The following is a 72,089-nucleotide window of genomic DNA, read 5'->3' as shown; positions in this document are numbered from 1 at the left end:
TGGCTGCTGCTGCCCGCCGCCGCCGCCGCCCCGCTCCGCTCCGCGCAACTTCAAAACTCGGGCCGAGTCTTTCAGCATCGGCCGCTCTAGGAGTGCTCTCTATGGTGGGCCGGCTGCTGGAAAACTCCCTGTCCGGCAGCCAGCCCACCATAGAGAGCACTCCTGGAGCGGCCGATGCTGAAAGACTCGGCCCGAGTTTTGAAGTTGCGCGGAGCGGGGCGGCGGCGGCGGGCAGCAGCAGCAGCCAGCGGCGGTGGCCTGGGAGAGCCTGGCAAGGGCTTGGTGAAGCTGCGAGCGGAACAGGCGCTCGCGCAACCCCCTTCTCCAGCCGGGCAGAGCTCCATGCACTGACCTAGGGGGTATCCCGAATGTGCCAAGCCGCAGGAGCTGGGGGGCAGGCAGAGCGCCACATGGCTTGGCACCTTAGGGATTACCCCCTAGGTCAGTGAATGGCGCTCTGCCCGGCTGGAGAGGGGATTTGCCGGGCGGCAGCTCGTGAGCATGGTTACCTCATGGCTGCTTTGCCCCTGAGGCTGTGCCCGGCACTTCGGGAGCCAGTTCACAAGGGAGCAGCCGCCCGGCAGCCCCAAAACAATAAGCCCTCCCTGATAATAAACCCAAGGGCATATTTCGTGGGGCAAAAGAAAATAAGCCCCTGGCGTATTTTCGGGGAAACACGGTAGTTGTCCTAATGTCGGGGGGGGAGGTCATTCCAGAGGGCTGGGCCCATCACAGAGAAAGTCATGAAAGTTTTGTTAGTATATAAATGCTGTTCTTAGATCTAAGGGTTTCTCATTAGCACATTAATATATGCAGTTAAATTATTTTATATTTTTCTTTTCTTTTTACAAATCCGTATTTGCCTTCTGTTATCGGCAAAAGGAGTCATCTCCCCATTCCTTTGAAATTTCAGGCTTACGATGTTATTCAGTATAACCTCTTCCAATAAAAATTAATCAGCCTGGGGAGTGGGGTAATCTCAATAAGGTTTCATAATAGCACATATTCAATTAAATGATGGCTACACAGTCTAAAGTGTAGCATAGCCCGAATCATAATTTAGGAATACTAGGACTCTAGTGCTCTGATGGCAAATGTATGGCACGCATGCCAGAGGTGGCACACGGAGCCATTTGTTAGGGCACGCGAGGCATTGCCCTGTCAGCTCCAGCGCGCATGTGCACGCTGGCCAGCTGACTTCGGCCTTCATTTTCGGGCATTTTTCGCCCTTCTGAGGCTTTCCTGAAGCCTCCGGAGGGCAAAAAACAACCCAATGGGCAAACCGGAAGTTCAGGAACGGACTTCAGGTTTGTATGTTGGGCCATTTTTCTCCCTCTGGAGGCTTCAGGGAAGCCTCCTGAAGCCTCCAGAGCGCCTTCGGGGTGGGGGGGAGGCCATTTTTGCCCTCCCCAGGCTGCTAGAAAGCCTCTGGAGCCTGGGGAGGGCAAAAACAGGTCTACTTTGCCCCAAACGCGGGGGGAGGGCAAGGATTCCACGCCTATGCGCGGGGGTGGGAGTCATGTGTGTATGCATGCAGAGGGTGGGCATGCCCACACATGACTCCCCTGCGCTCTCCCCGCTTTTGGCACGTGATAGGAAAAAGTTTAGCTATCACTGATCTAGTGTAACAAATTAGGTGGCCCATTTGTTTCTCATACCTGTTTTTTCAAATTTATAAAACACCATTTTATTTTGTTATACTGTTTGTCTATATCCTTGGAGGGAAGGTAGATGGGTCTGGATCTTTGTATGGGAGCTAGATTGACAAAGGCAATCTGTACAGTTCTGCTTTCCTGTAAGCACACTGAATATAGGAAACTGTTGAAGTTTAACCTGTGCAATTCAGATCCAGTGGAGAAAATTATTGTTTAATCATCCAAAGGTAAGGTGACCAGACGTCCCGCTTTTGGCGGGACAGTCCCGATTTTTAACAATTTGTCCCGCGTCCTGTGATGTTTTTAAAAAGTCCCAATTTTTGGAAAGAATGCATGACAAGCTAGGGAATGGCGTGAGCCACGTCCCCCCGTGGGCGGCGGTGGAGCTGAGGCGGAGCTGGGCATCGCGGTCTTCACATGGCAGCGGCGGTGGATTTTGCCCCTTCCGAGGAACCGGCTCCGGGGGAAGCGGTGGCGACATGCAGAGGTTTCCCCAAGTGGTGGGTGAGTGGCATGACAGGGAAGCAGGCTCTTCTATCAAGTTTGTAGCTGTGTCTCAGCCTAAATTTATGGACATTAGAATTGACTTCCCCATTTGTAATGAACTTTTGGGATTGTAATTTCTTGTTCAGTTAAAAAGGAACTTTCTTTGGATACAGATACATGGTTTTTTTTTTTTTTTTGCTGGTTTTCATTATTTTTGGGGTTATGATATTTAGAAATTTCTGAGAACTTTACTGATTTTTGCTTCCCTGGCAAAAACCTGAGAACTGAAGAGATTAAAGTGTTTAAATGGCTTTTCTTTTTGAAAGCGTGAATAGAAAGAACCCCTTGTGTGAGTCCTGTTTACCTATTACAGTAATTGTAAAAGAAAACCTTGAAAATCTGTCAGTTGTAAAACAAAACCTTGAAGACTGATTAGCAGAGCACAAGAAGACTACTTTAAAGGAAACGTTTGATTTATAAGGCTGTGAAGTGCTTGAACATTTTAACTTTTGATTGGAACCAGAAAATATTACTGAAACAACTCCCCGTGGAGACAACTGGGATTCACTGGATTTACAAATGCAATTAAACAACCATTCAAAAATTGAAAAAGATCTTGTGAATTATCCTTTCAAACTGAAATACAAGAGATTTATTAGAATTACTTCATAGGAACTGCCAGTGAACTTGAAAGATGATACAAATTTTGAGACAAGCGGAAAAGATTCTAGAAAAAAACCCAGAAATCAGATTTTCATTCATGAGACTTAAGGATGATTGGGAGGAAAAAAGAAAACTATAAAATTAGATTATCTGATTATAGTTAAATACCACAAAGCCATAAACCAGGGTTTTCAAAATACAATGATTGAATTAAGTTTTATCCTGGTGGGTGAAGTTTACAATTGGCTCCACAATATTCATTACAAATACTGTATATTCTCCAGAATGAAAACAACTGTAGTTTAGAGTTCTTTGTTCATTGAGATATAACTTTCCTTTGAATTATTGATCATCAGGTTTTCTTTAAAATAATTCTTTCATCTTACTTGTCAAAGCATCCAATGCCTCTGCCTTTTTTATATATATACTGTATATAAAGAAATAGCAGGTTCTTTTAGGAATTCTTCACAGGGTGGTGCATGCATTTACATAAAGAATAAAGCTATTTCCGTAAAATATAATGTTTGAATGTATATAATCTTAAAATAAAAACACTTGGATTTTCAATATCAAATCAACATTTGTTTCAAACACTCTATGAATGAATCAGAATAGAATAATATAGAAGGAGGGTTGTTGTTGTTGTTTTTGGACAACAATTTTTTCTTGCTTCAGAGATATGTGGACATGATGACTCTACAAATAGCCTTAGATTCAATAAATGCGGCTCTTATTGCTTGCAGTGTTTTGTTAATATAGGTAATGGCTTTTATCAAAACAAAACAAAAACATCAATAGAATATCAGTGAAAAGGGTAATGAGTGCAAACAATCTTCTATTTGTGGAAGCCAACATAGGAGAATGAGAAGTTATATTCTCTCTGATAATGATGTGATAGTTTGGCTAGACTCTAAAAAAGAACAAACTTTGATCACTTGGGGAAGCTCGCCTCATGCTTCGTTTTCCTCTAAGTTATTAGTAAAATATGTAGGCAGGAACCACAGATTATATCAATCAGCAATGCTGGTCAGAGAACAGTTTGCTAAGATCACATTTCTCCTCAGAATCAGAATAATGAACTTGTAATGCTGAGCTTTATTTAAACAGGTATAAACATGTTCATTAAAAATCATTCAATTGCATTAAAAGGATTTTACTCTGTTTTCATATATTTGCACTTTAATGACTATATGGTTTTATAGTATATACTGTACATTACAGTTTTTAAACTGCTAAATCATGCTATGTATTCATGTACAATTAAATAAAATAGTCTATTGCTTTGGAGGGGGGAAAACTTTAGTGCTCTTCTTAGTTCTCCCAAGATTTATTTATCTGGTAATCTGAAATGTAATATGTTAATGCTACATGCCAGCTGAGCAACAAGGGCCTCTTTCAATGTCAGAGACTCAGCCGAAACAGAGGAATTGAGAACTCCTTTGACGTCAGCCAAGTTGCTATAGGAAGTATCAAATTAAACTGATAGTTATCACCAGCATGTGCATACATCACGGACCTTCTGATGGCTTTTGCTGTCCTATGTTTTCATTTAGCTGATGCATCTTCCCTGCTAGTCTATAAATTAAAAAAATTCAGAAAATATTTTTTCTCCTTACCTGTTTTGGTCTATCAGCAAATAAAAATATGTTAAGATTTCTGGCGCTAAAAGAGAAAACAGCCAATCAAAATGAGCAAAGTTCTGAAGGAACATTTATTTCTAACTAATCTGGTGAGGTATAGAGCTTCTAGAATCAGAACACACCATCAAACACTTCTCAGCCTCTTGAAATATTTCCTATTTCAACTTTTGGAGATAATTACGGGCCTGTATAGAACCAATGCACAAAATGTATTGCCAGAAATATTTGCAACGCTGACAAATAGTGCTAAAACTGGGACCAGTTCAACTCTTGAGATACCAAGTATCACAATGTCACTTGTACATCTGTCCTCAACGTTCTGCCTTTTCTTCTACCTGATAGTCCCGTTCCCCCCAAGCTGTCAGTATATTACTAATGTAATATTCTAAATATACCATACACTGTAGCGGGCATTGAAAACTGTAAGCTGTTACAGAGCTCGGCACAAAAAAGAGGAAGTGCACGCGGAAATATTAATAAAAATCTTAATGAACAGGGCATAACTGTGAAAAAAGGTTAGAGAGGAGTGTCATGAAAGAATTATGGAAATCAAAACCATATTCATCTATAGATTCCACTTCTGACTAATGAGAAGTTTCAGAAATGCTAGTGCTTACTTCTTTAAAAGAAGGTTGCAAGAGACTGTGATAATCTATAAGAAGGTAATAGAATTAGCATTGCAATAGTTTTTTTCTCCTGAAAAGGTAGAGGGACTCCTAGACCTAGAGGGCTTTCTGCAGAGCATTGCAAAGATAGTTCTTTTCCTTGGTTTCAGTTCAGAACTAGCACACAGTTCTTATTACAAGTAGCCCTCGACTTAAAACCATTTGATTATGACCATTCAAACCTACAGTGGAATTGGGGGTGGGGGGGGGAGATTGCTTTATCACCAGTCCTTGCATTGACATTTGTCTCTTGGGTCACAGGATCAGAATTTGGGGGCTTAGCAACTATATATTACTGTATGTATTTACAACAGTAGCAATATCCCAGGTTCACATGATCTCCCTTTGGAAACCATGGGGAAGTTTACTTTGCTTAATAACCATGGCATTCACTTAAAACTGTGATTAAAAAAGCTGCAAAATTGGATGCAAGTCACCTTATTTAGCAGCAGAAATTCTAGTCCCAATTGTGGTCAGAAGTCAAAGGACTATCTGAATATATAGAGGTGATACTTCCTGATTCCACTGAATAGCAATAGAAAGAATGAGGAATAATCATCATGCCATCACAGGCCTTTGTACTTCCTAGGAAAAACCTATCATCAGATTGTCAGGATTTCCAGTGTGGTATATGGGATGGGGGTGGAAGACATTGGCAAATCTTTAAAAGGGGTAAGTAGCAAAATATTTTCAGAGAGTGTCCTCCAGTATCAAGAGAATCATAATACTTAACAGCAATGCTCATCAAAGAGTTTTCTGTCAAAATCTCAAAAGAGTTCCCAATCTCTGAGTAAGAATACCCTTTTAAAAGTTCTCACATGCAAAATACTCCAAAGTAGTATGGGTCTACTAAAATAGCTTGGGAATATAGAGATTACCTAATGGCATCTGGCAGAATCCCTTCAGATAAACACTTCTGAGACTACCATATTTTGGAGAATGTCTGTTTCTGGTGTTTTGGGTTTCAACTTTCATTAGCTGCACCAATATGACTAATAGTGAGAGACAGTGAGAGTAACAATATATCAATATATGTCCAATTAGCTAACCCAAAACAAGAAACACTCTTGGGAGAATTGAATTCCCCAAAGTAAAAAATTATTGGATACACACTGTTGGTACTGAAGAAGCGAAACCAGTTCTGGTTTCCCATGCAAATGCTTGTCCAGTTAACAATCCTTTCTCCCTCTCCCCACCCCTGGCTGATCACATTGTCCAATTATGAGACGATCCCTCTCTTTCTCCAGCACTTGCAGCAATGACCTTACTGGTGCCAAACTGTCACGATCTCTGCATACATTCTCCACATTCCATTTCCTTCCCCTCTAGTTCATTGGCAAGTTGAAAAACATTAGGTTTGAAAGAAGCAAAGCGGTTCAATCTTGACACAATAGTCCATACATCTCAAGGATACAATATAGAAGACTCTTGCCACAATCTATGGAACTCTTCAAGGCTTTAAAAAATTGTGTTTTTTTTTCTAGTTGGGCCAGCTCAATCACTAAGAACAATAGAGTGGTTATTGCAAGTGGCAGTCTAACAATGAAGTACTGGAGGACAAACCTACAAGTACCATGCGGCTGATTGGAAACCCTTTTGGGTATTTTCTGCTCTCAGGCTGTACATGCAGTCTTACAGGAAATTTCAAGTGTCAGCTAGTTGCCTTTTGTATTTAGAATGGGAAAGGAAGTCTCAGTTGGAACATTATGTATCAGGAAGCTTAGAAAAATGAAGCTAACCTTTCGTTGATGATGTAGTGAGATGAATCCATTTATTTTGTTTTCAATTCATTTCAGTTAAAAAAAATACTAGTCAAATAAATTGAATATAGGTTTTATTGAAGAATTCTAATGTATATCTGAAACCTGAAATATTTTGCATTCAAATTTGCCTTACAATTTCTCAGAGACCTTCCTCTTTTGCAAAAAAAAAAAAAAATCCCCTCACATTTATTTTCAGGGTACTTGAGAATTTTTTTAATCTTTTTTTCCCCCAATTTGGTTTCTGAAGGTGATATAAGGGGCTACCACTTGCATTATTTCCTGTTATACGTTTAACATTCTGGAACTTGCCTATGTTTCCTGACTTAAAAAGGCCTAATGGGAGAATATGTTGTATATGGATTTAATTTTGAAGCATGAGAATCAGTGGTGGGATTCAAATAATTTAACAACCGGTTCTCTGCCCTAATGACCAGCTGGGTAGGCATAGCTTGGTGGTCATGTGATTGGGTGGGCATGGCCAACTCAACATCACTCATGTCGATGGGCGCTTCACTTTAGCTATTACAATGTAATAAGGGTTAACCGGAGAGGCAGTTGCTTTAAGTAGGGCAATAAAGATTAGTCTAGAAACAACACCAGAATGTATCCTTCCTGCCTTCCTTACAGGATTAACCCTGTAAAGTGGAAAAAAACCAAATGAGATTTCTTCCAACAACCGGTTCTCCCGAATAGGTGTGAATTGGCTGAATCCCACCACTGATGAGAATCCTGGGGAGGCTGCAGACTGGAGAAATTATTCTACGATGAAAGACAAAGCACATAGACACTATTTAGCTGCCTTGGGAGTACAGGAACTCCAGGCTCACCAATGAGAATTTCACAGAGAAATTCATAACATAGATTGGGAACTGGTAGAAAACTGTAAGCAAATTGTCTGCATGGCACCTAATGATCCTTAACCCTGTCATCACTACTCATAGTCTAATAAATTTCATGATAATCAATCCAATTAATAAAAAAAGAGGAGAAAAACAGCCTTCTAACATGTGCTGCGAAATCATCTTTGTTCAATTCCTGTCTTGTCTCCAAATGGCTCCCTGGTTGCTTGATCATAGGCCCTCCAGGAGTGGGTTTCAGCCAGTTCTAACCGGTACGCTAGAACCCGTTCGTGAAATTCAGCGTACGTGTTAGAACCCGTTCATCAGGTGGCACAGTACCGGAACGCTCTCTCCCGCCTGCCTCCCCTCGCTCACTCCCCCCCGTCCGATGCAATCTCCTTTCATTCTCCGTCTGCCTCATTCACTCGTTCGGGCAGCAGAGAATGAAAGGAGATAGCGTTGCCAAGGGCAAAGGAGCCTGCAGCCTCCTTCATTCACACGTTCGGACAATGGGGTGGTAGGGGGGGGATTTCTCACATGCCTTTGGAGAAAGAAAGAAGGCGTGCAAGAAATTCCCCCCCCCCCATTGCCCAAACATGTGAATGAAGGAGGCTGCAGGCTTATTTGCCCTTGGCAACGCTATCTCCTTCCGTTCTCCGTTTGCCTCATTCACTCGTTTGGGCAGCAGAGAATGGAAAGAGATAGCATTGCCAAGGGCAAAGGAGCCTGCAGCCTCCTTCATTCACATGTTCGGACAATGGGGGGGGGGATTTCTCACATGCCTTTGGAGAAAGAAAGAAGACGTGCGAGAAATCCCCCCCCATTGCCCGACGTGTGAATGAAGGAGGCTGCAGGCTCCTTTGCCTTTGGAAACGCTATCTCCTTCTATTCTCCGTCTGCCTCATTCACTCCGTCTGCCTCATTCACTCATTTGCCAAGGGCAAAGGAACCTGCAGCCTCCTTCATTCCTTCCTTCTCTCAGCGCCCACCAAAGCATTCCCCCTGCTCGGCTGCGGCCACGCCCCCTCTGCATGCCCGCCCGGCTTCCAGTCTGAGTGGTAGCACGCGATGGCGATGCGGGGCGGCTGGCAACAGTGACGGCTACTGCTCCTGGGCTAGCTGTGAGTCACGCTACTCGGAGGGCAGCGCCCCGACTCGCGCCCTTCAGCAACAGCACCTCTCGCCTGCAGAACCGAGGTGGGGAAGAAGATTGAGAGACATGGGGCCACAGACTCTCATTCCCAATATCAGTGGTGAGCCTAAATATTATGTGTGTGAAAGCCTGCCTTTTAAAAAGTAATTTATTCATTTTAAAAAAACTATTCATCTTTTTCATCACTTAAACAATACCAAAATATGTTTTTAGCTGGTAGGAGCCAGGATTATTTATTCATTTTTATTTATACTCTGCCCTATCCCAGAATACTCAAGGTAGTTTCTAACAATCAAATGAAAATTAAATTAGAGTTAACTCTACCATTTTAATGTTTAATTAAAAAGAAAAAAGTTCTAAAAATATTACAACTCAATTTAATATTCACTTTCAATAAAGTATAGAAAATATTTGTGTGTGTCTCTCTGTGTGTGTTTTTAGTTTCACAATGTGAGCTAAGGCCTTCCCTTCTGTTTGACCTCTTCGTTGCACTTTTTTCCCACTATAAGTGAAATATTTTCAAAAGATGGAAAACAGGGTGCCCAGTTCTGAGGAGACTTGAGACTCTTTTCAAAAGAAGCTGTAAATCATTCAGTTGGCTCAATGTCACCAGGAATATGAGAACTAGCAGGAGGTTATTTTTATTTGTCTACTTGATATAACCAAATATGTATTTAGATTGATAACAGACATTATATACATTGCCATGAAGAGTGAGGTTACTATTTCCCTCCCACTATCCATAAATTAAAGCACATTATTTTATTAATATTATATCTACAGTATTTGGATAGATAAATAGGTCATGAGAGGTTTGATTGCTATAAAAAATTAATTCCCACAGTTTTTTTTCCATTATACTATCTATTATATTGTTACAGGTGTATATCAAGTTCAACCATTGCATGTTTACAAGAATTTTATCCTTCCAGATTTCTCTTACTTGAGGAAAAGAAAAAGGGAAATATATTTTTCCTTAAGGAATGGTAGACATGGAAACCAGATATCAACCACTTCCTGCCTTTAAGAGGACTTGCAATATTCTATGAATGGTTGACCCATGTATAACCTTGATCATGGGAAGGTTTTGTTTTGATTGTCTGCTGTAGCCAGCTTCCTACGTGAAAATTCCTATTCAAGGGAATTCTTAACACTCCTTAAAAGAACATTAATTTGTGGTAAATGTTTTTGAAGAAAGACTTTAGCTTTATATCTAGAAAGAGAAACTGCTCTGCAAATTCATATTTCAATGTTTAGTCCTTTGTTTATTGTATGGTTGAAGTGTTCTTACATTTGCTATCTAAATATTTTAGAGCGTGTTTAAGAAATTAAATTATTAAAAAATTAAAAATTGGAAAAGAACATCCCCTCACACACAAAAACAAAACAGTTTCAACTGGCACAGAGCAGAACATATATGTGTAGAGTAGACCTAGGAGCATATAAGGGAACATGGAGGTAATCTAGTCCAACTCCTTCCCAAGGCAGGAGTCCTTCTTTCTCTTTGAGAGCTGTCAGGCATGCTCTGACATGAGGGCAGCTGGCAGACATGAGGGAAATGGTGTGTGTGTGTGTGTGTATGAGAGAGAGAGAGAGAGAGAGAGAGAGAGAGAGAGAGAGGGAGAGAGAGAGAGAGAGAGAGAAAGTTGGAGAGAGAGAGATAAGAAAGAAGGAAGGAAGGAAAGGAAAGAAAGAAAATAAGTGGGGGAGAGAGACACAAGAAGGAAGGAAGGAAGGAAGGAAGGAAGACAGGAAGGAAGGAAGGAAGGAAGGAAGGAAGAAAGAAAGAAAGAAAGAAAGAAAGAAAGAAAGAAAGAAAGAAAACACGATCACAATTTAGCCCAAAAGTTTGGTTGCTAAGCAAGAGCATTTTTAAGTGAGTTTCACCACATTTTCAAACTTGGCCACACCCACCTGGTCCCATGACTGCCAAGCCACTCCCATCCAGTCACATGACTGCCAAGCCACTCCCACAAAACAGGCCACACCTACAGAAGAGGTTCTAAAAAAGTTTGAAACTCACCACTGAGGCACTCCCAAAGTTATTCTAAATCCTAATGCCTTATTCACATGGCATGGAAGACTCTCCAAAACAGCTGAGTTGTTTTTAGGCAGAAAATAAACACATGTAATGGTTTCGCAAAATTATCTTGAAGCCATGCCATGGTAATAGGCAAGTAGATTATGTTTAAAGAGATCACTCTTAGCGTGCTGCTTCATGATTCTGGGTGAGTTAAGTAAACATTTTTTCCCAGATATACTTCATTTTTTCTTTTATTAATTTTTAATTCATGGGGGTGTGGGGTGTTATTTTTAGGGAGTAGTGGAGATTTTAGAATAAACAGCCTGGGAATAATATGAGATGAAACAAAAAGATAAACCAGCTAATTCTTCAAGAAGCTCGAAGAGAAGTAACTTCTCTCCAAGGAGTGTTTCAACCAATCCAAAATGCTTTTATCTCAAAACTGTACTCATTATAATGGGTAACAACTGCTTAAAGATGTCTTATAAATTATTTGGATTCAATGCATATTGATGCAATTCTCATAGCAGATTCGAATCTTCTTTTTGCTCTTTTTTCCATCCCTTTCTAATTAAGATTTCTCTAAGAAAGAAGTATGTTCCCTTGGCTTTCCACAGAGCAATTACAGCATTTCAGCAAATTAGACATGCAAAGAACATAGTGCTTACAAGAAAAAATACAATGTAATACTGAGCATACTTCCTAACTTGCCTATTAGGCAGGGCTAATCTGCAGAGATTTGAAGGTTGTAGATAGGAATGGTATAGGCCTTTATTAATTGCTTAGGAAGACCTTATACAATCAAGAAATACACTCAAGACTCAAAAATCTCTAGTTGTTCGTATTGGTGCGCACAATAGGATTCCTACTAAAGTTTAGTTACAATACAATACAATAGCAGAGTTGGAAGGGACCTTGGAGGTCTTCTAGTCCAACCCTCTGCCTAGGCAGGAAACCCTATACCATTTCAAACAAATGGCTATCCAACATCTTCTCAAAGACTTCCAGTGTTGGGGCATTCACAACTTCTGGAGGCAAGCTGTTCCACTGATTAATTGTTCTAACTGTCAGGAAGTTTCTCCTCAGTTCTAAGTTGCTTCTCTCCTTGATTAGTTTCCACCCATTGCTTCTTGTTCTACCCTCAGGTGCCTTGGAAAATAGTTTGACTCCCTCTTCTTTGTGGCAACCCCTGAGATATTGGAACACTGCTATCATGTCTCTCCTAGTCCTTCTTTCTATTAAACTAGACATACCCAGTTCCTGCAACCATTCTTCATATGTTTTAGTCTCCAGTCCCCTAATCATTTTTGTTGCTCTTCTCTGCACTCTTTCTGGAGTCTCCACATCTTTTCTACATTGTGGTGACCAAAACTGAATGCAGTATTCCAAGTGTGGCCTTACTAAGGGATTATAAAGTGGTATTAACACTTCACGTGATCTTGATTCTATCTGTCAGCCTCCGCTTTGCTGCTTGCTTTCGGCTGCCATTGAAACGGAGAGTGGGGGAGATAATATGGTATTTGGGAGGGGAAGCTTAAGCACAGGAGTGAATGAAGAAGGGAGTGATTTTCTCACCATATTGCGCATGCTGCAGATAGTGGAATTGCCGCCAAGGCCAACCATCCGGCATACCAACCTGATGATGGGTTTTGAAGCTGCAGCCCACTTGACACCTGGGGGTGTGCGGATTGGACTGGGGATTGGGGTTACTAGGGGGAGGGAGTTGGGTCACATATTGATATCTATGATTACGCACGCTTTTGTCTCAGATCTCGCTTTGCTAGCTGCTTTCTACTCATAATCAGTAAAAGTACTCTTAATTCTGAAAAATGGAGTTGAGTGGTTTCTTTCTTGGTTACTGATGGAGGCTGCCCTGACACTATCCCTCTGTTGATGCAGCCTAGAACTGTGTTGGCTTTTTTGGCAGCTGCTGCACACTGCTGGCTCATATTTAAATGGTTGTCCACTAGGACTTCAAGATCCCTTTCACAGTTACTACTGTTGAGCAAGGTACCCCCTGTATTGTACCTGTGCATTTTGTTTTTGTTGCCTAAATGTAGAACCTTACTCTTTTCACCATTGAATTTCATTTTATTAGATAGTGCCCAGTGTTCAAGTTTGTCAAGATCCTTCTGTATCTTTAGCCTATCTTCTGGAGTGTTGGCTATTCCTGCCAGCTTGGTGTCATCTGCAAATTTGATGAGTTCCCTATTTATTCCCTCATCCAAATCATTGATGAAGATGTTGAAGAGTACAGGGCCCAAAACAGAGCCTTGGGGTACTCCACTGCATACCTCCCTCCATGTAGATGCAGTTCCATTGAGGAATACACGTTGAGTGCGGTTGTTCAACCAGTTACGAATCCATCTGATGGTGATGCTGTCCAACCCACATTCTTCTACTTTATCTAGTAGTAGGTTATGGTCTACCTTATCAAATGCCTTACTGAAGCAAGTAAACTATATCGACGGCATTCCTCTGGTCCACTAATTTTGTCACTTTGTCAAACAATGCAATAAGATTAGTCTGGCATGATCTGTTTTTGACAAACCCATGTTGGCTTTTGGCTATTACTTTGTTTGCTTCTAGGTGTTCGCTAATTCGTTGCTTGATTATCTTTTCCAGAATCTTTTCTGGTATTGCGGTCAGGCTGATAGGTCTGTAGTTTCCTGGATCTGTTTTTTTCCCTTTTTTGAAGATGGGAACCACATCAGCTCTTTTCCAGTCCTCTGGTAGTTCCCCAGTGCTCCAGGATCTCTGAAAGATATAGTTCAGTGGTTCTGAGATCTCGTCTGCCAGTTCCTTCAGAACCCTGGGGTGTAATCCATCTGGTCCTGGTGATTTGAACTCGTCTAGGATAGACAGGTGCCCACTTACCATTTTCTTCCCTATTTCAACTGATTTCATCTGATTTTTGTGGTGCTCTTTTTGATAGGTTGGACTGTTTTATCCCTTTGTGTAAAGACAGATGCAAAACATGAGTTCATCTTTCCCAATCTTCCAGCAGTGCTGAGAATACAATTCCCCAAAAATGCTAATTTATGCTAGCTCAGAATCCTTTTAACTGTAGTTCCAAAACTTCTGTAGATAGGGAAGAGGCTTATTTAGTTACTGTGATGCTTATTTGACTGGCATCAAGAGGAAACACAGAATAATGGTGGGATTTGTTTCTGATCAACTCACAGTTTTTATCTTTCGTGCCACTTCTTTCAGAGCTAAGAGGTAGATTTTGCTGTTGCAAACACACAAACAATGAGCAAAACGTTTGAAGCAGTCCTTATAAGTGTGAATGAAGCACCTATCTATGAATAGTAAGATCCATTGCATCTTTTGCAAGGTATGGACATCTACTTTGAAGGATCTTTGCTCTCTTGCATTTACCTGCAAGCACAGTTGTTTCACTTAGGTAGCACTTCCAGTAGAAATTCTAACTGTTTGTACATAAGCATAAACAGAGAACCAGGGTTAGCTTTCCAGGCAGTTTTAGGAACCTTACAAAAGGCACAGCTGTTTAGTGATTCAAAGAGAACCACTTTAATCATGCACTTTGGAGCACCTCTTTTAGCTATATTTCACAACCTAATAGTTACAATGAAGTAGGATAGTTTTTCAAGAATTCTGGAATTGAGAGTTCTAAAGAGAATAGTTAGACACTTGGGGAGATAAATGTAGGACAATACAACTTCATACATGTCACACTATCTGTCATCATTTAAATTATTTCTGTGTAAAATAACCAGGGATATAAAATGTCACTGGAGAAAGAGATAGTTTAAATACAAAATAATTTCTCCAATGAGTTATGTGACAACTGGATCATTTGATGACTAAGATTTAGTCATATTATTTGTATAATGTTGCTGTATAAACAACGTGTGGTGAAAATAAGTTTATAAAGCATTAAAGTGATCCTTCCTTCAAAGGAAGGATTTAACAACAAAACCATCCTTATTGTTCTGTTTCATATTTACCTGAGGCTATAAGCTCACAGAGGCCTGACTTGTGACTAAGCAACACAGAGACTTGCATACAATTCTGCCTGTATGAAAAGAAACAAATATCTGAGGCAGCTTGTAGAATAATCAAGTCCTAGGATGTTCATTTGGAATAATAAGGACCAGGATACAAACTCAAAGACACCTTTATAACAGTTTGGGATCTGAATTGTGGCACACTGTATGTGATGATGTTTATCAAGTTTGTGCAACGTATTTGATGGTAATTATATACATGCCTGTACATTTTTTTTAATTATTAAATTTATATGCCAACCATCTCACTCTGAGAAGCTACTCAGACATTTTGTGTGGTTTTTCACAAGCAGGGAGTGAACTTTACAGGAAATCAAAACTGGTTTTAAGAACTGAAGCATGCCAAATTTCATAAAAAATGGTGGTGAAGATTTTGAACTACCCTCCCTTAGGTTTTGATGATGTTATTTTAAAAATTGCATAATGTCATTTTTGGACAGGTGGTAGTGACATGTACTGCAAAAATGGGTCCTTGCTGTGCACATTTCAAGTAGACAAATTGTGTGTGTGTGAGTGATTGTGTGTGTGTGTTGTGTGTGTGTGTGTGTGTGTGTGTGTGTGTGTGTGTGTGTAAAGGTTTGAAGGCATAATGATGCCCTTTCCAGTATATAATAGAGCTTAGTGTCAGAGCTGAGACTAAAGCGAAGTCTAACTTATTTTTCCTTATATAGCTGTTAAATCAATCAGGAGGAAAAGACAGACACCAAATGTCTTTTTTCTTCCAAGAATGAAAAATGTAAAACAGCGAGGGGAGCAAATGTTTAAATAAAGAATTTTTCTGGTTCTTCCCACTCCACTCTTGAATACATTGTGATTGAAGAAAACATGGCAATCTGATTGCTAATTCAATGCTCCTTTCCCCTCTCCTTGCTACTAAGATGTTTTATGACAATAAATTCCCAAAGGGTTTTGTTTTTTTGCAAGGAGGGCAGTTTCTAAATTACAGGGATGCTGATTCAATGTTGTGTTATGGAAAGCCAGTTAGAGTAATCTGGTCTTTTACAAATGTGTTATAGATGATACTGAACTGGCCCAAATTGCTCTGGGTTCAAGAGTAGCAATGAGTCTGAACACAGTGTTGTTAAAAAGCTGAGTCAAGGCCCTATATCAGGGGTGTCCAAACTTGGCAACTTTAAGACTTGTGGACTTCAACTCCCAGAATTCCCCAGCCAATTCTGGGAGTTGAAGTCCACAAGTCTTAAAGTTGCCAAGTTTGGACACCCCTGCCCTATATCTCCACTCATGGCTGCTATGAGCTAGCAGGCATCTGAAATATCAGGCAATGTATCCCCTTGTTCCTCTTACCACAATTAGGATTGGCTATACAATCTCCTAATCTTTGCATATCTACTGTCTACACAGTCTACTGTCTATTCCTGGCTCCTGGGCTGGATGCGTCACGCTGGCCACGCTCACGCCCAGTTTAGCAAAGGGGAAAAAAGTCCCGATATAGCACATGACGCTGCCGTGACACTGTGAGTTTGACAGCCCTGGTCTAAAGGAATGGACGTTGCTTTCCTCCAGCTATTAAGTTATTATTAATTTTACAATAAGAAATCAATTGTATTTTGTGTTTTTTTAAAAATAGAGGTTTAAAATTATTTCAGCAAATTCTTTTTAATTTTGGAAACAGATCAACCACCTAAAAATATTGGTTGTGATTGCACACAAAACCCCTCACTCAAAGTGAAGCAATCTTAACCCATTTTTCTGGGCCTACAATATACTGATCCATACTGATGAATCTGCACACTGAACAGGTTACATTTGTAATTCAATGTGATGTGCAAACACAGTCACTGAGGGGAGGAAAGCTGATTTAAATTAATGGACTGCTACTTCTTGGATAATATGCAAATAATTCCTAATGTTATTTTAAGGTGTGTGTGTTTGTCAATGATAAAGAAGGGAATTATGATGGGATGATGAAGTATGATGGAAAGAGTTTACCATTGTGCTGCACTGAGAGAATCAGCTTCAGTTCACTTATATATATTTAAATTAAAAAGTTATATTTATTTTTGTCTTCTAATTCAAAATAAATTGTATTTTAAAAAACTAATTCTACATTTTGTCCCTAAATGTTGGGTGCCCCCAACTCAATAACAAGATATAATACATTTAGATAATTTAGAGAAATGTCAGAGTTGGCTGTATGTTAGTGATATTTCACTATCACTCTTTTCCTCTGTTCTTTTGCTTCATCAGATTCCCACAAGTCCCCATAAACAATTTCTTGTGGAGTGTTATTGTTGGCTGCGGCCAATCCGCTCTCACAGAGAGGGACTCCTCCGGGTACCATCCGCTAAGCAATGCGGGCGGGCGGTGCCCAGGAGTAGGGCCTTCTCTGTGATGGGCCCAACCCTCTGGAACGACCTCCCCCCTGATATTAGAACTACTATTGATCTCCGCTCCTTCCGTAAGAAACCCAAGACCCACTTGTTCAAATTAGCTGGCCTGGCTTAATTGTAATTGTAATTAGTAATATAGCATAATTTAATCCTGACCTTCCTGGATGGCATTTTAAATTTTTAAATTTTGGGGTTTTAAATAGGTTTTAATTGGAAATATTTTTAACTATCGTTAGTTTGGTTATTGTACGGACTGTATGTGTAAGTTGTTTTGTCTGGGTTTTATGTTTTGCCTTGTTGTCCTATTGTATTTATTGTCTGTACACCGCCCTGAGTCCCTTTGGGGAGAGGGGGCGGTTTATAAATTAAATAAAGTCAAACTCAAACTCAAACTCACTTGTGTAGCCTACAGCTCCCAGCTAAAACCATTCAAAGCATTGTCTACAGTTCCTTTAGAGAATGACAATTCCCTTTCATAAGCTCTTAGGTGGAAAGCCTTAACTTGCTAATAGAGAACCACTTAATCCAACACAGCAAATAATAGAGTAGACCCAGTGGTGGGTTTCAAATTTTTTTAGAACCTCTTCTGTAGGTGTGGTCTGCTTTGTGGGAGTGGCTTGCCGGCCATGTGACCAGGGTGGGAGTGGCTTGGCAGCCATGTGACTGGGTGGGCGTGGCCAACTTGTAAAATGTGGTGAAGCTCACTTAACAACACACTTGCTTAGCAACCAAAATGTTGGCTCAGGAACTCTGGCATTTGAAGCACGCAAGTCTTAAAGCTGTCAAGTTACAAGACCCTTGCACACCTAACCCTTTAGAAAAAAAACCTCAGGGGTGTTCAAACTTGACAGCTTTAAGACTTGTGGACTTCAACTCCCAGAATTCCTCCTCTCACTCTTCATCTTGATGATGTGCGGACGGGCGGTGGGAAGGATCTGCAGTTCTAAACGGCACTGTAGATTTGTGGAACCTCTTCTATAGAAGAGGTTAGAACTGGCAGGAACCCACCCCTGGGTCAGGGCACAATAACAATGATCCTGCAGTACATCTAGATGCCAGTTCTGACCCCATATTTGCTGTGGTAATGCTTTCACAGAATGTTATTATATTACATACATTAGGGGACAATATTTTTGCTCATGTACCGATGCCATACATTCGTTTCTCTCTCAACAATTCTTCTATTAAATTTTATCTCAAACAATCCAACCAGTTTCTGCACAAATATTTTAGGGCTATCAAATGTACGCTAGAAAATCTGAATGTAAGTGAGATGGCAGTAGAGAGTTAGGGTTTTCTCTACCTCTTTGCAGCTATTTGATAGTTTTCCAGATGTTTATAGTCCTATCTTTGTCTTCCACAAAAAGATAAATGGACACAAATTTGAAATTTCAAATGGCAAAATGCTGAAACTTTTGTGTTCCAAGACAAGAAGTACAAGAAGGCTGCTGGACGTTAATCTTTATTTAAAGCAACAATAACTGACTAAAACCAAGATACACAATCCCCGGCTGACAGCAATTTATACAAACGCCGTCAGTCGGGGAACCAATAGGGTAACCAGGATTCTCCCGCCGGATGTATGGGCCAATGACAGAAGATCTACGCAGCACCATCTACTGGTGGACCGGCTCGGTACACAACAGAAACCAATAAGGGAATAATTTAATTTCCTGTGAAACTTTATCGCTATCTTCAAGGTAGAATCACGTGAAAAAAAGAACTACCAAAGATTTAAACAATGGAATTCAAGCTCATTTGAAAAGTCATTGATATTCTCATGGACTGAATATGGACAAAGGCTTTTTGGCACACTAAATTCCTTCACGTCAATGCTAAAATATCCATGTCAATTATTATGACAATTTCATATTTAGACATTTCCAAATTACATATTTCACTTCTCTTTTTACTACTTCCTCCTTCTCCTAATTGCAACCACAGCTGTTGGTATATATTATTTAGAGAATATAAGTCTTGTGCAATAAGAGATGTTTTGATCTGTAAGGGTCAGAAGATTCTTGACAGCTACAGGACTGAGAACCTATGCCACTACTTTATTTAATACCACTTTTTTAAAAAAGTCTTGGTTTAGGGGAGTTTCCTGTTCCCATCTAAATTCTGTAGAATAATTCATGGCCTCTGGTGTTAGATTAAAACTAACTGATACCTTAAACACAGTCTAACAATGCCCCTTGTCTCTTCCACTACTTAACTGACAAGGCATCATCAGAATTTTCTTTCAGGCCATCCTACAATTATAATAAAACCAACTTTAAAAAATACATTTAACACTAAATAGTAAGCAGATTCATAACTAGGGCTATAGAAAAAACATTTTATTTAACATTTTAATGCATTATTATTAAAATTCTAAAGGAAAATGCAAATAGAAAAATGTATTGAAAATTAAATTTGAGTGTGACAGAGAAAGAGTTAAGGGCATGATAGAGGAAGTTAAGGGGAAGAAGCTCTATGGCATGAGTGTCACGTTGCCATCACATGATGCTTCATGATGCTTTTTCCCTTCGTGGACGTGGGGTGGGCATGGCCTATGCATGATGCATCTGGCCTGCAGGCCGCCAGTTTGATATCCCTGCTCTATGGTGCCTCACCTCCCTTGGTTAATGGTCAATCCAGGGCTGATGATCTCATTGAAGAACAAATGAGACAGTTTATCTGTCTGCTAGATGGAATTCTTTTGCCTGGAGAACCAGAACAGGATGGAATTCAGGTGGATGAATTATAAGAGTAGAGATTCTAGAGAGGTGATAGTAGGTTGCTTGGATATTGATGATAGCCATCTGCAGGAAATTATGTGTTATCCCCAACCACTAATCTATGCAAAAGTTGTCAAAAAATTTTCTCTATTGGTGCAACTGTGATGCAAGGAAATAAGAAAATCAACAGGTGAAAATTTTCCCATGCTACAAGAATCTTTCTTTATTAAATTTCTTCTTTATATAGAAACAAACTGAACTCATTTATGCCTTTTCGGAGAAGATTTAGCAACCCTGTCTAATTTTTTATCAGAATTGCAAAACAGAAAATCACTGAAAGTCACAATATAAACTATGTAAATGAAAAATGGTATTGTTTTGTTTTAAAGAATCCCTTTATTCTGCATAAGATTTTAAATCTCTGGGATTGCATCTTGGTTTTAGTTCAATATTAACACCAATTTATTTGAAAAATACATATGTTATAAACAGTATTTGAAAAATCCTGTTATTATCTTTGTGGCGATGTTTTAAGTATTACATGAATTCTCTGCTTTCATTAAGGATTCACATAGATGTGCACATATTGTGTTAGTTTGGCAACATTTTTTATCTTTTCAACCAAAGCATTTCTATACACATCAGCAATGGGCATACACACAAGATTAGGCAGGTATGTTTTCTGATATTTACAGAACACATTTAAGCAAAATCCTTCCTTTTAGTTTAAAATGGATCCAATTAGGCATGCCAGCAGATCTTCTTGAAATTTAGTACAAAAACACTAAGGCTGTGCCCAATCAATTTTATCAGGTCTATCTTTCTATTTTTATTTTTTCAAAAAGATTAAGTTTACAAATAAATAAATAAGGAAAAAAAACTCCCCAGATAAAAAGTCGTAAGTAAAAAAAAGGAAACATACAAGTATCAGAAAATTGGCAAATAAACAAAAAATTGAAATGACATTGATATAACTGGAAGTATCAACCTGAAACTTGGAATCAGTGTTAAAATAAATGAAATATTAGGAATTAGGATCATTTGAAACAAACAGCACTCAAACAAAAATAGCCCTGGTAATATATTCATTTTTAACCAAGACAGTTTTAACGTTCACAGTCTTAAAAGTCTACCATTTTATTGTTTCCAACTCTGGAAATTATTGTTCTTAAATAGGTACATTATTTTTTATTAAATAAATCCCCAAATATTAAAGCTTTTTCGCAATATTGTTAAAACCCATTATTTGCTGTTTTTCTTCTTCAGATAAAATGTCTATGTCATTTAACTCTTATTTTAATCAATTAGGTTTCCAGATAATGAATTATACTGCTGTATATAATCTATTATCAGTTCTAAAGTGCTTTTGAATGGGTCTTAAGTACAACTTACTACTTAAATACCCATACTTTTATGTTCTTAATTGAATAATTTAATTCTTGGGGATTTTCCTTGTTATATCTTTCTTACTTACTTACTGTAGCTGCCCAATCAAAAGTGCATCTATTCAATGTAGAAGAAGGGAACATCTAGCCTAGTGGTTCCCAACCTTTTCCTAAAATCCATATCTCTCCCCCCCCCCCCAAATATATAATTCTTACTTTAGTCAAAAAATGAACTCTACTCACCTGGAAGAAGACTAAAAGGCCATTAACTTGGTTTAAACAAGATTCAAATCGCCCCCATTAAAAATCAAAAGCACCCCACATTAGGAACCACTGCTCTAGCCCTGCAGATGTTGCTCAATCACAGTTTCAAAATTCTCCCACAATTAGCTATCTAGATTTGGTTGACTGGAAGTTTTACAGAAACCATGCTATTATTTACAGTTTTCCCACTGTGAGGAAGAAGGAAGCTATGCCAGTGGATGGGTCTCATCCAAAGAGCTGAATGAAGAGTGTCTAATATTGTGAGATGTAATTGATAGAAATATAAATTGGATTGGCCATCACCTGGATCACTAAGGACCTATATCACTAGGTGTTGGAATTTCTTTCACAAAGAAGAAACAGTTAAGTTCAGGGAGCAATCAGCCCAAAGGAATACAATAAGAATTCAGCTTGGATAAAGGAGATGGAGAACAATCACAACAAAAAAGAAGCTGAAATGAAATAACTTGCAATAACAACAAAAATAGTGGAGAAAAGGGCAAGGAATATCAGGAATTAGTCAGCACTAGATCTATTAGATCAGTGACGTGTCATTTGGGATAAGGGATTATTCTGCTATTAACTACCTTACGCAAAATATGACATGTATAGCCAAAGAATGCTTAAGTGAAAAGCTGGAGAAATTCATCCAGGTGAATACTAGGACTGCAAAAGCCTAGATTAACTCCTTGTTGCTATTAAGTGACCATCCAGATTGTGGCTGCCCTGTTTTGGGAGCTCTAAGGTGAATGACACCCCTTGCATTTTTGTGCAACTGACTGATATTCCATCCACTTGTATTCATGTCTTTATTTTCTTATGTGCTCTTCCCCCTTTGCCTTGAATATCTGAACTCTTATAATTTGCAAAGTATCTAATTTTATAGGAAGAAGAATAAAAGGGACAGAGGAAAGTGGGAGAGTCCATACTGTACACATAAATTAAAGAGAAGTATTTCTCCTTAACCCAGGGAAGTGCTCCTGCATGCTAAGTTGGCTGCAGTTTAAAGAGCAGGCTGATTATCTCTAATACCAGGCCATCCTGGAACAGACTGAGTCACCCCCTCCACCCTGTTCTCCCCAGTGGAATTAAGAGGATGCAGTCAGCGGCAGCTGCAGGGATAGCTAGAAGTGTTTCATTTGCGTCACTTTGCAGTGGAGCTTGATGGGGCTGTGTTCAGGGTGCTTTTTAACTCTCTGTAACTGGCAGGTGCATGATGTCACATTGAGGTTAGCTATCTCGCAAAAAAGATGAAGAATGACATGGGAAGCAATTTAGGATTAACAAAGAGATATGGACATCACAGCTCAAAGTGACAGCTCCGGTCACACTGCAGAGGCAGAGAAATGTAGGAATGCTTTTTATACACTTTCTTGAAAATTGTTTTCATTGCACAGATAAACTATCCACAGAAAGGCCATGAGAAGTGCAAATCTAGGTAAGGCTAATGTTGATTTTGGTAGCTCTGATTGTTATGCTCATTTTAATTACATGGTGTTTTATAGTACAGTAAATTAAAGGGAACAGTTAATTAGAAGGTGTTAGTTGAGGCACTGGGAAGGGATATATATGTGTGTGTGTGTGTGTGTGTGTGTGTGTGTGTGTGTTACAACCCCTGGTATGCCCAAATGTGGGAGGGAGCTCACTACTCCCTCTTTCTGTCCTTTGGCTCATTACAGAAGACCATCCAGGCAGAAAACCATATTTTTATTTTTAATGTTGCCTTTTTATATTTGTGTTGTATTTGTGCTGATAAATAAATAAAGGGAGACTAGTATAGATCTATTTCAAGCTATTTAGCTCTCATCAGCTAGCCATACCCTTACTGGGATTCGAACCAGGGCTGTATTACATATTAGGCAGTTGTATTAGCCAGTAAGCTAATACAACTAGTGAGTAGTGAGCTCCCTCCCATATTTGGGCATACCAGGGGTTGTAACACAAATACATACCTATTTCCCAGGCTCAGCTGATAAGGAGGAGAGCCTGTGGCTTAGTGGCTAATACAACTGCCTAATATGTAATACAACCCTGGTTCGAATCCCAGTAAGGGTATGGCTAGCTGGTGAGAGCTAAATAGCTTGAAATAGATCTATACTAGTCTCCCTTTATTTATTTATCAGCACAAATACAACACAAATATAAAAAGGCAACATTAAAAATAAAAATATGGTTTTCTGCCTGGATGGTCTTCTGTAATGAGTCGAAGGAAAGAAAGAGGGAGTAGTGAGCTCCCTCCCATATTTGGGCATACCAGGGGTTGTAACACAAATACATACCTATTTCCCTGGCTCAGCTGATAAGGAGGAGAGCCTGTGGCTTAGTGGCTAATACAATTAATATGTAATACAGCCCTGGTTCGAATCCCAATAAGGGTATGGCTAGTTGATGAGAGCCAAATAGCTTGAAATAGATCTATACTAGTCTCTCTTTATTTATTTATCAGCACAAATACAACATATATATGGGAGGGAACACACTGTTTCCCTTTGCCTATCTTTCGGATCACTCCAGGAGACCATCCAGGCAGAAAACTGTATTTTTAATGTTGCCTTTGTTACATTTGTGTTGTATTTGTGCTGATAAATAAATAAAGGGAGACTAGTATAGATCTATTTCAAGCTATTTAGCTCTCATCAGCTAGCCAAGTCAGTTCAAATCCCAGTAAGGGTATGTCTAGCTTAAATATATATAAATACGTTTAAGGTTATAATCCTTATACAGCTTCAATGTACAATAATGATTCGAATGGTGAACTTTACCTGTTACAGGTTTTCCTTTAGTTTAGCACAGCTGAATTAAGGAAAGGGTTTGAATCCTGAGGCACGTATATCTCTGAATCTTTTTGGGGGTAGGGGGAGGAGGGTGTCCCTGAGGTCCCAGGATTGTGCTTGGCTCTCAAACAATAAAATAACTTTCCACCTATTTTTAGTAGAAAACATAAAAACCTACTATTTAGGTTTAAAATTCCTTTAAAACCTGAGAAAAAATAATCTGCCCCCAAAGTGGCAAAGGTTGATTGAGGCATCCAGGGTGTGTGTGGGTGTGTACAAAAAGGCAAGATCATACACTCATGAATGCACAATGGAACCCTTCCCTTTTTTGAAGTGCGTCATGCACATTAAAAAGAGACATGCTTTGATTGCACAGTTGTGGCCACCATCCTGAATTTCTGCTTTTGACCTACACTATTGATTTTTTCTCTCTCTCCTCCACTCCCAAATGTGATTCCTGGCCACTGAAAAATTGTGCATCTTGTCCTAAATAAGCAACTTTAGAATTGTGGTGAAAATGGTTTTTAGTCCAGTCCTTGGGGAAGGAAGTATGTTGCAGTATTTGAAGAACTGAAATCCCTGTGATTGCCGTTTTAAACACACTTGATGGGAATTATATTCCAACCCATGTAAGCAAGCAAGGCCCTCTTAAACAATATTAATGATCAGTGACGTGCGGTGAGGTTTATGACTGGTGAGGCACTGACACAGTGCTGGGTTTCAAATATTTTTAGACTTGTGGACTTCAACTCCCAGAATTCCACAGCCAGGCATGCTCAGTTCCAATTTAAAGCGACAGCATTTGTTTTTCTCCTTTGCTCCTTCTTTCTTTTTCTTCTCCTTCCCCTCCTTCCTCCCTCTCTCCCTTCCTCCCCCTCTCTCAAACACACACACACACACACACACAGAAGTTGGATTGGACTATCTCTCCTATCCCTTCCCTCTCTCACTGACTCTCAAACAACCCCCCCCCCCACACACACACAAAAGTTGGATTGGATATCTTTTCCAGTGGCTTGAAAGCAGCTCCTCTGCCATCCACCCCCATTCCCCTGCTGCCTTTCCCAAACACCTCCACCATTGCAAATGCAGCCTGCTGTCTGGGTGGGAAATGCCTGGAACACAATAAAGCCCACCCACCACCTCCTGCTGGCAGGCTGGGGTGAGAGGAGAGGCAGAGAAGCCTCTCTGAGCCTTCCAAAAGAAAGAGGCTGGGGGAAGTGTGTGTACTACAGCATGGCTTCCTGCCTCCTCCTGTGGTCTCCTCAGTGCTCGCTTGTGCTCTCCCTCCCCAAGTGTAGTTTGATTGCAGGTGGAGCCACATTGCCTTTTCAAACTTGTAATCAGTGAAGCTGGGCTAGATTTTTATATAATTTTATCCAGCTGTGTGTGTGTGAGAGAGAAATGAATGGGGGCCTGGGGAGGAAGTCACTACACTTGGGGAGGGAGAGCACCAGTGAGGTTAAGCAGAGTCATCCACGGTGAGGCAGCAACTAGCTCAGCTTTTTCCTTTTACTTTTTTTTTTCATGATGAGAGTGGTGAGGCTGTGCCTCACTTGGCTCACCTGACTGCATGTCACTGTTAATGATCCAGTCTTCTTTATTGTTTGGGTTTGTTTCATTCTTAGAAAAATATTAGTAGCATATAAGATGGTGAATTTGTATCATGGTCCATAAAAGTAGGGAGAACATCTGCTTATCCATTGTCAGTCTTGTTTGACTGCTGTTTTGAGTACATTAGAAGTGCTAATGCAAGACAGCAAGGAGAGGGGAGGTTTAGCATTACCAAATTGAGAGCTATACGCATCAGCAGTATTAATAACATGGGTGAAGGATTGAATTAGGGCTAAAGAATAAAAGAATTTTGACCTTGGAAGGCCATGATTTGCAAGCAGGCTGGCATACATTCCTATGGGGTGATAAAAATAAAATGCACAAATACTTTCAAAATCATTTAATTAGAAGAGCATTATTGCAAAAATGGCTAAAAAAAAAAAACACTATGTGAAAATTCCGAATTGGCTATCACTGACAGAAAGGACGACCCATCCAAATTTTATAGATTTGAACAAAATGCTAAGATATAGAGACTTAAATGATAGACAGGGAAACTTAAAAACAATGGAAGAATTGGCAGAACAGAACATGAAAGTTGACTGGCTAACTTACCTTCAAATCAAAACTAAATACAATAAAGATATCAAATTATATGACATCGAAACAGAACCACACGAATTGGATAAAATTATTCAAAGCTCAGATAGAAAGATGACAGGGAGAATATATAAATTTCTCCTGAAGTATAAAATGGAAGAGGAAATTGTGAAAGAACAAATGATAAAATGGGTGCAGAACTTTGGATATAATATTGAATTAGACAAATGGGAAAAATTTTGGGGAACAAACTTAAAAATGACACTCTCAGTTGCATACAAGGAAAACCAATACAAAATGTTTTATAGATAGCACCTGGCACCAACAAGGTTAGCTAAAATATCAACAAATACCTCCTCAAAATGTTGGAAACGCGAATCGATACATGGAACGTATTACCATTTATGGTGGACCTGTGAGGAGGCTAAAAATTTTTGGAAAAAGATCAAAAATTGGCTGGAGGCAATAACGGGGGTTAAAATAGAATGGAAACCGGAAATCTTATTAGGAATAATGTCTGCGAAATACAAAAAAGAAATCCAGTATTTAATACTACATATAATTACGGCGGCAAGGATCACTTTTGCCCAGAAATGGAAAAACAAACTAACTCCAAGTGAAGATGAAATAATAAGAAAGGTTATGGACTGTGCTGAAATGGACAAACTAACTAAAGAAATTCAGGGAAAAGAAGAATCAAGAATTCTACCAGATATGGGATAAATGGTATAGGTGGATGGAGGAAAGAAACAAGAATCAATGAAGGAATGTAACAAAACTCAAAAATAATAGTTATGAGTAAAATAAGAAAGTTAAGAATGGTGAAACTCAAATGAAGTACAATTGAATGGGAAATAATATAAGGTGAGCGCTATCGATTGATAACTGCTATTAGAAAGAACAGGAAGCTCCTGTTTGTATTGCATTGTGTAAATGTGTTGTACGTCTAAGTTTTGTGTGTGTGTATTTTATATGTTTGTTAATAAAATTGAAAAAAAAAGTGTAAAAAAAAGTGTAAAAAGAAGTGCTATTTACCTACATCGCATAAATCAGCATCAGAGATTTTGTCAGGGATGTCCTCTGGTGTGCCATTGCCAGTTGCTTAATATCTCTCAAAACAATTTAACCGTGCCATATTGAAATCAAGTTCTTTTCATTAACTATCATAGCTTCTGATATCTAAAATCTTCTTTTATCTCAGGTTCAAATTTTGTTCTATTTCTTGGTTGCATATGTATCCCATTAACATTTTTAGAGCATCAAGTTGAATTTAGACATATAAATGGAACTAAAAAAAAAAAGCTTTACCACTAATTTGAATGGGAACAATTAATACGATCTGCCAAAATAGATTCTACTGTGGCAGGAACTGGCACCAATGAATACACCCCACTGGGATTTATCAAGCATTCAAATGATAAAATGTGTATTTCAGGAAGGTATGTCCAAAATGACACATGCAATGGCATATGCTGTACATCATTTATAAAGTGAATATTAGACTAACATTAGTCCACATAGTTGTGGGTGTTAGATATTAACATATATCGCGGCAAGTCTCCTCTCTGGTCCGCCGCTACGGCGGGAAACAGGTATCGCTCTGATTGGTCGAGAGGCGTACCCGATCCCTATAAAAGGGGAACCCTCAGACCACATAGCAAGCTGGATCACTACTACTACTAATAAAGAGCTGTTAAGTCACTACGTGTCCGGAGTCTGTTCTCTCGTTGCCCAAATCTAACATTGGCGACAAGGATGGGATCGAGAGACAGATAGGACGAAGAAGCTACCTCCAGAATCCCAGGATTCGATCCAGCCCAGGAATTCGGCAGAAATTCCGGCAGCCATCTCAGGCCATCGCAGCGCGGCAAATTCAACGCAGAGAAGATGGCGATGCACACTCCTCCCGCTCCGTTCGACCCGATGAACGACCAATGGGAGGCATACATGATTCGTTTCGAGTGTTTTCTCGAAGCAAACGAATACACAGGAATAACCGATTCCCGAAAGAAGAACATCTTCCTCAGCTACTGTGGGCGAGAAGTTTTCAACACAGCCAGAGACCTCTCCGAGCCTACACCGATACAAGCGGTATCATGGACGGCGCTACAACAGACTCTGCAAACTCATTACGCGCCAAAACCTTCCCGCCACGTTTGCCGCCAGGAATTCAACACGCGGAACCAGAAGGCGGGAGAATCAATCAACCAATATGTTGCAGCCCTACGTAAAGCAGCGACTCACTGCGAGTTCAGGGATCTGGATGAGCAAATCCTGGCAAGACTTGTTTGTGGGTTAAAGGACATTTCGCTACAAAAAAGGCTGTTGGCAAATCCAAATTTAACCCTACAAATAGCGCTAAACGAAGCAAGGGCATCCGAATCAGCGGAAAGATCGTCGGAAACCATACAACGCGGGTTCAACGCGAGCCAGCCAGCACCCAGACACGCCAGAATCCACTACGAGGACACCAATCCAGACTTCGAGGATCCCGAGTTCGAGGAAAGTCACATGAGGCCTGGGGGGAGACCCGGATTCCGTTTGCCACCCTGCGCAAGCTGCGGAGGGAACCACCCCCGGTCTACCTGTTGGTTCAGGAACGTTGTTTGTTCGCACTGCGACAAACTTGGGCACATCGCACGAGTGTGCCGGAGCGAAGTCCCTGCCTCCTCACGGCAGCCTCCAATGTACCGCCAACAGAAGTCCAACCCAGGGACTTGGCGAAATCAAAAAGGGCGCCCAGAGAGAAACACACGAGAGTTTACCCAGAGAGACAATTCCCAAAGAGCTGAAAGGGCGTATTCCCAGAGAGATTACACACAAAGAGCTGAGAGAGCGTTCTACCAGGACGCTCAACGAGAGTATTGCCAGGATACCGATGCAGAGATAGAGTTGACCCAGAGAGAGGAATTGCGAACCTATCTCACCACAATAAGTCAGGTCCGCACCAAGCGGCCTAGAAAGCTGAAAGTCACAGTCCTCTTGGAGGGCTCTCCTTGCGAGCTGGAAGTTGACACAGGATCGTCCCTGACGATCATTTCATGGGCCTCCATGAAAAAGGCTATCCCTAGCCTCAAAAAGAGCCAACTACGTGCACCAGACATCCTGCTACGAGACTACCAGGGGAACCGAGTCCCCATCGTGGGCCAGGGCACATTCCAAATTCGTTTCAAGGACATCGTAGCCCAGCTGCCCATGACCATCGCCAGCGCGCCGTTACAGAACCTTCTAGGACTGGATTGGTTTGAAGCCCTGGGGTTAGAAGTCACCGGGATCAACGCCGTGGAGAACAGCAGCGCTGAACAGATTTTTAAGGAGTTCGAGGATGTGTTCAGCCCCGGTCTTGGTAAGTATGTGGGTAAACCTATCTCATTCAATTTAGACCCAAAAGTGGCGCCAATCCGACTTAAACCGAGACAAGTGCCTTTTGCACTCCGCCCAAAAATTGATAAAGAGATCGATAAATTAGTAGAGCAAGGAATCCTTGAGCCGGTGGATCACGCGCGCTGGGAAACTCCCATTGTGACCCCAGTCAAACCAGACGGGTCAGTCCGCATCTGCGCGGACTATAAATGCACAATTAATGTCGCGCTACAACAAAGCGCATATCCTGTGCCAGTAGTTCAGCACTTATTGCACTCGTTGGGGCCAGGAAAGATATTTGCTAAACTAGACATGGCACAAGCTTACCAGCAATTGCCCGTGGATAGCGCCACAGCGGAGGCCCAAACTATAGTGACGCACAGAGGAGCATTCAAATGCAACCGGCTACAATTCGGTGTGAGTATTGCCCCAGGTCTGTTCCAGAGCGTCATGGAACGGCTTTTGCAAGGGATACCGGGAGTCGTCCCCTATTTTGACGACATCTTGGTGTCCGCTGCAAACGAGGAGCAACTATTAAAAAGAGTCAGAACTGTTTTGGCCAGAATCAGAGAGAAGGATCTCCGCCTCAAAAAAGAGAAATGCCAAATTAACGTGCCTAGTGTAGAATTCCTGGGATATAGAATCTATGGTCAGGGAATACACCCCACTTCAAAGAAAATTAAGGCGATCCAGGACGCCCCCACACCACGAAATCAGACCAAGTTGCAGGCCTTCCTCGGACTACTTAACTTCTACAGCGTTTTTCTGAGACAGAAGGCGACCGTTGCTGAGCCATTACATCGACTACTCCAAAAGAACGCAACATGGAGATGGGGACGATCCGAAGCAGCAGCTTTTGCCGCAGTCAAGCGCCTGCTCACCACCGACTCGCTGCTAGTGCAATACAGCCAGACGCTACCACTGGTATTGACCTGCGATGCATCCCCATGCGGCGTCGGCGCAGTCCTCAGCCACAGGATGCCAAATGGGAACGAAGCACCCATCGCCTTCTACTCCAGGACTCTTTCGTCGGCCGAGAGGAATTACAGCCAGATGGACAGGGAAGCGTTAGCTGCTGTGGCTGGAGTTAAACGTTTCCACGAATACCTCTACGGCCGCAATTTCGAACTAATTACAGATCATAAACCGCTGTTGGGACTTTTGGCGGGAAACCGCCCCACACCAGTCTCCCTTTCTCCACGCATGACCAGGTGGACTGTTTTCCTGGCTGCGTACTCATACAAGCTGATACATCGACCGGGCTCCACTCTAGGACATGCAGACGCACTCAGCCATTGCCCACTCCCGGATCTTTTGCCAGACCCCACTCCCAAGGTACCAGTTCTGTTAATTGACTGTTTGGACTCAGGACCGGTTTCTTCCTGCGACGTTGCCAGATTCTCTTCTAGGGACAATGTAATAAAGCAAGTTCAAACCTGGGTTTGGAGGGGGTGGCCGAAGGGAAATGTGGGCCCGGAATTCAAACTGTTTTGGGCAAAACGGGATGAACTCTCAGTGTTACAAGGTTGTTTATTGTGGGGGGATCGAGTTGTTATTCCTTATGCGTTACGAAGAAATGTGTTAGAAGCGTTACATGTTGGGCATCCGGGGATCGTTAAAATGAAGGCGTTAGCAAGAAGTTACGTTTGGTGGCCAAACATGGACAAAGAGATAGAGGAATGGGTGGCCACTTGTGATCCGTGCCAAGAATCTAGACCAGCACCCCCTGAAGCACCCGCCACAGAATGGGAGAAGCCTAAAGCACCCTGGTCGCGAATACACATCAATTTCGCAGGGCCAGTCCAAGGTCAGACCTTTCTTATAGTTGTGGATGCATACTCCAAATGGCTAGAAGTAGTCCTAATGACTTCAACCACGGCAGAGGCAGTCATTAAGGTACTACGGCGACTTTTCACCACTCATGGCCTGCCCGACCTCCTGGTCTCCGATAACGGGCCCCAGTTCACGGCCATGCAATTTGAAACGTACTTAGCAGGTCAGGGAATTCGGCATGCCCTCGTCGCGCCATTCCATCCGGCATTGAACGGACAGGCGGAGAGAATGGTGCGATCCGCAAAAGAGGCCCTCGCTAGGATGGGTCCAGGTGATTGGCAAACACGCATTGATCATTACCTCTTAATTCAGCATATTACCCCCAGCGCAACGACGGGTAGGAGCCCCGCTGAACTACTCATGGGCCGCCGTCTACGGTCTCACCTGGACCGTCTTCACCCAAATTACTCTGCCACATCGCCCCCAGACTCTACAAGCAAAATTCGGAATTTTAGCATAGGGGATTCAGTATACGCCCACAACTATGCAGGGGGAACATTGTGGATGCCGGCAAAGGTAATTGGCATCACGGGTCCACGTTCATATTTGCTGGAGCTAGAAGATGGACGGAATTGGAAAAGGCACATCGATCAACTACGGGGTCGTCTGGCACACTCAGACCTACGAGCCGAGAACGAAAACTATCTGCCAGCACAAAGTCAGCCATCCGAGAGCCCAAACACGGAGGAACACGACACCATTGAGCCCAGGATAGAACCAGAGGTCGATCGCGAACCAGAACTACGCCAAAGCAATGAAAGCCTGCAGACCCCCGAACGCGAAGCTGAAAGAACAGGCGAAACCGATCCTGCAACCACTCCCGTTCAACCCGAACTACGGCGTTCCACCCGGGTGAGACAAACACCCACTTATTTGAAACACTATGTAACTAACCGGAATGCTCCATCTAAGAGGGGAGGGGTGTTAGATATTAACATATATCGCGGCAAGTCTCCTCTCTGGTCCGCCGCTACGGCGGGAAACAGGTATCGCTCTGATTGGTCGAGAGGCGTACCCGATCCCTATAAAAGGGGAACCCTCAGACCACAGAGCAAGCTGGATCACTACTACTACTAATAAAGAGCTGTTAAGTCACTACGTGTCCGGAGTCTGTTCTCTCGTTGCCCGAATCTAACAGTGGGCTGCTAGTAACACACTATAAATTGCACAGCAGAAAGGCTGCTTCCTACCTCTTGGACGGTGAGTTCTACATTGGTGCTATGGCCAGAATAGGGCTTCAGTCTGCTGAAGAGAGGGTGAAAGGGGAATGAATTGGGTACTGAACTCGAGTCTTCCATCTCTAACACCATACACCAGTCATTAAATGACATACAGTATATCTAGAAATACAGATTCTTTGTCTCAGAAATCCTTTGCACTCCCATTTTTCAGAGAAGAAATTAAATTGACCCTACCAGCCATTGCATGATACAATCTGCTAAAAATGAGCCAGAACCTTCAACATAAACTACTCCAGGTGGAATAGCTACATTCTCAGACAGGAACACTTGGGGAAAATGCCTTCTCATGGAAGACCTTCCTGTTCTTTGTGCCATTACTGTGGTCTAACAGTCACAGTCCTAAAAAAGGATTAGTTTTCTTTTTTGTCCGGTTGTCTTGAAGACACCATGTTGTGGTCTTGCAATTTAAAAGAACCAGGAGGATTTAAGACTGTTCATTTCGATTACCTCATTTCTTTAGTGTCAGGATGTCAAATTCTGTGATAGAATTAAAAGAAATCAACTACTGTTATCACTGAAGTGCAAGTGATGTAACATTTTATCTATCAGATAAGAATATATTCTCCATCAGTTAAGAACATGCTGCTGCCATTTCATCAACTTTTTTATATAATTTCATTTCACCATCCCTGAAATGTTATTGCAGGTTTTGCTCTATCTTTTCAGTTAAATTATAAAAGAGAAGTTGAGCTGATCTATGTGTTGTTCCAGCACACAAAAGGAGAAAGGGGGAAATCAGATCAGAGTCTTCAGAAGAGAAAAATGGGATCCTGCCTAAATGCAGAGGCATAAACGTTAATGAAGAAATGGGTAAGTTCAATGAAGAAGAAACTGAATTACAAAAAAGATAAGCAACTTGAATGAAAAATCAAGTGTCTGTTGAAATGCTGGCCATTATTCTTAACTAACATAAATGTATGAAGAAATCCCTAAAGATAACACTGAGGTTTCATACGCAATGTTTCTCTAGCTTGGTCCCTCAAGCATTTTGCATGACAAAGCAAATGTTTCTCTGCATCTGTTGAATGATGCACATTATTAATAGCTTGTTCTACTCCCACCTAGAGCACAAAGCCAAGTAGATGAGCTTAGGCCAGTCACTTTTTCTCAAACCTAAGAAGGAGGCAATGGTAAATCATGTCTGAAAAAAATCTTGCCAAGAAAAGAGATTTATACAGGCTTCATGTCAAGAACTGGACATGATTAAGCAGAAGAAGAAAAAACAATAACTTGTGAAAGTTCTGAAGAAATCAGCAAAGATAACATTTAAGTTTCTTGTGCAATTTTTCTCCAATCTGGGCAATTTATGGGTTGGAACTAAACATCTCAAAAATTACTAGCTACCTTAAGTTTTTATAGTACAACATTTCATCTGAGATTAACTTGGCTTTGAAAATGACTGTCAAATACTAGGACTGTCCATATCTTCAAATTCAAAGAGAAAAAGATGTTTCAGGGCATGCAGAGGCACAAACTGCAACTCCTTAAACAAAATGTGCTTTTTCCTGAAATTGCAACAAAATGATTGAATTCACACATTGCTTTAAGCCAGTTTTGCTTACGCTTGCTTTGCTGAATAACCACAACTAGATGGGGATGTGGATCGTGCTAATGTATAAACCATATAGTTTATCTATCACAGCCCCGGCCGTGGCTAGGGGGGCGTTCCACCAGGTTCGCCTGATGCACCAATTGCGTCCCTTACTGGAGCGGGACGCCCTTTGCACAGTCACCCATGCCCTAGTGACCTCTCGCCTTGATTACTGTAACGCTTTCTACATGGGGCTCCCCTTGAGATGCACCCGAAGGCTCCAGCTGGTCCAGAATGCAGCCGCGCGGGTTATTATGGGGAGTACTAGGTACTCCCATGTAACACCTTTCCTGCGCGAGCTGCACTGGCTACCTGTGGCCTTTCGGGTGCGTTTCAAGGTGTTGATCATCATCTTCAAAGCGCTCCATGGCTCGGGACCTAGTTATTTGCGGGATCGCATTCTACCCCATACATCCCTGTGACCAATCCGCTCTCACAGAGAGGGCCTCCTCCAGGTACCATCCGCTAAACAGTGCGGGCGGGCGGTGCCTAGGAGTAGGGCCTTCTCTGTGATGGGCCCAACCCTCTGGAACGACCTCCCCCCCGATATTAGAACCACCTCTGATCTCCGCTCCTTCCGCAAGAAACTCAAGACCCACCTTTTTCGAGTAGCTGGTCTGGCCTAATTATAATTATAATCGTAACTGTATTTAACATCTATTACTAACTTTCCTGGATGGCTTTTTAAATTTTATATTGGGGTTTTAAACGGGTTTTAAAATTGTTTTTTAATTATTTAAATTGGTTTTGGGGTTTTATATACAGACAGTGTGTGTGTGTTGTTTCTGCTCTATGTCTTATGTTATTTTCTGTTGTTTTGATTATGAATGGTCTGTACACTGCCCCGAGTCCCTACGGGGAGAGGGGGCGGTCTATAAATTAAATAAACTATAACTATAAACTATAACAATAGGTGAATTCACACAACCGCACCATACAAACCCCATAGCAAATTAATACATGGACTACCGATTTGGGAAAGGGGAAAGTCCTCTCCCAGACTGTCTACTGAATATCCCTGCACTGGTTCCTCCCTTGCCTATCCTTCCTTCCGTACCAGCAAAAACAAATCTTTCAGTTTTGATTTGAATTCTTATTTTAGCTTCAACGTGGATTTGTATGCTTGTTTTTATGTTCCATTTCAGTGTTTGCTTTTTAATAAATATCTTTGGGGGGGGGTGGTCCCCAGGTTCATCCAATGCTTTGTCAAAGTGGCACCATTGGGATTCAAGTGCCATCTCTTTCACATGGCATCAGATCTCGTGGCAGAACTAAGCAATGCCCCTTTTGTGTTTTGCCTGTTACTTTCCCCTTTCAAATGGCTCTGGCTGACTTGAATACCCATTAATGTTTTTTTTTAATGGGATATATCTCAAACACATATATTGTCCTTGTCCATTCCTCTGCTGGGCTGGTGTTTTTTCAGTCCCCTTTTTGTTCTTTACTTTTTCTGTCTAAATTTGAAACCAGAATGGCCACCACTACACAGTCTGATTCCCACACTCAGTGCTTGGTCTTCTAGTTAGAAGCTTGCTGACCTAACTAAAATATGTCTGTGTTTATGAATATGAGAGGAAGAGAAAATGTCATGCTAAAAGTGAGACAAAAAGCATGTTATCGTGAGTTCATTGCATAGCAAAATGCATATTATTATTCGTTCATTGCATAGACAACCAGATGTTGAGATTGGATTTGGCATTTTTGCCCATTTATTGAGTTCTTCTCAATGACTTGGGATAGACAGATATGAGTGTTTGATGGTGTTAGAAATATTGTTGCAGGATGTAAGCTGTTCCAAGTAAAGCTACCTTCTGCAATTAAGTGAGGGTGAATTTGTCAACACTTGAATGGTGTTCAAGTGGTGCTCCAGTTGTTTTGGGACTGTATCCAAGGCACCTATTACTATTGGTGCTACTGTTGCTTTCTTTTACAATAGTCATTCTATTTCTATTTCAGGTTTTGTTATCTTCTCCAGGTTTTTTTCTTCTATTCTGCTGTCTTCAGATACTGCCACATCCACTATCTAGACTTTTTTCATCTTTCTTATCCACAATTGTTAAGCCTGGGGTGTTATGTGACAAGTGCCTTTTTTGAATTCTAAAGTCTCAGAGCACTTTAGCTTCTTCGTTTTCTATTACTTTCTCTATTTTCTGGTCCTACCAGTTCTTGCTTGCAGTGCACCATTGTTGCTACTTCGTTGTGCCTGTGTTTGTACTCAGTTTGTGTGATCTTCTTTCTAACCAGGTAGTCCACTGTTTCTTCAGCTTCCTTGCAGAGATGACCCTTGCTATTTGTTGCTGCCTTCTCAATTCTGACTTTGTTGGCATTTGTTCTTAAGGCTTGGTCTTGTGCAGCTAGAATAAGCCTTCCTAATATACTAACTTCAATGCATTTTTTTCTTCTTCAGATATTCTTCCGATGCCTGCTGTACTTGCAACATTCCCTGTCCACCCATTTTCCTTGGTAGGCAGAGTCTGTCCACATCACTGACAATACATCAGTGTATTGTCCATGTATTGTCATTTTTCTCATATCCAATGCTTTTAGTTCTGCTTGACTCTAGCTAACTATTCCAGCTGTGTATCTAATGACTGGAATTGCCCAAATGTTAATTGCCTTGATTTCCTCCTCTTACTCTCTTGATGTATTCGCTTCCAACCCTTTTCTTGACTTCAGTATGTTCGATGACCACTTGGCAAGGATGCCAAAGTATTTGTAATGATCGTCTTCACCCAGACGGATTATATTAGGGCATCTTGATTCCTTTAATTTCCACTATTTTTCCCCATTCCATATTGAGTGTGGCACATTTGTCCAGCCTGACAACATTATTGTTCTGTATTGTTGACAGAGGAATCAGTACAATGACAAGGGAATCCAATGAAATGTGGAGGGATGAGGACCTTGTGTGTGTGTTGGCATGTATTTAATGTTCACCCTGCCCCTACTCCTTTTTAAACTTTTTATGGGGAGGGGGAGGTTATCTTAGCCTTCTCTTGCACCATGATTTCTGCACTTCAGCTCTTGACACAGTGTTAAAAGGTTGATTTGTACACTCTAGTCAATCATCTTGTTAGACAATATAGTAAAGCCCATTAAATGGTCCACTTACCATAGCTTTGGCTTATTTTTTATGTGAATGCAGCCAACTCTTATTTGTCCAGTAAAGCATGGTTGAATAAATTATGACATAGTGTGATAACTGAACCCATCATTCTATTTTATTTCCTAAAATAGCCTTGTTTACTTACGTAGATTATCCAAACTTCATGTGTTTATCTGTGATAATACAATAAAAATTGAATAGTCAGGGGTAGCATTATGTAGATTTTTCTCTTCCCCTTTTCTTTAAAAAAATGTGGATTATGAAAGTTCCACTTCCTGGGTGGATGGTAAAGTATCAAGATCTCTAATTCAGCTCACTCTCGGTGCACTGACCTTCTCTGACTAACAGAGGCAGTGGACGCTCTCTTGAAAGAAAAAAGGACCACTGTTGTTCAAGCTCAGAAAGCTGAAGATGTCAAATGGCAATAGGGCAAGTGAAAATAAAACATTTTCAAAAGATTGTTAGGAAATAAGAGGAAATCTCTATAGAAACCTATCACTGCTTGTCAGGTGCAATTTGTAACACAGTGGGGATTTGATGAATCCCAATGGGGATAATTTGAGTAGTTTTATTTTAAGACACCATTTAAATATATATTATGGCATTTAGAAGAAGGAGGGTAAAAAGGGGCAATTATAACAGCAATACAATTTTCATGTGCAAGACATGGGCCAAAGACAGAAATTCTGTCTATATTGCCATGTGCTAGAGAGAGATGACACAATAGATTGGAGTTTTATTTTAATAAAGAAATACAATACTCAACAGGCTCATTAATTCAATTTCAGATCTATGTCTGAAAATATTTTTTGTGTAGAAAAAACTTTAGTTGATAACTATTGTAGACAGGGTGATAATTTATCAATATTTTCAGGTTAGAGGTTTTAAAACAAAATTATTAAGCAAGGAGTGGGTTCACATAACATGTTTAATCTGGCGATAGAATGAAAGCGTTTTCTGAGTTTGCATAATATATTCAATCATAAACCAACCTAACCTAAAGGACTGACATTATATACATTAATCCACAAAATAACCAAAGGTTACAATTGACCAAATGGATGCAGCCTTATAATTTTGTTGAAATGCTACCATAGTTTTTAGCAGTGACGTGCGGTGAGGGTTATGGCTGGGGAGGCTGGTGACGTCATCAGGAAGGCGGGGAATGGGACCACGTGTGCAGCACACGTGGTCTCATTCTCCGCCTTCCTGAGTGAACATTAAGGGGACCGCGGCGTAGCATTGCTTCCTCCACCGGCACCAGTCCCTTTCACCCCGCTCAAGCCTTGCCGCCTGCAGCCACCGCCCGCCCTCGCTGCTCCTTTCGTTGCTTGCCCGCCCGCCTCTAAGGCACGCCAAAGCCTCCTTCATCCCCCCCAGCGCGCGCCCTTTTTATTTCCCGCGACACCCCCCCCCCATTTCGGGAAAGCTTTCCCCATTGCCTGGAGGGTGAGGGGGGCGGCTCCTCTCCCCCCACTCCCTCCGTCCCTGCCTCTCTCCTCAGGCCCAAAGCTCCATCCGCGCGACTCACTTCCAAGGCGGTGGCTGCTCCATCCCGCTCCGGCTCTGGAAGCGACCGAAGATCAGGCTGCGTCGCTCGCTCGCTCGCCGGACTGCTTCGGCGCCATTCTGGCTACCTTCGTCCGGCCGCGCCCGGGAGCTGCGGAGGCAGAAATGTTGTCGGCGCCTCCAGATGACGAACCAGTCGCTTGCTTTCATCATCGGGAGGCCGATAACATTTCTGCCTCCGCAGCTCCCGAGCGCGGCCGGACGAAGGTAGCCAGAATGGCACCGAGGCAGTCTGGTGGACGAGTGACCGAAGATCTCGCTGCCTCGCTCGCTCGCCCGCCGGACTGCTTCGGCGCCATTCTGGCTACCTTCGTCTGGCCGCGCCCGGGAGCTGCGGAGGCAGAAATGTTGTCGGCGCCTCCAGATGACGAACCAGTCGCTTGCTTTCGTCATCGGGAGGCCGATAACATTTCTGCCTCCGCAGCTCCCGGGCGCGGCCGGACGAAGGTAGCCAGAATGGCGCCGAGGCAGTCCGGTGGACGAGTGACCGAAGATCTCGCTGCCTCGCTCACTCGCTCGCTCGCTCGTTCGCTCGCCGGACTGCTTCGGCACCATTCTGGCTACCTCCGTCCATCCGCGCCCGGGAGCTGCGGAGGCAGAAATGTTATCGGCCTCCCGATGACGAAAGCAAGCGACTGGTTCGTCATCCGGAGGCGCCGACAACATTTTTGCCTCCGCAGCTCCCGGGCACGGCCGGACGGATGTATATAATATTATATATATATAGTATATAATATTATATTATATACTATTATTCCATGAAGAGAGGTGAGGCCCTGCCTCCCTTGCCTCTACTGACCGCACGTCACTGGTTTTTAGAGGTTAACAAAGGTACTGATGTAAGGGTTATAGCAGCTTTCCCCAACAAGATGCCCACTATGTATATAATCCCAGGAAAATTATGGAAGTTGTAGTCCAACATATATTGGTACTAGGCTGAGAAGGGTGGGTTCTGTGTCAATACTGAAAAAAGGTACTGACTTGAGTGAATGTTCCTTACTTGGAATTAAATCTCCCCTTTCTCTTTCCTTTTTTCCACCTCTCTATCATTGGCTATAAACTATGAACATCCCCATGTCAAAACTTGGTTAAATAAGAGGACAATAGAAAAATTTAATACTTTTAACATCATTTAAGTTGTGGGAGAAGGTAGGGGATGGATCCAAACAATTTAAATAGACTGCCTTAAAGTTTGGGTGAGCAAGTGATAATAAAAATATAATTTAAGGAGTTTGTTGCCAGATTAGATTTGCAGAGTTTGATGGGGCCCCAACTGAGTTTTCAACTTGCATCATGGAGATGCAGGGAGGTGGCATTGTATAGGAGGACATCAGTAGCAAGTGGCATGGATCAGGGGTTGGTGAAAAACAGGCATTATGCCTACCTTAATCTACGTGTGCCACTGTACGGATTCTCTGAAACAGCTAATGAAATACAGGAATATGATTGGAAGCCGAATATAAATGCTAGTTAAATCAAGGGCAATGGTAGATCATGTACTCCTTGAGTGGCCACATTTTATAAAAGCTGGTTTTGCAACACAAAATCCTGCAAGAAAAATATCCAGCTGAAAAGAAATCCTCTCCCCCCCCCAACAAGGGAGGGTTGGATAAGGAAATGCTGAAAGAAAATGAGTGTTGCTGATATTCGATGACTGTTTAAAAAAACAACAAGCATTCCTTCTTTGGAGAACAGGAGGCTGACTTGCTCAGACATGACATAAACTGAAGCCATCATCTTCTTGACCTCTTCATCTGTAGACTGTGTGGGGAGGCTGTCTTGTTACTGTCATACCCTTCAGTCACTCAAGGGAGGCATGAGGCAGATTTTCCACTGGCGTCAAGCATGCATAGATTTATAACCTGAGGCTCATGAGAGCAGCTTAGGAAGAAACTGTTTTTAGATAACTGACATATCTAAGAAATCAACAAATATAGGTTTGGATACTGGAAGGTCAACAATTTCCTTAAGAGCGTGAGAAAATATTTTGTCCCTTCCACTGTGTGCTTGTGTTTGTGTTTGTAATATTTATATTGTACATACCCAACAATTATTTCAGTTTGCAGAATATAGTGTGACCATTAACCCATTCTTTTCTGAAAAGCCAAGAGTATTTTTGAGCCATTCCATCACCCAGACAGTGTACTGGGTGTAAAACTTAATGTCCTATTAAATTATATACTTCCATCTAACGTTGGAGCCATCTGTTGACTGTATTATTAATAGTTGCATGCAGTTGCTCTACAACAAGTCAAGGTAACATTTCAAATATATACAAGAGGCACAGATTCACAGCAATTAAGACAAACAAGACACCTTTTCCCTTTCATTTTCTAAGGGAAATCACAGCTTAGCTGCAAATCTGAGACAAAATTAATTAAATAAATAGATTCATACATGCCAGATCATGAGGGCCCGGTGCTGTGCCCTCCTTACGTTAGTAAATGAAATTAACTGCACCATCTTACTAGAAGCAGCTAATGAAATACAGGAAGATGTATTTATTTCTTCATTAGATTTATTTTAGCTTATTCTAGCTCTTGATTGCATCATCTACTACATCATCAATGAAGCATTCTAGATTGTGTCTGCAGAAAAAAATTATGAGGACAAATATTATTTTGAAACAGCTAAGGGCAATGTTAAACTGCATCCAACAGGATATGTCAAAAAAGTCATTACTTACATAAGCATGTCCATGCTGCTGTTAAGAAAATATAAGGATTAGCTAGGATGCTGCTTTTAGTCTTAAGAACATTTCCACAGAAAATCATTTCAGTGACCTATTCAATTATTTTATTAACCCTAAATTAGATGCCAACCAGTGATGGGTTCATACCAGTTCGGCCCAGTTCAGACCACAAGCATGCATACAGAGAGGGCTATATTCCTCTTGGCAAGCACTGTAATCAGGTTACACATAAGCCAAGCCAAAGTAAAATTTTGGGAATTCATCTAATTGAACCTTAAAATGGACTACTGTTACATGTTTTCAATCATATATCTCTATCCATCTTATCTATGTATCTATGCATCCATCTACCTACCTATATCTCTACACTGGGTGCCCAATTATTAGGCAAGCTGTATTTTGGAGGATTAATTTTAGTATTGAACAACTACAGTCCTCTCAATCAATCCAAAATGTTAATAAACCACAAACCAGAATATTTAAGAAAGTAAAAGAGAGGTTATGGCTTTCTTAGTAGAATATTTATGTGTGCACAATTATTGGGTAACTATTAGTGTGCAGAATTATTATGCAACTAAATGAAAAATGAAAATTTTCCCATCTCACTCATTTATTTTCATCTGTTAAAGTGAGAATAATAAACAAATAACTCAAAATTTACAAATAAACATTTCTGACAGTTCAAAAAAAAAAAAAGAATGACCAATATAGCCACCCTTCTTTTCAATAACAGTCATAAGCCTTCTGTTAGATATTTGCATAAACTGCTGTAGTCTTCACTCAGGTCCGCCGTTTAGGCGGGAACAAAGGGTTACTCTGATTGGTCGGGAGGTCTGCCAGCTCCCCATAAAAGGGGAGCTGCACGACCCCGTATTCAGCTGGATCGGATCTACTTGATTAAAATAAAGAGCTGTTGTCACGATCGTCTGGAGTCTGTCCTCTCCTTGCCCGAATCTAACACTGGCGACGAGGGTGGGATTGAGAGGCAGATAGGACGAAGAACTACAAACAGACATTCCAGCAAGTGATCCAGCCCGGGGAATCGGCGGGAATTTCGGCAGCCATTTCGGCGCGGCAGATTCAAATCGCAGGACAAGATGGCTATGCACGCTCCGCCAACCCCGTACGACCCAGTGGCCGAACATTGGGAATCCTATATGCTGAGATTCGAATGCTTCCTCGAGGCAAACGATCTCATGGGAGTACCGGACTCCCGGAAAAAGAACATGTTCCTGGGTTACTGCGGTCGGGAGGTTTTCGAGACGGCCAGAGATCTATCGGAGCCAACCCCCATCCAGGCAGTAACATGGACGGCTTTACAACAGACGCTGCAGACATACTTCGCGCCCAAGCCTTCCTGCCATGTTCGCCGCCACGAATTCCACATGAGGAATCAGAAGGCGGACGAAACCATCAATCAATACGTCGCAGCACTTCGGAAGGCAGCAGCGTATTGCGAATTCAGAAATCTGGACGAGCACATCCTGCAACACCTCATATGCGGAGTGCGGGACATCTCCCTGAAGAAACATTTGTTGGCGAAATCCAACTTAACGTTGCAGATTGCACTGGATGAGGCAAGAGCATCGGAATCGGCAGACAGATCAACTCATTTACCACCTACAGATCAACTCATTTACCACCTACTTATTATGGGCTATCCGCCCTACCGCCTATTGCGAACTACCCCTCAGCTGCAGCCTTTTATCCACCAGCTGGCTATTTTATTTCCATCAGCCCATCATTTCCATCCAGATGTGGACTATCTTCATCAGCCTATCCCCTTGCCAGGACTATCCCCTTGCCAGGACTATCCCCTTAGTGGGAATTGCGGCTGCTAATGCATATTAACATCGACAGCTCCCACTTGATGAACTTGGCCCTGTCCAATATGTTATACACGAGGCTAGACCTGCTACAGCTACGAGAGTCCCCCCTCTCGCAGTTATGGCCTCCTGCCCTTTCAAGGGCCCACCTTGAGGACGGGTTCATTAACCCAGAGAGGTGGAGGAAGCGCACATTGAGGGGTTTTTTAATTAATTGTTTTTTAAAAATTGTAAGGGGTTCCAGGGATGGGGGGGGGGAACAGGTCAGGAGGGATGGTAGAGCCAGGCATCTAGGTGTGGTCGAAGGAGGAGGGAGCGGAGTGGGGGAGGAGAGGGAAGATAGCATTCCTGTGCAGGGCTCTTTGATACCAACGGTCGTGGGGAGGGGCAGGTGCGAGGACAGATCAAGAGCGCGTAGTCGGTTGGGAGACCGGGGTTTTTGGTCATACCCGGTCGTTTGTACCAACCCCTGCATACTAGGTGGTCAGGATCTACAGACCCAAGGCCTGAGACTGCTGTTATGCAATGCGAGGTCCGTTGTCAATAAGGCCCCCCTCATCCACGATCTAATTTTGGAGGGGGAGCCGGACCTCGCAGGAATAACTGAGACCTGGTTGGGCCACGAGGGAGGCCTACCCCTCGTGGAAATGTGCCCGCCAGGTTATCGAGCATTTCACCAGCCTCGGGCCCAGGGAAGGGGCGGTGGGGTAGCAGTGATTATCCGGGAAGACTTGGAGCCGAGAGAGTTCACTGTGCCGCAGACATCCGGGTGTGAGTCCCTTGTCGTGAGATGGGGCCCAGGGAGGCAGTTGGGCCTGCTGATAGTATACCTGGCTCCTCGCTATACATCAGCGGCCCTGCCTGAACTCCTCGAGCTGATCTCATCGGTGGCGGTTGAGACCCCCAAACTTTTAGTGATGGGGGATTTTAACCTGCCGTCGATGGGAGAAGCGTCTGAGGGGGTTCGGGAGTTCATGGCTTCCATGACAGCCATGGACCTGACCCAATTAATTCAGGGCCCTACTCACGAGGGAGGCCACACGCTGGACCTTGTCTTTGTCTCTGGCCAGTGGACGAGTGATCTGGGAATAGGGGATTCAACTATTATTCCCCTGTCATGGTCAGATCACTCACTTCTCCGGCTTGACTTCCCCGGTGCTACCCCCCGCTGCTGGGAGGCGGAACCGGAAGGTATTAGATGGTTCCACCCCAGGCGCCTGATGGAACCAGATAGGTTCCAGACGGAGCTTGGGCCACCTCCTGTGGACCTGACCCGCCCCCGAGTGGAGGACCTGGTAGACGCCTGGAATAGTGCGACTACCGGGGCCCTAGACCGGGTGGCGCCTTTGCGGCCTCTCCTGCGGCGACGAACCACCCTGGCTCCTTGGTTTACCGAGGAGCTAAGGGTGATGAAACACCACAAGAGACGCCTAGAGAGTCGTTGGAGATCCTCCCGTTCTGAATTTGACCGAGCACAGGCACGAGCCTATTTGAGGACGTACCTTGTGGCATTAAGACATCAACATTGTGCCGCTCTTATTGCGTCCGCAGATAACCGCCCTGCCGCCCTGTTTCGGGTGACTCGCTCCCTCTTGTTTGAGAGACCGCGGGAAGCCCCTTTACAGGGCAGAGCAGAGGAGTTTGGGAAATATCTACAGGACAAAGTCGCTCAAATCCGGATGGGATGGGCCCCTTTCAGTGGTCCAGTGGAGACGCCCGAGGCGAGTCTTGAGGGACCGTTCTGGGAGGAGTTTGACTCGGTTGCCATCGAGGATTTGGACAGGTTGCGTGGACGTCTGCGTCCTACCACATGTTTATTGGACCTGTATCCCTCCTGGCTTGTACTGGCATCCTGGGAGCTTACGCGCGACTGGCTCCTGGGCCTAGTGAACGCTTTGTTGGGTGAGGGGTTTCTACCGGCCGCCTTGAAAGAGGCGGTTGTGAGGCCCCTGCTCAAGAAGCCTTCCCTGGACCCAACGGATCTAGTCAATTATCGTCCAGTCTCCAACCTTCCCTTTTTAGCGAAGGTTGTAGAGAGTGTGGTGGCACAACAGTTTCCACGTCACCTGGAGGAGAATGATTATCTAGACCCGCGCCAGTCCGGCTTCCGACCCGGGCACAGCACGGAGACGGCCTTGGTCGCGTTGGTTGATGATCTCTGGAGGGCCAGAGATAGGGGTTGTTCCTCTATCCTGGTCCTATTAGATCTCTCGGCGGCGTTCGATACCATCGACCATGGTATCCTGTTGCACCGGCTAGAGGGGCTGGGAGTCAGGGGCACCGTTTTACGGTGGTTTGGCTCCTACCTCTCTGGCCGGACGCAACGTGTGTTGGCAGGGGAGCAGAGATCGACCCGGAGCCCCCTCACATGTGGGGTGTCACAGGGGTCGGTGCTCTCGCCTCTCCTGTTCAACACATACATGAAACCGCTGGGCGAGATCATCCGTGGTTTTGGGGTGGGATATCATCTGTATGCTGATGATACTCAGCTATACATTTCCACCCCGAACCACCCCAACGAGGCCGTTGAAATGATGTCCCGGTGTTTGGAGGCCATACGGGTCTGGATGGATGGCAACCGACTAAAACTCAACCCTTCCAAGACGGAGTGGCTGTGGCTTCCGGCCTCCTGGTTCAACCAGTTGCTTCCATCTCTGGCCATTGGGGGCGAGCAACTGGCCCCCATGGAACGGGTGCGCAATTTGGGCGTTCTCCTGGATGCCCGGCTGTCCATGGATGACCATGTAACAGCCGTGGCAAGGGGGGCGTTCCATCAGGTTCGCCTGATGCGCCAATTGCGCCCCTTATTGGACCGGGATGCCCTACGCACAGTCACCCATGCGCTGGTGACGTCTCGCCTGGACTACTGCAATGCTCTCTACATGGGGCTTCCCTTGAGATGCACTCGGAGACTGCAGTTGGTCCAGAACGCGGCCGCGCGGGTGATTATGGGGAGGACTAGATACTCCCCTGTAACACCTCTCCTGCGCGAGCTGCACTGGCTTCCTGTAGTCTACCGAGTGCGTTTCAAGGTTTTGATTATGATCTTTAAAGCGCTTCATGGCACAGGACCTAGTTACATGCAGGATCGCATCCTGCCCCATACATCCCTACGACCAATCCGCTCACACAGAGAGGGACTTCTTCGGGTGCCGTCCACTAAACAGTGTCGGGGGGCGACACCCAGGAGCAGAGCCTTCTCTGTGATGGGCCCAGCCCTGTGGAATGACCTCCCCCGTGACATCAGGATCACTTCCGATCTCCGCTCCTTCCGTGTACAGCTGAAGACCCACTTCTTTCAATTATCTGGCCTGGCTCAACCGTAATTTTTTTCTTATTCCTCCTGACAGTCCTTTTAAATTTTAAATTGTGGTATTACTAATGGGGTATTTTAATGGTGACTTTTAACTGTCTAAATGTGATGTAATTTGTTACCTCCTCCGTGCATGTATGTCTTTGTATATGTGTGTATTTGGATGTTTATGTGTTTGCACATATGTTTTATGTTTTATATGTTTTATTGTACGCCGCCCCGAGTCCTGTCTGGAGAGGGAGCGGCTAATAAATTCAAATTTATTATTATTATTATGATGATGATGATGATGATGATGATGATGATGATGATGATGATGATGATGTTACAACGCCAGCACAGTGCACCCCAATCCGGGACTAGACAGACCCGTGTGCATCACGAAGCCACCGACCAAGAGACCGAGGACAGCGAGTGCGAAGACAGCCACCGCATGCGCAGCAGCCGCACAAAACCGGTGTGGAAATTTGAATCCTGTTTGCCACCCTGCGCGAGTTGAGGAGGAAAACATCCCCGGTCTACCTGTAGATTCAGGGACGTTGTTTGCCAGTGTTGTGACAAAATAGGGCACATTGCTAAGGTGTGCCGGAGCGAAGTCCCTGCCACAACATGGCAACCGCCATCTTACCGCCAACAGAAGCCCACCCCAGGGGCTTGGCGGAGAAACAAAGGGTGCCCAGAAAGAGAACCAAGGGAGTCAGCCGAGAGAGAGTATTCCCAGAGAGAACCACTGAGAACCTATCTCACAACGATAGGGCAGGTCCGCACAAAGTGGCCCCAAAAGCTGAAACTCACTGTCCTCCTTGAGGACACTCCATGCGAGCTAGAAGTCGACACGGGTTCATCGCTGACGATCATCTCGTGGTCGACCATGAAAAAGGCGATCCCCAGCCTTAAGAAGCGCCAGCTGTGTAAGCCAGACATCTTGCTACGCGACTACCAGGGGAACAGGGTCCCCATCGTGGGTCAAGGCACATTCCGGGTCCAGTTCAAGAACATCACAGCCCAGCTGCCTGTGACCATAGCCAGCGCACCATTGCAAAGCCTCCTGGGACTGGACTGGTTCGAAGCCCTGGGCCTGGAAGTCACGGGCATCAATGCCGTGGGAAACAGCAGTGCTGAGGAGATTTTTAAGGAGTTTGAGGACGTGTTCAGCCCCGGCCTTGGTAAGTACGTGGGGACGCCAATCTCTTTTAATTTGGACCCAAACGTGGCACCCATCAGACTGAAACCCAGGAGAGTGCCTTTTGCCCTCCGGCCAAAAATTGATAAGGAAATCGACAAGCTGGTCGACCAAGGAATCCTAGAACCAGTCAACCATGCTCGTTGGGAAACCCCAATAGTGACCCCGGTAAAGCCAGATGGGTCAGTCAGCATCTGCGCGGACTATAAATGTACAATTAATGTCGCTCTACAGCAGAGTGCGTACCCTGTGCCCATAGTACAACATCTATTACACGCATTGGGGCCAGGAAATTTTTTTGCAAAATTAGACATGGCACAGGCTTACCAGCAGTTGCCTGTAGATAGCGCCACGGCGGAGGCCCAGACTATAGTGACGCATAGGGGTGCATTCATATGCAACCGCCTACAATTCAGTGTGAGTATTGCCCCTGGACTGTTCCAGAGCGTCATGGAACGGCTTTTGCAGGGAATACCAGGAGTCGTTCCCTATTTTGACAACATCTTAGTATCTGCTGCAAATGAGGCGCAACTTTTAAAACGTGTTAGGACCATTTTGGCCAGAATTCGTGAAAAGGGTCTCCGTCTAAAAAAGGAGAAATGCCAAATTAATGTGCCCAGCATAGAATTCCTGGGCTACATGATCGATGGCTCGGGAATCCACCCGACATCTAAAAAAATTAAAGCTATTCAGGACGCCCCCACACCTCAAAATCAGACCAAGTTGCAGGCCTTCCTTGGACTTCTTAATTTCTACAGCATCTTTCTCAGACAGAAAGCTACCGTTGCTGAACCCTTGCACCGACTTCTAGCGAAGAACGCCAAATGGACCTGGGGACGACCCGAGGCGGCCGCTTTTGCCGTAGTCAAGCGCCTGCTCACGACCGATTCTCTGCTGTTCCAGTACAGCCAAACCCTACCTCTGGTTTTAACATGCGACGCTTCACCTTTCAGCGTCGGCGCAGTACTCAGCCACAGAATGCCAAATGGAAACGAAGCTCCCATCGCATTCTACTCACGAACCTTGTCTTCGGCGGAACGGAATTATAGCCAATTGGACAGGGAGGCATTGGCTGCTGTAGCGGGAGTCAAGCGTTTTCATGAGTACCTCTACGGCCGTGATTTCGAACTCGTGACAGACCACAAGCCGTTGCTGGGTCTGCTGGCGGGAAACCGACCCACACCGGTATCCCTCTCCCCGCGAATGACCAGGTGGACTGTTTTCCTGGCTGCATACTCCTACAAACTGGTACAGCGACCGTGTTCCACGTTGGGGCACGCGGATGCACTAAGCCGTTGCCCATTGCCGGATCTGTTGGCCGACCCCACTCCGGAGACACCGGTCCTTTTGATTGACTATTTGGACACATCTCCTCTGCTGATATTGCCCGTTTTTCAGCTAAGGACAACTTAATCAGACAAGTACTAACATGGGTATGGAGGGGGTGGGTGACCCAAAGGACTTTTGGGACCCGAGTTTAAACAGTTTTGGTCTAAGCGCGATGAACTGTCGGTATTGAAAGGTTGTTTATTGTGGAGGGATCGAGTGATTGTACCGAACAAACTATGAAAAAATGTATTAGAGGCTTTACATGTGGGGCATCCGGGTATCGTAAGGATGAAAGCATTGGCGAGGAGCTACGTCTGGTGGCCTAACATGGACAGGGAAATAGAGGAATGGGTGTGTTAGGGTGTAACCAACAAGTTGGGTAGACAATATATTGCACTAGGCATGTTATGTATCTTTAAGAGAGGAGCTCTGCTAATTAGTAGATTACAGCATTTAAATTGCAGCTGATGTTGTTGCTCACTCTCTCTCTCTCTTGATTGATGTATGATAACTGCTGTCTAACTGTTACTACTGTTGCTACTACTTACTGTGTGTAAGTTATTTGCTACTTGTATCCAAGTTATCTTGGTAGTATTGGACTGTTTTTTTCCGTGTATGACTTTTTGGCTGTGTTTATGGATTTTGCTATATTCTTCAAAAAGTAAAGTTTATTTTGTTACTTTACTATCCATTATTCAGTGTGGTTGCTTTATCTATCGCACGCTGCGTATACTTTACAGGGTTGCTCTGTTATAACCTCGACCTGGGGTTCATTGCTAGTGCTTAATCGCACCAGTACCTAACATTGGTTATGGGCCCAGACGCCCTGCCTTAACCATAATTTTTTTTCTAAGCACCACTTTTTGGATAGTTTATTTTTGTGAATATGGCACAAGAACAGTCTGCTGCACTCTCCATGATTACCCGGTTTGATGGAACCAACTATGTTTCCTGGTCCTTGAAGTGTTCCCTACTTCTGCGTAGAGAAGGACTGTGGTTTGTGGTTCAGAACCCACCAGATGTTACAGATTGGGATCCTGCTGATAATGAGGATGCGAAGAAGATTGCGCAGTTTAACAGGGACAATGAGAGAGCTCTCTGCATTATTGGACTAACACTGAATGACCAGCAACTGGTCCATATTCGTGGCGAAGAGTCTGCTGCTAGGTGTTGGAACACATTGCGGAGAATTTATGTTCGGGACAGTGTGGGTGCTCATATTCATCTCACACGGAAACTGTTTAGAGCCCGTTTGCAAAAAGGTGGTGATATGTTGGCTCATTTAGACTTCATGAAGAAAACTTTGCAGGATTTGCAAGAAAAAGAGTTAATTTTTTCTGAGCTTCAACAGGTGTATATTATGCTATCATCGCTTGATGAAAGCTACGACTCTTTTGTTTCCTCATTGGAAGTTCTTTCACGAAATGAACTGACATTATCTGAGGTTACCGGGAGATTGCTTGAAGAGTCCAGACGAAGAGAGGATAGAGTTCAGTTCAGAGACAATCAATCACAAGAAGAAACACAGTTTTCAACTGTAAATTTTGTTAAGAAATGTTATTCTTGTGGTGGTAAGGGGCATATTGCTAAGAACTGTAAAAATAGCAAGAAAAGGAGTGTTGCTAATAGTAAAAGAAAAAGCAACAATGTTACTGTAACTGTAGCTAAGGTAGATAAGGCTGTAAACCATAGTTTCTGGGTGGTTGACAGTGGCGCATCCCATTCTATAACTAAGGTTAAAGAAAGGTTTGTTACTATGAAGGCTAGCAAACAGCACATTTCCTTAGCAAATGGTTGGAAAATTAAGGCTTCAGGTGAAGGTACAGCTTATTGTCCATGTATTAATGAAAAATTGGAAATGTTATATGTACCTAAAATGAAATTTAACCTATTATCTGTAAAAGACCTTGTGAAATGTGGGTTTACAGTAACATTTAAGAATGACAGATGCATTATTGAAAAAGAAGGTAATAGTGTTATTGCCAATTTGGAGAATAATTTATTTATTCTACATGAGAACTCTTTAAATATTGCGAGTTCTGAACCTGGTTATAAGAATAAACAGCCCCATGATAACTGTATACATCTACTTCATAGACGTTTAGGCCATGTAAATTTTAAAATGGTACGTCAAACTGTTATTCTATCTAATGGAATCAATTTGAAACCTTGTTCAAAATATCTTAACTGTAATGCCTGTAACCAGGCTAAAAGTAAGGTTACCCCTGCAAACCTGTTTCAAGGATTCAAGACATCTAAACCACTGGATGTAGTGTTTGCAGACCTAATTGGCCCTAAGAAACCTAGCTTAGGAGGTGCCTGCTATATACTCAGCATTATGGACCATTATTCTAGGTATGGTTTCTGTTATGTAATGAAATCAAAGGCAGAAACTTTCCAACATTTTACTAAATGGTTAAAGTTTGTTGAACGTAAGATGGATAAAAAAGTACTTTGCCTAGTCACTGATAATGGGTCTGAATTCACTAATCATAGGTTTACATCAATGTTGGAGAATGCTGGTATAGAACATAGGCGTTCTGCCCCCTACAGGTCAGAACATAATTCATTTATTGAAAGACGTGGTCAATCATTGCAGGCAATGACCAGAACTATGCTGGTTGATTCTGGTTTGTCAGAAAAGCTTTGGGGTGAGGCTATAATGTGTGCAAACCATATTCTGAACATAGTAGTTAACTCAACTACTGGTAAGATTCCTTATACTCTTTGGCATGGTAGGAAGCCTGATTTGAGTTATTTACACACATTTGGTGTCCCTGCTTGGGTGCATATTCCCTCACAGACTAGACGGAAGGATCAAAGCAGAGCTAGGAAGATGGTTTTTGTTGGGTACAATTCCAATCATAGATCGTTTAGGTTCTGGGAACCTGGAACTCGGAGAATTATGCACAGTGCTAGTGCTAAATTTTCAGAACATGTTGGTTGGGAGAAGCTAGAACAAGAGTTTCACAAGGTTTGTGATGATATAGATGTTGATCGTTTGGTTAATCATGATACACCAAATGAGCTGTTAGAGAATCAGGATGGTCCATCTATTACTCTGAAAAGGGAGGAAGATGTAGATGTAGAATCTACTCGTGAGGTGGAACAGGATGATTCTGCAAGTCCTGTATTGCCTAGGAGGTCTACTAGGGACAGGCATCCACCCGACAGATATCAAGCCAGTGTAGTATTGCAAGTTAGCATAGAACCTTCTAGTTTTGCAGAGTTAAGGCTGTATCCTGAAAAGGAAAAGAAATTGTGGAAGACAGCTATGGAGAAGGAGTTGAAATCCTTACAGGAATTGAAGGTTTATGAAGAAGCTAGGCTCCCTTCAGGGGAGAGTGCAATTGGCTGTAGATGGGTGTTTAAAATTAAAAACGATGCTGCTGGCAATGCTATTTATAAGGCTCGTTTAGTTGCTCAAGGGTTTTCCCAAACTGAGAGGGATTACGATGAGGTTTTTGCTCCGAGCTTGAAAGCCTCTACGTTGAGGGCAGCATTGGTGTGGGCTGCTAAGTATCGGTGTAATGTTACCCATATTGATGTTGAAACAGCGTATCTGCATGCTCCATTGCAGCATACCATTTATATGAAGATGCCACCAGGTGTGGATTCTAATGGCCAGACTGGTTGTTGGAGACTTAAAAAGAGCCTTTATGGTTTAAAACAGTCCGGTTTTGAGTGGAACAGATGCATAGTAAATGAACTAAAAGCTATGGGATTTATTCCAGGTTTGGCTGATCCTTGTTTATTTAGACGGGTGAAAAATGGTTTGATCTCGTTGTTGCTTTTGTTCACGGACGATATAGCTATTATTACTAGGTCTGAGCAGGAAGCTATTGACATTGTTTCACAATTAGAGAGTAAATTTAAAATCCGGAATTTGGGTGAAATTAAGCATTATCTGGGCTTAGACGTGGTTAGAACCAGTAAAGGTTTTAAGCTGTCGCAGGCTGGTAAAATTAATCATTTACTTAAGAAATATAGCATGGAGCTATGTAAGACTGCAAAGACACCAATGGCATTGGAGTTTAAACCTGAGGTTACTGAGGGTACTGGTTTTGATAAGGGAATCTATCAATCTTTGATAGGTAGCCTAATGTACCTAAGTAATTGGTCTAGACCAGATATATCATTTAGTGTGAACCAACTGGCTAGATTCAATGATAGTCCTTCAGAGAGGCATTGGCAAGCAGCAAAGCGTGTGCTGCGTTATTTGAAGAAAACTATCCACTATGCATTATATTTAGAACCGAATAGGGATTTAGTTTTGACTGTTTATGCTGATGCGAATTTTGCAGCTGCTATAGATAATAGGAAGTCAACTTCCGGCATAGCCTTTATGCTAGGTGGTGTACTGATTGGATGGAAGTCGATACGACAGAAACACATAAGCTTATCCACAATGGAAGCTGAGTTTTCATGTTTGTCGTTGACATGTACTGAGCTGATATATTATAAGCAGTTGCTTATAGATATGGGATTAAGTATCAATGAACCTTTTACTGTTTATGAAGATAATCAGGCAGCAATAAAAATGGCGACTAGTTTAGCTATTAAGACGAGATCGAAGTATACTGATTTGAGGTATCTTAATGTTCGACAAAGCATTAAGGATGGCCTGATAAAGTTGGAATATTGTTCAACTGAAGACAATTTAGCAGACAACTTCACTAAGGCACAAAGTTCGGTGAAACATACCTCATCATGTGAAGGTTATCATCTTACATTGTGAGTGGATATATTGATCTACCCAAAGGGGAGAATGTTAGGGTGTAACCAACAAGTTGGGTAGACAATATATTGCACTAGGCATGTTATGTATCTTTAAGAGAGGAGCTCTGCTAATTAGTAGATTACAGCATTTAAATTGCAGCTGATGTTGTTGCTCACTCTCTCTCTCTCTTGATTGATGTATGATAACTGCTGTCTAACTGTTACTACTGTTGCTACTACTTACTGTGTGTAAGTTATTTGCTACTTGTATCCAAGTTATCTTGGTAGTATTGGACTGTTTTTTTCTGTGTATGACTTTTTGGCTGTGTTTATGGATTTTGCTATATTCTTCAAAAAGTAAAGTTTATTTTGTTACTTTACTATCCATTATTCAGTGTGGTTGCTTTATCTATCGCACGCTGCGTATACTTTACAGGGTTGCTCTGTTATAACCTCGACCTGGGGTTCATTGCTAGTGCTTAATCGCACCAGTACCTAACAGGGTGGCCACATGCAATCCTTGTCAGGAATCCAGACCAGCTCCCCCAGAGGCGGCCGCTAAGGAGTGGGAGCGACCGCAGGCACCCTGGTCGAGGGTACACATAGATTTCGCAGGACCAGTTCAAGACCAAACGTTCTTAATAGTTGTGGACGCATATTCGAAATGGCTAGAGGTGGTCCTGATGACCTCGATCACGGCAGAGGCGGTCATCAGGGTACTACGGAGACTTTTCTCCACTCACGGCCTGCCCGATGTTCTGGTCTCCGACAACGAGCCCCAATTCACAGCCATGCAGTTCGAGACCTACTTAGCCAGCCAGGGAATTCGGCATGCCCTGGTTGCGCCATTCTATCCGGCATCCAATGGCCAGGCGGAAAGAATGGTGCGATCCGCAAAAGAGGCCCTCGCTAGAATGGGCCCGGGTGATTGGCAAGCACGGGTTGATCACTACCTCAAAAATCACCATTAATTTATTCAGAGCAATGATGAGGGTCTTTAGTCCAAGTGAAAGCCAGCTCATCTAATCTCCAGGAACCTTGGCCAAAATTCTGGCCTTGACCACTATCCCTGGAACACCATATTGGAAAAAAGATGTGTAATGAGCAAAGCCAGGTCTCAAAATCATTGTTCTTCAAGGTATTTCCAACTGAGAATATTTTCAATCTCTGTCTGAAAATATTCCTGGCGATTCATGTAGTTTCTTTTTGGGATCTGGAGGACATCCATGAGAGGAGGCACAACTCTGGGCTTCCCTGGTTATGTCATCTGGCTCCAAGGAACACGCTTGGCCTGGGATTAAGCTTTTGAATCAGACCTGGTTCCTTGCTATTTCCCTGCAGCCTAGACCCACAGGGCAACATAGGAAAATAACATAGGAAACATAATGAAGGTCACCAAAGGTAGTCATAATGAAAAGCAGGATGTATTTTTTGGAGATGGAGAAAAGTGCAATAGATATATTTTTTTAAAAAAAATCAGGGATGAAGCACTTCAGAGTGTAAGAGATACCAAAAAAAATAATAATAATAAGTTGCCAGTAAAATGATATACTGAGTTTAAATGCTCAAATTAAAAGATAAGACCAAAATATATAGCTATCCTTAGTAAGGTGTGTAACCTGAATTGGCTGAGCAAATACAAACATACTTTTCAAGTAGACAGCTGTTTGAAGTTACAATTGCCAAAACATCTTAGGGAGATATTTACGCGAGTGAGATTCGAACAGCTTGACACAATGGACAGATATGGGAGATTCCATTCTATACCCTACAACAAGCTTCTCTGCATTTGTGGAGTGGCAGAGGTAGAAGACCTGGCTCACATCCTATTTGACTGTTGCTTACATAAGGGGGTGAGAAACAGGTACCTTGGTCAGTGTACCGAACAAATGACCCATTGGGATCCCCATATCAAAACAACTTACCTTATGTGCAGCCAGAACAGGAAAATAACATTTAACACAGCACAGGACTTAAACAAAATGGTTCAATTGAGATCTGCATAAGTGGGACTGATTGGGGTAGATTGTAAGGGTGACACCGAAATATAACTTTGTCATTTTATTTTATTTTATACATTTATGAATTAAATCATATTGTATCTTATCCTACAACTATTGTAGTTTACCTTACTCTTCTTTTAAACTGTTTGTATATTTTATTGGCGATATGTGTTTGAACTTTGTGCTTTGATATGGCCTATAGGGTAATCAATAAATCAATATAGATCAGGGGTGTCCAAACTTGGGAACTTTAAGACTTGTGGACTTCAACTCCCAGAATTCCCCAGCCAGCCATGCTGGGGAATTTTGGGAGTTGCTGGCTGGGGAATTCTGGGAGTTGAAGTCCACAAGTCTTAAAGTTCCCAAGTTTGGACACCCCTGATATAGATAGATAGATAGATAGATAGATAGATAGATAGATAGATAGATAGATAGATAGATAGATAGATAGATAGATAGATACGATTGAAAAAGCCTTATTTTGAACAGCTAGTTGGCATGCAAAGATACTTGGAACAAAGCTTCTCAATGTGTCTGCGATTTTGTAATCTACATTTAATAAGGATATTGGTCTATCATTTTTTGTCCATGTTAGATCTGCATCTTCTCTTGGTATTAGCGTAATATTCGCTTCTATCCACATGTTTGGTAATTTGGCTTCTTATATATTAAGATTTCAGAATATATCAGAAGACAAGGTGGAAGACTTAATGGATTTGATTACAAACCTGCTGGCTGAAGCATTGTAAATTGAGAAAGAAATAATAGAAGAAGAATTAGATCAAACCTACAGATTAAACTCAAGCTATGCAAGAAGACACAAAGTGCCTAGGGAGGTCAATGTTAGGTTTGTGAGGAGAACAATAAGAAGAGATGGAAGCATTGAAAAGAGTGAGAGACGAACTACTGAAATACAGAGGAAAGGAAATTACGGTGCTGAAAGAGATCCCTTGGAAGGTAAGAGACCTAAGAACACAATAGCAATTCTTAACCACAAAGCTAAATGAAAAAAAAAAATCAATTTCAGGTGGCTGGTGCCAGAGGGGATCCTAATTAATTGGAATTCCAGAAGATACAGACTGGACTCTACCCTTAAGGCAGCGGATTTTTAATGAAAGACATGTAAGTATTTTTGAAGAGAAAACACAAGATGCACAAGGAACAGGGCTTCTGATATTGGCTTCAGAATCTCAAGAGATATAGGTACAGGACCTAGGATAGTTACATTGCCTTGCTAGGGTACCACTGAATTGGTTACCTTCCATTTAATTGGTTATTTCTTTCAAGAAATTAGTAATTAGCTGCTGTGAGTAAAGTTGCATATAAATTTAATAAAAATTCATTCTCCACATGATATCAGATTGAAAAGCTTAGGGACTTATACAGTGGTACATATCTGATCTGAGAAGTACAACAAATCCCAAGGTCAACATCTGCATTTGCCTGAATCAGTTGTCAAAAACCAGCAATGATATGTCCATCAGCACCGTGGCTTCTGCCCTTCCAAGGACAATCCACAACCCCTTCTTAGGCATAAATCCTACATCCACAACATTCTCCATCATCAAGCACAAGCAGCTCTGAACTGAAACTGCTACTGTAAATAAAATGAAGTTAATGAAGTTTTAAATGGGTCAGGCAAAATGACAGGACCAGCCGAGCTAATTGTGCCTCAAGTGAAGTGTTAATACCACTTTCTATTGTTTTGGTCGCATACAGTGACAAAAACCACATTATCAAAACTAGAGTGCCATGTCCATTTAGCCACCCAATAACCCCCTTTTAAGAAATTATGTGCCAGCAAGTCGATATCAGCTCCTAGAAGTCACACAGATAAATTATCTATGGATGATCTGTCTTTAGCCTGAAGCATCAGATCTTCCAATGATCTAACAATCATAATTAAATCTATCTATTTTGCTGCTATTTGTCCTCTTTTCCTCTTTCCTTCTACCTTAAGGAAGAGTTTCCTCACAGTGAGAACCATTAAGCAGTGGAACAGTTTGTTTCCAAGACTTGTTTGTACTCCATTCTTGAGATTTTCAGGAAAAGATTGGCTAATCATTTGCCTGAGATGGTAGGAGGAGCCCTTCCTTGGGCAGGGGCTTAGACTAAAAGTCGCTTCCGCCCTAGGATGCCATGATTCCCTCTGTGCTTTGTGCCACAATGATGACGCTTCTCTGTTGTTCATGAACAACTTCCCACATGAAACACACAGGCTAAAAGGCCACAAAGGGAGTCAGCCACTGGCCACTCCTAGACCCAGGTGAGCTGCCCACCTTGGGTGGGTATAAATATAGCCATTGTTTACTTGGTTGCCAAGGGAACGAGATTGTCAGTTTCCCTGAAAAGCCACTAGCCAATGCCCAGCTGCCCATTCTCCCTTCGTGCAGTGAAAGGAGTGGTCATGGCTCTCAGAAGGCTCTTCAGAGTAAGTATGGCCATCTCAGCTGTTAAGAAACTGGCAGCAGAGGAGAAAGTCATGCTTCTCAACTCTTTTGACTGACTTATGACTATTTCTCTTATCTTCACAGAACGTCTGGAAAAGGTGTTCGCACCTTTTCTGTTGCCTGAAGAGCAATGTTGAAGACATTCCTGTGCCTCCTGACAGGTACCACCCCTTTTCCTTAAACCCTGGGCATGGTGGGGCACAATTGATGGACTGCGGAGTCTGTAAGAGCCTCTCCCCAAATGGCTTTCTGTCCAGAAGGGGATTCAGGGCAAAAAGATGGGCAGGCTGACTGGCTGGCCTGAGAAAGGAGAGGCTGAGCTAGATGGATGTTTTTTAACATGTTACCTTCTTCTTTTGCTCAGGACGGCACAGGAACTGGAAGACCAGCGGGAAGAATGGGAGACACATCATGTGTCTGATGGAGGCACATCTTCCTCTCCTGGGGTAAGGACGCTTCTACAAGAAGCCCAGTTCACACTTCAAAACTGGGTGGGAGAAGGGAGGAATTCCCACTTGGGGGGAACCTGGCCAGCCTAGAAAGCTGACGAAGATCTCCTTGTGTTAATGGGATGATCTTGATGGCTCAGAAGGGAAGATCCTGGGAAATACTAAGGAGGAGCCATTTTGAGGCTCTTCTTATCAGCCACATTTCCCATGATCTTCTGTCTCTTTGCCCTCTGTAATGTAGCCCTTCCTTCCCAGGGAAAGTAAGCATGCAGAGGACTTTAAATTTATGACAATGAAAAATTGTTTCTTGCAGGTTGTGATGGGTGCTCCTGCCAGCACCCGGAGTCCCAGGAAGGAAGATGTCAGGCCAGCTCTCATTTCTTTGAGGTTAGTGTTCTTAGCTGAGGGATTCTGAAGCCCCCAAGAGAAGGGCTAGAAGAAAGGATGGCAGAGGGCAGGCATTTCTACCCTCTGCCTCTTACTCTGCTAACAGAAGAATAACTCAGGCCCTTCATTCTCTCCCCAGAAATGAGAGCTTGCAGAGGTGGACGCCACGGCTCGCTACAATTTGGGAGTCCTGCACTGAGTCGGTAAGGCCAGACCAGCTCCTCCCCTTTTAGTGGCAGAAGCTCTGACTCTGTGCATTGGTTAAAATGCCAAGAGACAGAACATTTGCATTCTTATTGCAGGATCCTCTGAGCCCAGGGGTTCTGCAGGAGGGAAGCGGTGACTGCCTTTCAGGGTAAGTATCACTTTGGAGGGTGAAACACTTGCAGAGGGGAGGCATCTCAGGGGAACCCCACTGGAAGGCCAAGCCCCTTGGCAGGCCAGCCAGAAGGGTTCCTAGAGCTTCAACATGACCATTCTTACAAAAGGGCCCATGGCTTCTTTTGATCTTTGACCCTTTTGTTTTCTCCCCCCAGAGAGGAAAGGTGGGAGCCCTGTAGACCGTGGCTGTCCACTGTCTTGGAGACCTCCACTGAGTTGGTAAGGACTGGAGAATTCCTCCACATGCGAAAAGAAGAAGCCCTGTCTCTGTGGATTTCTTAATATACCCACAGACAAAATCTTGTTTTTTTTTTTATTCCAGGAACCACAGGACCAACCAGTGGAGGTGGAATTCTCTCCCAGGCAGGACTTGTCTTCCCCAGAGGTAAGAAAGTTTTGGCAATGGGGCCGATGGCTAGGGTTAGGATTAGGGCTATGCCACGACTCCTGATGGGAGAGGGAGAAATTGTGGCATATATCTTTCTAAGCTTAAGGCTTACAAAGGCTCTTTTGCTGTTGGCCAATAGAGCCTGAATGCACCCTATCTACCAGCAATCTAATGGGGATGCAGAAAGCTTAGGATTTATTGTCATTTGCAGGATTCGCTGACTGTCCCGATGGGCTCCAGGACCAGCAGCCTCTGGGATGAAGACTCCCTTGCTGACCTTCTGGAGGAGGAATCTGAGGACAGCTGGGACCAGGATGCGGAGGCCTCTTCCAGTCCATGGGTAAGAAAGACAAATTGTTTTCAGTTGGGCAGGGATAGAGTCCCTCTAACCTGAGGGAATTGTGCAGTGGAGCAAGGGGACACTCGGCCCTTGGGGCAAGGTATATAGTCTATGCACCCAAGCTCTGGTGCGACTGGTTCCTTTGCTGCAAAGCATCAGGAACCGGTGTTCTAAATGGGAAATGTGATCCCCATTCAGTAGACCCTCTTTTAGAAATTCTGGGTTTCCTTTCCCTGATTGCTAAAGAGGAATCATTGTTGTTCACAGGATTCTCCAGAGGACGGAGAAGACACTCTGGAGGATCTCAGCAGCCTGGAAGAGGACATCCTGGACTCCCTAGACCATCTTCTTCAGTGAGAAGAGGTATGAACCCCACAGACAGGAAGGTGTCCAACATGCTTACCTGGGAAGAGCGGAGGGCAAGTACAAGTAGCTCCAGAAAGAGCAACATGGTACTAATAATAGTCTTTGATTCCTTCCCCAGATGCTTCCTCAGATTCCCCTCCAGAGGTCAGCTTGGAGGAGGAGGAACCAGCCCCAGGCACCTTGGGAGGTGAGTTGGTCAGTGGTCCCAAGCAGCCTGTCAAGAGTGATTTGGCTGAAACAACAGCTGTCGCATGGCAGCCCTGAGGCTTCAGGTGGGGAAAGCAGGCAGCTGCCAGCTTGTTAGTGATTAGGAGGAGGAATTGCCTTCTGCACCTCAACCAAGAACTTTTAGGGGAGAGAAAAGCCAGGAGTAGTGAAGGTCAGCTGCATTACTTGCGAGGAGCCAGTCTCCCCCTTCTTGATGGGCTGCACCAGAAGCTGTCTCTTTAGCCCAGCAGGCAGACAGATGTGATGCTGGGGATATCTTCATGAGCAGCGGGTTGGACTAGAAGACCTCTTAGATCCCTTCTAATTCTGTTATTCTGTCTGCCTACAGGACGCCTTCAGCAATAAAGGATATTCAGCTGGAGGACAGAATCCCCCCACTACAAAGCCCTGCTTGGGACAGCAATGTTGTTTTTATTGCTATTGTTGTTGTTGTTGTTATTATTATTATTGTTGTTGTTGTTATTGTTGTTATTGTTTGTTCTTATTTGTAATTTTATTTATATTGTTAAGTGTAAAAAAAAATAAAAGCAATTGTTACATAAAGTTTAAAGGACTCAAATGTCTATACACCAATGCACAGAGTATGAGGAATAAACAGGGTGAATTAGAAATTCAAGAAAATGAGGGCAGATACAATATTGTTGCCATTACAGAAACTTGGTGGGATGAAACCCACAAATGGAACATACAGCTAGAAGGATTTAAAGTATTTAAAAGAAATAGACCAAATAAGAGAGGAGGCGGAGTTGCACTAAATATAAGAAATAACTACATCTCTACAGAAATAGAGCACAACAATGATGAGAACTATCTTGAATGCATTTGGGTCAATATTAAAGGTTGGGGGAAAATTACATTGCCATAGGTCTATACCAGTGGTGGGCAACCTTTTTTTTCAACTGAGCCAAATCTCGCCAAAACCACGATTGAAATTTATTTTGAGAGCCACATTTTTAAAACCGAAAATACATAGGATGGTACACTGTTTTTAGTTTCAATAAACTCTGGCATTTGAAGCACGCAAGTCTTAAAGCTGTCAAGTTACAAGATCCTTGCATCCCTAACCCTTTAGGAAAAAAACCCCAAGGGGTCTTCAAACCTGACAGCTTTAAGACTTGTGGACTTCAACTCCCAGAATTCCTCCTCCAGTCATGTTGGCTCAGAAACTCTGGCATTGAAGCATGCAAGTCTTAAAGCTGTCAAGTTGCAAGACCCTTGCACCCCTAACCCTTTAGAAAAAAAAACCCATATACAGACACTTACAGACACTTACTAGAGGTTAAGTTAAAGGAAGAACAAGTTAAAGAATCTATGATAGCTTGGGGGGGAAATTTTGGACATGTGATTGAACTAGAGAAATGGCAGAAATTATGGTTTCAAAATTATAAAATGACAATGTCAACAGCATACAAGGAAAATTTGTATAAGATGTTTTACAGGTGGCACCTACCCCCAACGAGAATAGCAAGACTGTCCAAGAACAAATAGGAAAAGTGTTAGAAATGTCATCAGACACCGGGTTCATATTACCATATGTGGTGGACTTGCATAGAAGCTAAAAGCTACTGGACTAAAATCCACACGTGGTTGGAGAAAATGATACAAAAATACATATTTAAACCAGAGATTTTTTTATTGGGAATCATACCAGAAACATGTAATAAAGATCTGAAATATTTGATTGTAAATGTTTTAACGGCAGCTAGAATTGTATTTGCAAAAAATTGGAAAAACGAGAAAATACCAACGCAGGAGGAAGTTATTCGAAAAACAATGGAATGTGCTGAAATGAGTAAATTGATATTTGAAATTAGAGAACAAGAAGATTAACAATTTTATAAGGTATGGAATCTGTTCTACCAGTGGTTAGATTAAAAAAAATGGAAATGAAAAATCTTGGAGAAGTCTTTCATATTGTAGATACAGTATATACAGTATATAAATCGAATATCTAGAATATTTTGTTTAAAATGAAGGAATAACAATTGTAGTTGAATATATGATGTATAATGATAACAACGTATTTAAGTATATTTGATGGACAATTCGGGATTTTATATACAATTGAAAATGGTGATGCACAAGTACAAAATGTTGGAGAATGTTTTCATATTGTAAGAACAATAGAATGAGATAGGTGATACTATAAAGACATATTATTACTAAATAGATTAATAATGATGTAATGGAATGTTGGTATATACATGAATCTAACCTCTAGAATATTTGTTTAAAAGGAAGGAATAACAATTGTAAGCTGAACATATGATCTACAATGATAATAATGTACCTATGTATACTTGTTGGACAATCTGTGATTTTATATATAATTGAAAGCGGTGATGCACAAATGTTTGTAACCAAACGACATGCTATATGTATATGTAATCAATGATGGTTTTATATTTTATGTTTTGTTTGTCTTTGTCTAAAAATCAAAAAAACTTTATAAAAAGAAAGAACCACATTCATCTCGTCAGTCCATAAACCTTTGAAAAATCTGCCTTTAGATATGTCTTGGCCCAGTCTTGCCATTTCAACTTATGTGTCTTGTTCAGTGGTGGTCGGATTTCAGCCTTCCTTACCTTGGCCATGTCTCTGAGCACCGAACACCTTGTACTTCTGGGCACTCCAGGTAGGTTGCAGTTCTGAAATATGACAGCACTGAAGGATAATGGGTTTCTAGTAGCTTCATGTTTGATTCTTCTCAAATCTTTGGCAGTTAAGGTGCATCTTTTTTTCTCAACATGTTTCTTGCAACCCTGTTGATGATTTGCAACAAAACATTTGATGGTTCTTTGATCACGCCCCAATATCTTAGCAATTTCAAGAGTGCTGCATCCCTCTGAAAGACTTTTTACAATTTTTTACTTTTCAGAGTCAGTTAAATCTCTATTTTAGCCCCTTTTGCCTCAGGAAAAGAAGCTGCCCAATAATTATGCACACCTTAATATAGGGCAGCGATGGCGAACCATTTTTGGCTCGCGTGCCACAAGTGGGGGGAGCACAGGGGGGTTGTGCCGCACCCATAAAGCAATGCGCGACCCCCTAGTGTGCATGCGCGCACAACAGGCGCGACCCTCCCATTTTTACATGCTTTTTTCATCCTCCCCAGGCTCCAGAGGCTTTATAGGAGCCTGGGGAGGGCGAAAAGAGCCTCCCCCGCCCCCCGGAGGCCCTCTGGAGGCTTCAGGGACCGTCCGGAGGCTTCCCTGAAGCCTTCGGAATGCTTAAAATGACCCTCGGTCGTTTTAAGCATTCTGAAGGCTTCAGGGACGGTCCAGAGGCTTCCCTGACGCCTTCGGAGTGTTTAAAACTAGCCTCCGAGCAAACCGGAAGTCACTTCCGATTTGCTCGGAGGGTCGTTTTAAACACTCCGAAGGCTTCAGGGACGGTCCGGAGGCTTCCCTGACGCCTTTGGAGCGTTTAAAACGACCCTCTGAGCAAACCGGAAGTGACTTCCAGTTTGCTCGGAGGGTCGTTTTAAGCGTTCCGAAGGCTTCAGGGACGGTCCGGAGGCTTCCCTGACGCCTTTGGAGCGTTTAAAACGACCCTCTGAGCAAACCGGAAGTGACTTCCAGTTTGCTCGGAGGGTCGTTTTAAGCGTTCCGAAGGCTTCAGGGAAGCCTCCGGACGGTCCCTGAAGCCTCCGGAGGGCCTCCGGGGGGCGGGGGAGGCTCTTTTCGCCCTCCCCAGGCTCCTATAAAGCCTCTGGAGCCTGGGGAGGGCAAAAAAATGGCTTTTAAAAATGGTGAACTCAGCTGGCCAGCGCACACATGCGCGCTGGCCAGCTGACAGGGCAACGCCTTGTGTGCCCTGACAAATGGCTCTGCGTGCCACCTGTGGCACGCGTGCCATAGGTTTGCCATTACTGATATAGGGTGTTGATCTCCTTAGGCCATACTCTCCCTCATTACACAAATACCCATCACCTGATCTGCTTATATCCACTAAGCATTTAAGTTTATACAGCCTGGAGATAGAAAATATGCATACAAAGGATGATATGGTCAAAATACCCAGTTGCCTAATAATTGTGCACATGGTGTATCTTATCATCTCTATCTACATAAATATCTCTATCCATATCATTATTTATCCATCTCCATCTCTATCCCTCTCCGTCTCTCTCTCACACATGCATACACACACTAAAACTCTGACTCCCATAACTTTTGAAACGGTGCAACATAGGGGAAAAATATTTTGAACCAAGGTAGCTCAAATGGGCTAACTTACATAATGCATGAGTCCAAAATCCAGGATTTGTGATCATCTTAGAACTGAAATTTGGCAAATTTTACAAAATATTTTATGACATAAACACTGTCATAAAATCATTTATGGCATAATACAAATTGTCACAAAATGTTTCCTGTGCTGATGTTTGACTGTGCTATAAAGTTCAACGTAGTCTAGCTTTTCCAGTTGAAGGCAGTACCTTAGAAGCTCTGTTGAAGGCATTGTGGAATCTGGTAAGAAAATCTTTGAAACGATGATCTAACACATCACATGGTTTATCTATAAGCTACAAGAGAGAAAGATCTTTTATAGCTTAAAAAAAACAGGGAAGAAATAAGGAGAGGTTCAGCTATTCATTTCCCTCAATTAATAGCATGCCAATAGGGCTTTGAATGTGGTGACTGGTCAGCCATAAAATCTCTTGTCATCATTCCCACAGTTGTTGGTATAGTCTCCTTATATTTCCTAAAGGTGTCTATGTGTCTTATCTTATATGAGAAGAGAAATGTAGTATGAATATCCAGTCCTCTCATTCATGTTATCAAGCAAAATATTAAGATACAGCATAGATTTCAAAGCTGCACATATCCTCCACCTCAGTTCCTCAAGTATCTCTGAGGATTTTTTTCCCTTTCAACTTATTTGAACATGCTCATACACAACATTCACAGGTGGCGTTAAAATGCCAAGATAATTACAACCTGTCAGCATAATTCCTTATGATGGTAATTCCACTGTGTAATTTATTCCACCAGGTATTTTTACCACACATTTATCTGAGGTTGAACTAAAGGAACAATGCCTTTAGAGGACATAACTCTAGGAAAAGTGCAAGAAAGTCTATAGAGAAAACAAGTTCTGTGTTAGCCAATGTCCATGTCTCATTCTAGTGATATTTCACCTTTTAGATCAGGCTATGGAGATTTCAAATCCCGCCACTGGACATCCACAATATTAATTAAGCAAACACATTTCAGGGCTGATTTTATTAAACACAGAAAACAGGTTTTCCTCTGTAATTACCAATAGTCTTCTTTGCTATTTATTATCAAAATAATAAGAGGCAGAGTTTCTGAAGTAGAACACACTTTCAGGGTGAAATAGAGAAAATCCAAACTCAATATCAATTAAACTTTTATTATATAGGAACAGAGCCCAGGGTTTCTGTTTGGAATTTGAAAAGTTCAACAGGATTAGAATCTTACCTTTTTTTGCAGCAAAGGACTGTTCCTCATTTGTTCCTATTCCTAGACAAATATCCCCATGTAAACACTTCTTTTCTGTCATGATTTTGCCTTTGGTTTACTTCCAGTCCACACTGAGCAACTTAAATTCAAATTTTCTCCTGACAGATTTATTCCCTTGGGTACAGTATAACATGTTACTGACTGTTGGGCTGCAGTTGTTGTCAGATGTTGACATCTGCCCAACTCCTTTGGCCAATTTAGGCCAGTACAGACATGTGTCTTCCCTGCAATCCTTAGGCATTTTTTCATTACCATATCTCGAACTGTCGAGAGACCAAACACCTGGGTTCCTCGGGGACACCTACCCACTTAGAACCTGAATTCACAGGTTGTCACTAGCTAATTCTTTCAACCCAGAAGCATATCAGTGCTTCTGACATGAGTGCAATACAATAGATTTTTAAAGGTTAACCTGCCTTTTGAAGTATTTTCGTTATGGACATGCTTTATCTCTTCATCAAATCAATTGTCAACAAATTGTGCTACCAACATTTTATTGAGATAATATAAAATGTTATTCAAAAATGTTTTCCAAGATTTGATTAAACTCTATATTTGACTGATATATTCTTCATTTCCTTATTCAGAACAGAAAAATGGCACTATACCATGTAATAAAGTCTGAAGGATCTAGTGGAGATAAGAATGTCAACATCCATAGAATTTAAAATATGATAGCAATTGACTTTAGAATATTAATTTGGATTACACAAGCATAATTCAAAGGCATAATTCGGGGGGGGGGGGAACACCTGTTGGCTAAAAACAGATATCATGTATTCTTTATGTTCTGATAACATTTTTGAGTTTTTGTTAGTATGGACTATGGAAAATGGGGACTGAGATACAAGGACAACATTAATTAAAACTAAATAAATGATCTTGGGAGTTCCAATGCTAATGGGATTTATTCAATTCAGTATGTTAACTTTAGACCAGCGATGGCGAACCTTTTTTGGCTCGCGTGCCACAAGTAGGGGGAGCGCAGGGGGGTCGTGTGCGGGCATGCCGCACCCATAATGCAATGTGCGACCCCCAGTGCGCATGCGCGCACAACAGGTGCTCCCCCCCATTTTTACATGCTTTTTTCGCCCTCCCCAGGCTCCAGGGGCTTTATAGGAGCCTGGGGAGGGCGAAAAGAGCCTCCCCTGCTCCCCCGGAGGCCCTCTGGAGGCTTCAGGGATCGTCCGGAGGCTTCCCTGAAGCCTTCGGAAAGCTTAAAACGACCCTCCGAGCAAACCGGAAGTCACAAACCAGTCCCTGAAGCCTCCGGAGGGCGTCGGGGGGGGGCTCTTTTCGCCTTCCCCAGGCTCCTATAAAGCCTCTGGAGCCTGGGGAGGGCGAAAAATGGCTTTAAAAAACAGTGAACTCAGTTGGCCAGCGCGTGTATGCGACTGGCCAGCTGACACGGCAGCGCCTCGCGTGCCCTGACAAATGGCTCCGTGTGCCATCACTGCTTTAGACTATATCTAAAGTTTCCTTAGCTTCTAATGCATTTAATAAACTATTCTTTTCTAATCCTAGAACTTTCTGTTCAAAATGCAAAATACTACATTTGCGAACTAGATGATTGTATCATGATGCAAACAAGAGTGTCTGTTTTAAGACATGATTCATCAAATGTATGGCAATCTTAATTATTATATTGACTTAAATTCATTTTTTTAATTTCAAAAGATGTCAGAATTCAAACAAAATAGTGCTACATTAAGATGCATATTAGTTTACACATGATGTCAGGTGTGAAATTCAACAAGGCTTTTAGGTGCTATACAAATCAGAAAAAACTGCAATTCGAAATGGACTCAGATGAGCAGATACCATTTAATGAAACTGAGGAGGAAATTGAGACTAAAGCGTGGGAATTCTGAGACATATACAAATAATGCTGAACTAAGTTTTAAAAGGTTAATCAAGTTTTATCCAGACACGTTGATCAGGTTCACACTCACATCACACTAAGCCATAATGTGGTCTGTGTGGTTTGATTTAGCATGATGTGTGAAAACACAATTGTGACCCAGCATTATGTATGAGCCAAGCCATTAGGTGTACATAAAAAGCCAAGTTTAAACAAATCATGGTTTGGTATCTTTATAACCATAATCATGGCCTATCTTTATTTATTTACTTATTTATACAATTTATTGGCCACGTATCTTATCAGACGGTAACTCTGGGTGAGGAACCGTGTCTTACAATACAATACAATAGTAGAGTTGGAAGGGACCTTGGAGGTCTTCTAGTCCAACCCCCTGCCTAGGCAGGAAACCCTATACCGTTTCAGACAAATAGCTATCCAACATCTTCTTAAAGACTTCCAGTGTTGGGGCATTCACAACTTCTGGAGGCAAGCTGTTCCACTGATTAATTGTTCTCACTGTCAGGAAATTCCTCCTCAGTTCTAAATTGCTTCTCTCCTTGATTAGTTTCCACCCATTGCTTCTTGTTCTACCCTCAGGTGCTTTGGAGAATAGTTTGACTCCCTCTTCTTTGTGGCAACCTCTGAGATATTGGAATAATGCTATCATGTCTCCCCTAGTCCTTCTTTCTCTTAAGCTAAACATACCCAGTTCCTGCAACCGTTCTTCATATGTTTTAGTCTCCAGTCCCCTAATCATCTTTGTTGCTCTTCCTCCATTCTCTTTCTTTTGGGATCTGAGGATTGTCAGATAATATTACCCCAAGGCGAGTAACTGTGTCAGATTGTCAGTTAGTGAAGTCATCTCTATCCTAAATCAGAGTTGTTGAGAAAAAGAACAGGATTGGAATGATTGCACTCGTTGAGGCACAGAAGTGAGAACCTGCTGAACAAGAGTGCTGCCACTTTGTCCATTCACTGCCAAGTGGCATTGATCTCAACATTCTTATTTATTTATTTATTTATTTAATTAGCACTTCTAGACCGCCCCCTCTCCCAAAGGGACTCGGGGCGGTGTACAGTCCATATCATAAACATCATACATAATAACAATTAAAAATTATTAAATGGATAAATACATAAATAAGAGGAGGATAAAATAGACAGAACTGTAATTGCTAAATAAATAATTTAAAATATACAAAATTTAAAACCCCCGTGTCCAATAAAATTAAGTCCCCTAAGAAACCAGTAGGAAATATATATGCCAGGAGGTAGACGTTAAGAATTATGCCAGACCAGCCAGTCGGAACAGGTGTGTCTTCAGTTTCTGCCGGAAGGAGCGGAAGTCAGTGGTGGTTCTAATGTCGGGGGGGAGGTCATTCCAGAGGGTTGGGCCCATCACAGAGAAGGCCCTGCTCCTTGGTGTCGCCCGTTGGCATTGCCTAGTGGACGGCACCAGGAGAAGCCCCTCCCTGTGAGAGCGAATTGGCCGCAGGGATGTATGTGGGAGGATGCGATCCCGCAGGTAACTAGGCCCTATGCCATGGAGCGCTTTAAAGATGGTGGTCAAAACCTTGAAACGCACCCGAAAGACCACAGGTAGCCAGTGCAGCTCGCGCAGGAGCGGTGTTACGTGGGAGTACCTAGTACTCCCCATGACTGCCCGTGCGGCTGCGTTCTGGACTAGCTGCAGTCTTCGTGCGCGTCCCAAGGGAAGCCCCATGTAGAGAGCATTACAGTAGTCCAGGCGAGACATCACCAGTGCATGAGTGACCGTGCATAGGGCATCCCGGTCCAGAAGGGGGCGCAATTGGCGCACCAGGCGGACCTGGTGGAACGCCCCCCTAGCCACGGCTGCCACATGGTCATCCATTGACAGCCGGGCATCTAGGAGGACGCCCAAATTGCGCGCCCGTTCCACAGGGGGCAGTTGTTCGCCCCCTATGGCCAGCGTTGGAATCAGCTGACTGAACCGAGGTGCCGGTAGCCACAGCCACTCAGTCTTGGAGGGGTTGAGTTTGAGTCTGTTGTCCCCCATCCACACCCCGACGGCTTCCAAACACCGGGACATCACTTCGACAGCCTCGCTGGGGTGATTTGGGATTGAAACGTACAGCTGAGTATCATCAGCGTACAGATGGTATTCAACCCCAAAACCACGGATGATCTCTCCCAGCGGCTTCACATATGTGTTGAACAGGAGGGGCGAGAGGACCGACCCCTGTGGCACCCCACAAGTGAGTGGCCTCAGGGTCGACCTCTGCCCCCCTGTCAACACACATTGCGACCGGTCGGAGAGGTAGGAGCCGAACCACCGTAAAACGGTGCCTCCGACTCCCATCCCCTCCAGCCAGCGCAATAGGATACCATGGTCGATGGTATCAAAAGCCGCTGAGAGGTCTAATAGGACCAGGATAGAGGAACAACCTCTATCTCTGGCCCTCCAGAGATCATCAACCAGCGCGACCAAGGCTGTCTCTGTGCTGTGCCCGGGTCGGAAGCCGGACTGGCGTGGGTCTAGATATTTGGATTCGTCAAGGTGTCGTGGAAATTGCTGTGCCACCACATTCTCAACAACCTTCGCTAAAAAGGGAAGGTTGGAGACTGGACGATAATTAGCCAGCTCCATTGGGTCCAGTGAAGGCCTCTTGAGCAAGGGCCTCACCACCGCCTCTTTCAAGGCAGTTGGTAGGAAGCCCTCACCCAATGAGGCGTTCACCAGGCCCAGAAGCCAGCCTCGTGTCACCTCCCAGGATGCCAGTACCAGCCAGGAGGGACACGGGTCCATTGAACATGTGGTGGGTCGCAGCCGTCCACGCAACCTGTCCAAACCTGTCGATGATGTCAGAACTATAGGAAGAGCATTAACCCTTGTAGGAAGAGCATTAACCCTTGATCCCAATTTACATGTAATATGACCAAAGCTTAAAATTCCTTTGAGATTTTATTGATCTGAGCTACAGGTTGTTCTCTTTCAGAAGAAGACAAATGTTTTTCAAGCAAGCAATTTATTACACTGGTTCCAAGCATTACATGATCTCCTCTTGCATAGTTTATTAGAAAGAAACAGTGATTGATTTGGGGTGAGAACAACCTTGTTCTTCAATATACATTATTATTTCTTGCTTTTTTCACTGGGAATTGTACGAGACAGCAGTTTAGACAAAGGGAGCTTGTTTCTAGTACTTGTACAGCCTGTGCTCCTTATCACTTTTTCTCTTTCTTGCTAGTATTTTGTTTTGTGCAAGTTATCTTCTACTGTAATAACTTCCATCTTATTCTGTTTTCCACTTCAAACATGGCTTTGGTTGTATCTGCTAATACTTATTGATTTTAGGGTTTAACATCTTTGATCTGATTTTTTAAAATTGCTCTGTGCTTTTGTATATCTAGATTCCAGAAATGATGTCTCT

At 42.7% G+C, this 72,089-nt stretch overlaps 1 protein-coding gene across 4 annotated transcripts; it reads left to right on the top strand.

Moving 5' to 3' along the window:
- Positions 1 to 22,761: 22,761 nt before the first annotated feature.
- On the top strand, positions 22,762 to 62,138 carry LOC309391589 (uncharacterized protein). 4 transcript variants are annotated; one of them, XM_081952219.1, is made up of 14 exons: positions 22,762 to 22,986; positions 33,670 to 33,813; positions 57,008 to 57,291; positions 58,869 to 58,945; positions 59,149 to 59,230; positions 59,547 to 59,620; positions 59,760 to 59,823; positions 59,923 to 59,975; positions 60,157 to 60,220; positions 60,324 to 60,386; positions 60,601 to 60,729; positions 60,997 to 61,092; positions 61,214 to 61,282; positions 61,652 to 62,138. In XM_081952219.1, exons 3-12 carry the CDS (start codon positions 57,208 to 57,210, stop codon positions 61,084 to 61,086), a joined length of 780 nt encoding a protein of 259 aa, XP_081808345.1. In that variant the 5' UTR covers positions 22,762 to 22,986; positions 33,670 to 33,813; positions 57,008 to 57,207; the 3' UTR covers positions 61,087 to 61,092; positions 61,214 to 61,282; positions 61,652 to 62,138. The 4 variants fall into 4 exon arrangements, with proteins under 4 accessions (XP_081808345.1, XP_081808344.1, XP_081808343.1 ...); XM_081952218.1 differs by having other exon boundaries at positions 22,762 to 23,076; positions 33,715 to 33,813; XM_081952217.1 differs by having other exon boundaries at positions 22,762 to 23,076.
- The last annotated feature ends 9,951 nt before the right edge of the window (positions 62,139 to 72,089 follow it).

This window comes from Natrix helvetica, assembly GCF_964273705.1.
Source record: "Natrix helvetica genome assembly, chromosome: 4".
In the NCBI taxonomy this organism is placed as follows: domain Eukaryota; kingdom Metazoa; phylum Chordata; class Lepidosauria; order Squamata; family Natricidae; genus Natrix; species Natrix helvetica.
This window is presented reverse-complemented; position numbering and strand designations above follow the sequence as displayed.

Excerpts from the sequence above, each read along its gene's own strand:
- LOC309391589 (XM_081952219.1), top strand. The coding sequence starts at position 57,208 with ATGGAAGCATTGAAAAGAGTGAGAGACGAACTACTGAAATACAGAGGA. Across the intron at positions 58,946-59,148 it reads ATTCCTGTGCCTCCTGACAG|GACGGCACAGGAACTGGAAG; the intron begins GTACCACCCCTT and ends TCTTTTGCTCAG. Across the intron at positions 59,621-59,759 it reads CCAGCTCTCATTTCTTTGAG|AAATGAGAGCTTGCAGAGGT; the intron begins GTTAGTGTTCTT and ends TTCTCTCCCCAG.